The sequence below is a fragment of the Carcharhinus amblyrhynchos genome, chromosome 13 (genome assembly GCF_965287045.1).
Source record: "Carcharhinus amblyrhynchos chromosome 13, sCarAmb.v2.hapA, whole genome shotgun sequence".
NCBI lineage: Eukaryota > Metazoa > Chordata > Chondrichthyes > Carcharhiniformes > Carcharhinidae > Carcharhinus > Carcharhinus amblyrhynchos.
Genome location: NC_137336.1, coordinates 72,350,663 through 72,421,996, shown reverse-complemented (window position 1 = coordinate 72,421,996; position 71,334 = coordinate 72,350,663). Strand labels below are relative to the sequence as shown.

Below are 71,334 nucleotides of genomic sequence, written 5' to 3'. Positions count from 1 at the left end.
TTACAGAGATAGGGAGGGTTGTAAGGGCTGGAGGAGGTTACAGAGGTCGGGAAGGTTGTCAGGGCTGGAGGAGGTTACACAGATAGGAGGGATTGGAGGAGCTGGAGGAAGTTACAGAGGGAGGAAGGGTTGGAGGGGCTGGAGAAGGTTACAGAGATAGGGAAGGTTGTAAGGGCTGGAGGAGGTTACAGAGATCGGGAAGGTTGTGAGGGCTGGAGGAGGTTACAGAGATAGGGAAGGTTGTAAGGGCTGGAGGAGGTTACAGAGATAGGGAAGGTTGTAGGGGCTGGAGGAGGTTACAGAGATAGGGAAGGTTGTAGGGGCTGGAGGAGGTTACAGAGATAGGGAAGGTTGTAGGGGCTGGAGGAGGTTACAGAGATAGGGAGGGTCGTAAGGACTGGAGGAGGTTACAGAGATAGGGAAGGTTGTAGCGGCTGGAGGAGCTTACAGAGACAGGGAAGGTTGTCAGGGCTGGAGGAGGTTACAGAGACAGGGAAGTTTGTAGGTGCTGGAGGAGGTTACAGAGATACGGAGGGTAGTAGGGGCTGGAGGATGTTACAGAGATAGGGAGTGTTGGAGGGGCTGGAGGCAGTTACAGAGATAGGGAAGGTTGTAGGGGCTGGAGGAGCTTACAGAGATAGGGAAGGTTGTAAGGGCTGGAGGAGGTTACAGCGATAGGGAAGGTTGTGAGGGCTGGAGGAGCTTACAGAGTTAGGGAAGGTTATAAGGGCTGGAGGATGTTACAGAGATAGGGAAGGTTGTGAGGGCTGGAGGAGCTTACAGAGTTAGGGAAGGTTGTAAGGGCTGGAGAAGGTTACAGTGATTGGGATGTTTGTACGTACTGGAGGAGGTTACAGAGATAGTGACGGTAGTAGGGGCTGGAGGATGTTACAGAGATAGGGAGTGTTGGAGGGGCTGGAGGAGGTTACAGAGGTCGGGAAGGTTGTAAGGGCTGAAGGAGGTTACACAGATAGGAAGGATTGGAGGAGCTGGAGGAAGTTACAGAGGGAGGAAGGGTTGGAGGGGCTGGAGAAGGTTACAGAGATAGGGAAGGTTGTAAGGGCTGGAGGAGGTTACAGTGATTGGGATGTGTGTACGTGCTGGAGGAGGTTACAGAGATAGGGAGGGTAGTAGGGGCTGGAGGATGTTACAGAGATAGGGAGTGTTGGAGGGGCTGGAGGCAGTTACAGAGATAGGGAAGGTTGTAGGGGCTGGAGGAGCTTACAGAGATAGGGAAGGTTGTAAGGGCTGGAGGAGGTTACAGAGATAGGGAAGGTTCTAAGGGCTGGAGAAGGTTACAGAGAAAGGGAAGGTTGTAAGGGCTGGAGGAGGTTACGGAGATAGGTAGGGTTGTAGGGGCTGGAGGAGGTTACAGTGGTCGGGAAGGTTGTAAGGGCTGGAGGAGGTTACACAGATAGGAAGGATTGGAGGAGATGGAGGAAGTTACAGAGGGAGTAAGGGTTGGAGGGGCTGGTGAAGGTTACAGAGATAGGGAAGGTTGTAAGGGCTTGAGGAGGTTACAGAGATCGGGAAGGTTGTGAGGGCTGGAGGAGGTTACAGAGATAGGGAAGGTTGTAGGGGCTGGAGGAGGTTACAGAGATAGGGAGGGTTGTAAGTGCTGGAGGAGGTTACAGAGATAGGGAGGGTTGTAAGGGCTGGAGGAGGAAACAGAGATAGGGAAGGTTGTAAGGGCTGGAGTAGGTTACAGAGACAGGGAAGGTTGTGAGGGCTGGAGGGTTACAGAGATAGGGAAGGTTCTAGGGGCTGGAGGAGGTTACAGAGATAGGGAAGGTTGTAGGGGCTGGAGGAGGTTACAGAGATAGGGAAGGTTGTAGGGGCTGGAAGAGGTTACAGAGATAGGGAAAGTTGTAGGGGCTGGAGGAGGTTACAGAGATAGGGAAGGTTGTGAGGGCTGGAGGAGGTTACAGAGATAGGGAAGGTTGTAGCGGCTGGAGGAGCTTACAGAGACAGGGAAGGTTGTAGGTGCTGGAGGAGGTTACAGAGATAGGGAGGGTAGTAGGGGCTGGAGGATGTTACAGAGATAGGGAGTGTTGGAGGGGCTGGAGGCAGTTACAGAGATAGGGAAGGTTGTAGGGGCTGGAGGAGCTTACAGAGATAGGGAAGGTTGTAAGGGCTGGAGAAGGTTACAGAGAAAGGGAAGGTTGTAGGGGCTGGAGGAGGTTACAGATATAGGGAGGGTTGTAAGGGCTGGAGGAGGTTACAGAGATAGGGAGGGTTGTAGGGGCTGGAGGAGGTTACAGAGGTCGGGAAGGTTGTAAGGGCTGGAGGAGGTTACACAGACAGGAAGGATTGGAGGAGCTGGAGGAAGTTACAGAGGGAGGAAGGGTTGGAGGGGCTGGAGAAGGTTACAGAGATAGGGAAGGTTGTAAGGGCTGGAGGAGGTTACAGAGATCGGGAAGGTTGTGAGGGCTGGAGCAGGTTACAGAGATAGGGAAGGTTGTAAGGGCTGGAGGAGGTTACAGAGATAGGGGAGGTTGTAAGGGCTGTAGGAGGTTACAGAGACAGGGAAAGTTGTAGGGGCTGGAGGAGGTTACAGAGATAGGGAAGGTTGTAAGGGCTGGAGGAGGTTACAGAGATAGGGAGGGTTGTAAGTGCTGGAGGAGGTTACAGAGATAGGGAAGGTTGTAGGGGCTGGAGGAGGTTACAGAGATAGGGACGGTAGTAGGGGCTGGAGAAGGTTACAGAGATAAGGTAGATTGTAGGGGCTGGAGGAGGTTACAGAGATAGGGAAAGTTGTAGGGGCTGGAGGAGGTTACAGAGATAGGGAAGGTTGTAGGGGCTGGAGGAGGTTCCAGCGATAGGGAGGGTTGTAAGGGCTGGAGGAGCTTACAGAGACAGGGAAGGTTGTAAGGGCTGGAGGAGGTTACAGTGATAGGGATGTTTGTAGGTGCTGGAGGAGGTTACAGAGATAGGGAGGGTAGTAGGGGCTGGAGGAGGTCACAGAGGTCGGGAAGGTTGTCAGGGCTGGAGGAGGTTACAGAGATAGGGAAGGTTCTAAGGGCTGGACAAGGTTACAGAGAAAGGGATGGTTGTAAGGGCTGGAGGAGGTTACGGTGATAGGGAGGGTTGTAGGGGCTGGAGGAGGTCACAGAGGTCGGGAAGGTTGTCAGGGCTGGAGGAGGTTACACAGATAGGAAGGATTGGAGGAGCTGGAGGAAGTTACAGAGGGAGGAAGGGTTGGAGGGGCTGGTGAAGGTTACAGAGATAGGGAAGGTTGTAAGGGCTGGAGGAGGTTACAGAGATAGGGAAGGTTGTGAGGGCTGGAGGAGGTTACAGAGATAGGGAAGGTTATAGGGGCTGGAGGAGGTTACAGAGATAGGGAGGGTGTAAGGGCTGGAGGAGGTAACAGAGATAGGGAAGGTTGTAAGGGCTGGAGTAGGTTACAGAGATAGGGAAGGTTGTGAGGGCTGGAGGAGGTTACAGAGATAGGGAAGGTTGTGAGGGCTGGAGGAGGTTCAGAGATAGGGAATTTTGTAGGGGCTGGAGGAGGTTACAGAGATAGGGAGGGTTGTAGGGGCTGGAGGAGGTTACAGAGATAGGGAAGGTTGTAGGGGTTGGAGGAGGTTACAGAGATAGGGAAGTTTGTAGGTGCTGGAGGAGGTTACAGAGATAGGGAGGGTAGTAGGGGCTGGAGGATGTTACAGAGATAGGGAGTGTTGGAGGGGCTGGAGGCAGTTACAGAGATAGGGAAGGTTGTAGGGGCTGGAGGAGCTTACAGAGATAGGGAAGGTTGTAAGGGCTGGAGGAGGTTGCAGAGATCGGGAAGGTTGCGAGGGCTGGAGGAGGTTACAGAGATAGGGAAGGTTGTAAGGGCTGGAGGAGGTTACAGAGATAGGGAAGGTTGTAAGAGCTGGAGTAGGTTACAGAGATAGGGAAGGTTGTGAGGGCTGGAGGAGGTTACAGAGATAGGGAAGGTTGTAGGGGCTGGAGGAGGTTACAGAGATAGGGAAGGTTGTAGGGGCTGGAGGAGGTTACAGAGATAGGGAAGGTTGTAGGGGCTGGAGGAGGTTACAGAGATAGGGAAGGTTGTAGGGGCTGGAGGAGGTTACAGAGATAGGGGAGGTTGTGAGGGCTGGAGGAGGTTACAGAGAAAGGGAAGGTTGTAGGGGCTGGAAGAGGTTACAGAGATAGGGAAGGTTGCAGGGGCTGGAGGAGGTTACAGAGATAGGGAAGGTTGTGAGGGCTGGAGGCGGTTCAGAGATAGGGAAGGTTGTAGGGGCTGGAGGAGGTTACAGAGATAGAGAAGTTTGTAAGGGCTGGAGGAGGTTACAGAGATAGGGAGGGTTGTAAGGGCTGAAGGAGGTTACAGAAATAGGGAGGGTTGTAAGGGCTGGAGGAGGTTACAGAGATAGGGAGGGTTGTAAGGGCTAGAGGAGGTAACAGAGATAGGGAAGGTTGTAAGGGCCGGAGGAGGTTACAGAGATAGGGAAGTTCGTGAGGGCTGGAGGAGGTTATAGAGATAGGGAAGGTTGTGAGGGCTGGAGGAGGTTACAGAGATAGGGAAGGTTGTAGGGGCTGGAAGAGGTTACAGAGATAGGGAGGGTTCTAGGGGCTGGAGAAGGTTACAGAGATAGGGAAGGTTGTAGGGGCTGGAGGAGGTTACAGAGATAGGGAAGGTTGTAGGGGCTGGAGGAGGTTACAGAGATAGGAAGCGTTGTAGGGGCTGAAGAAGGTTATAGGAATAGGGAGGGTTGTAGTTGATTATTTCTCTTCCCCCTCATCACCAACTCCTCCTCAATTTCTTTTGCCTTCACCTTCCTCCAGCCAGTCACTCTCTCAGAGGGTCCTCCATCTCTTCTTCCTATCTGGCCTCAACATCCAACAGCCCTGCTCCCTGTAGCCTCACTCCCTATCACTCAGGGCCTACCCCATCTTCCTCAGGCTGGCTGGACCCCATGATCCCTCCCAGCTCTCATCACGCACCCTCCAAGCAGTGAACTCTGCCTCAGTACATGTGACCTACACCCTCTGCCCTCACACTGGCTGTTCAAACAGCATTTGACCCAAAACAATACCAGGGGTTACCACTCAAGACAGGAGGGCATAAATCATATCTGACCCCTGAATCCTGACCCTAAACTCTGGGCTTTGACTGCACCCACTGGCAGTGACCCCTGGCAGCACAACCTGGAAGCTAACCCTCACCCCAGACTGCAAACACTATCGGTGAACTCTTAACCCTGACTACACACGGTGAGTGAACTCTGACCCCTGACTGTGCACTCGGGCAGTGATCTCTGACCCCTTACTGCACATGTCGGTGAACTCTAACCCTACACTGCACACTGCTAACACACCCTCTGGCCCCCAAGACGCACATTGTGACTTTAATCTCTGACCCTTGTCCACACACCCTGACCCCAGACTGATGTCACACCATGCTCCCAGACTGAGGTGTCTCTGAGCCTCGAAACCTGACCTCAAAACCCCTCATTTAAAAACCTTGAAAAAGAGTCCTGATCGCTGACCCTTAACCCTCACCCTTACACAGCCATAAACCAGGATGACAACCCTCTTACCCTGCCTTCACTCCAAAGCCCCTGAATCCTGTTCCCAAACTCTCCATGTACAACACTTGCTACCCCCTCTGCACTGTCTTCTGAAGATTGGTACATGGACTCACCTCATGCATGCCCAATGCCCACATGGTAGACTGAGGGTCGGCCTAGATAAAAGGCTGGAGTCTCAGGAGCTGATAGTTTGCAGATGGAGCTGCCCTCACACCCCCAGGCAAAGCAGGAGAATGGTGTGATCCAGCTCCACTCACTTTTTTACGAGCAACTCTGACCAGTATGTGCCTCTATCTAATTTCAAAATAACTTCCTCCCAGCCTGGTTTCCTGTGTTACCCTAGTTCTATCGTCTGCTTTACACCATCTAATGACCGGACTGCTCTCCAATACTGACTGGATAGTGAGACCCTGTCAGATCTGAGTGCAGCCTCCCCTAGCCCACCATCCAACCAAATCCCACTCCAACTATCTACCTCACTGTTAGCAGTCCAGTAGCGAGTAAAGGGAAGGTGGTGACTGGGCTGTTGGATTCTGATCTGTCTCTCCTGTCCCATCGTCACATCCAAAACCCCCCTTCCTCCAAGATCGTCTCCAATCTCTCAGAGTCACCCCTCACTCCTGTTACTGAAGGAAGATGGAGTTCGGGAAATGGTTAATCTGCTGTTCGCTGGCTCTCTCCATATCAGTCTGTGAGTTTTATTCAGTGTTTGTGATTCTCTCTCTCTCTCTCGGTTCTGTTTTGCTTCCTCATTTGGGATTTTAATGTCCAAGTTCCCCTGAGAACACTCTGAATGCGCCGGAGAGGATGTGGAAAATTTACTGTAACAGGTCGAGGAAATCAGGGGCTTCAGTCAATGCAGAGAGACTGGGAGAAACTGGGATTGTTCTCCTTAGAGCACAGAAGGTTAAGGGAAGATTGAATTGAGGTGTTCAAAATCAGGAAGTGTTTGGATGGAGTGAATGAGGAGAAAGTGTTTCCAGTGACAGGAGGGTCAGTAAATACAAAGAGACACAGATTGAAGAGAATCAGTAAAAGAAGCAGAGAGGAGGGTGAGGAGGAATGTTTTTACACAGCGAGTTCCTGTGATCTGGAAGGTGCTGCCTGAAAGGCAGTGGAAGCAGATTCAATAACAACTTTCAAATGGGGGAAGTGAAGAAAAATTTTGACGGGGGTAAATTTACAGGGAGATGGGAGAAGGAGAAGGGAATGAGATTAATAAGATCACTGTCATAGGACTAGCATGGGCACGATGGGTTGAATGGCCTCTTCCTGAACTGTGTTGTGCTCTGAATTGAAATATCCTCCAGGCACTGAGCTGGTCTCATTCTGCACTCACTGACTGTCTGCTCTTGTTAAACTTCAGTTCAGAATCAGGCTGCCCGTCTCCCTGTGAATGGATCCCTGGGTCAGTCAGTCTATCTGTCTCCGGAGATTCCAAATGGATCGAAGATTGAAGAGGTTATCTGGAAGCAATCTTCACTCAGTCTCAGAATAGCAAGATACATGAAGGGCGATGTTGAATATTTTGGTGCTGCGGATTACAAGAAACGGATAAAACTTCATCCTGGGAACTTCAGCCTGCAAATCAGTGACTTACAGAGAGCGGACACCGGGGATTATGAGGTGGTTGTAACAGCAAATTCAGGAAAGGAAACTCCAACGAAATTCAAACTGGATGTGTACGGTAAGTGAGATTCTATTGGATGGACTGAGCTTCACTGCTCACTGAAAGATAGGAATAAGTGGAGGACATTCACCTCCTTGAGCCTGTTCCACCATTCAATAAGATCCTGTCGGATCAGCTACATCAACTCCACCATCCCACCCAATTTCCAAATCCCTCAATCTGACTTCTGTCAAAACATCTCTCCATCTTGGTCTTGAATATCCTCATCGAGTGAGGAACCTGAGCTCCCGAGGGGAGAGAATTCCGAATTTTCCAAACCCTGTGAGAAATCACTCCCTCCTCTTCTCTGTCTGGAATAGGCTGACCACAAGACCATGAGAAATAGCAACAGGAGTCAGTCGTTCAGCCCTTCAAGCCTGTTCCATCATCCACTGCAACATCGGTGACCCGATATTCCTCACAGCCACTTTCCTGTCCTTTTCTCATAATCCTCGATTCGCTTAATCAAGAATCGATCTATTGCAGCGTTAGATACACACAAGGAATCTTTCCCCACAGCTCTCTGTGGCAAGGAGCTCCAAACACTCACAACCTTCTGAGAGCAGAAATTCCTCCTCACCTCAGTCTTAAATCGGTGATCCTTTACTCTGAGACGATGCCCTCTGGTCCTAGACTCTCCCATGAGGGGAAACGTACTCTCAGCATTTATCCTGTCAAGCCCCTTAAGTATCCTATAACACCCCTTACCCTGAAATTGTTACCCCTCTAATTCTACTGTCTCCAAGCGGGGCAGGGAAGGGGAAACAGCCTCTCAGTATCTACCATATCAAACACACTAATGATTTTAACCGTCATGTATAATCCTTCACCTGCCCCACGTAAATAAATGAATTGTTGCTTCAACCACCATCTCCTAGTCCAGATGTTACTGAGATCAGAGAGGACAGCCTCTAATATATTCCATTTGTCAGGGATATTTTATTCTTTCATGGGATGTGGGTGTCGTTGACAAGGCCAGACTATATTTCCCATCTTTCATTGCCCTTGAACTGTGCAGCTTGTTTGACAATTTCAGAGGGCAGTTAAAAGTCACCCACATTGCTTTGGATCTGGAGTCACATGTAGGTAAGGACAGCAGATTTCCTTCCCTAAAGGACATTATGAACTTGATGGGTTTTCGCAACAATCAATGGCAGTTTCATGTTCACCATTGCTGAGATAAGTTTTCAATTCCAGATTTTATAAATTGCATTTAATTTCTATTAGCTGCCATGGTGGGATTTGAACCAACATCAGCAGAGTTTTATTCTGGGTCTCTGGATTACTGATCCAGTGACATTACCACAATATCACTATCTCCCTGAACAGGGTTCACAGTGACAACTCTATCATAATTCTAGAGTCTCTCTATTGTGAGCCCAGACTGATCTTCTTTAACCAATTCCCCAGCAGATCCAGAGGGTGCCCTCCAGATAATAAGGATCACAGGGACTACATACTGGAGTCACCAATGAGACTGATCCAGAGAGAATTCCCAGGATACAATCCCACACTCTGAGCGGAATGGTTAAAATGGAGGGTTGAGTGGGGTTCAGAGTTGTCTTGTGACGTTCTGAAGCAGGCGTGAGGATGCTGGATATTGAGGTGACTCACAAGGGCCGACATTCCTTCCTCATGTATCTTTTGTCTTTCAATCTGAATGTCAGAGCCTGTGACAGGGACAAAGATCTGCCTTCAGATCACAGAGAACTGTAACATCACCCTGAGCTGCTCAGTGAACACAGGCGACAACACCAGCTTCAGTTGGTGGAGGGGACAAGAAGCATTGAGGAATGACAGCATCCATCATCTCTCTGAAAATGGACAGGAGTTACAGCTTCATTTCACAGCACAGATCGAGGACAATGTGTACAAATGTGAGACCAGGAACCCAGTCAGTGAAGACACTGCACACATCAACCTGAGTGATGTCTGCAATGGAAACAAACCTGGTGAGTCAGAGAAAGAGAAGAATGTAACTGTACTCAGTGAGTATCACAGCAAGAGAAAGAAGCAACTTCATTCAAATGTTAAATGGCTCGATTTTGTAACGTCCTGTGTGTGTTTGATGTGGACAGGATAGAGGGAGCTTTACTTTAAAATTCATTCATTAGTGTCACAAATAGGCTTACATTAACACTGCGATGAAGTTACTGTGAAAATTCCTTAGTCGCCACACTCCGACGCCTGTTTGGGTACACTGTGGGAATATTCAGTGTGGCCAATACACCTAATCAGTATATCTTTCAGACTGTGGGAGGAAACCGGAGCACCCGGAGTAAACTCACGCAGACATGGGGAAAATGTGCAAACTCCACCAAGTCATCTTAGCCGGGAATCAAACCCGGCTCCCTGGCACTGTGAGGCAGCAGTGGTAACCACTGTGCCACCATGCACCCACTGCTCTGTATCTCTGTGTCACTTTCTCTGCTTTTATTACTCTCAGACAGTGAGTGTGAAGTGATGGGCCGTGAATTGATGAACCATGAATAGTTTCACTGAGCTGTGAAATATGTCCCTTTAACGGTGATTGTTTCCCTTCTCCTTCTCCAGCTGAACCATCCTGCGGCTTTCCATGTACTGTGAAGATCATCAGCTCTGTCATCATTCTGACTATTCTTCTCTCGATCATTGTCATCGTCCACGTGATCAGCAAACGTTGAGTATTAGCAACTCATTCCTGAATCCTACTGTTACTCTTCAATATTTATGGATATTGTGATGGAGACAGAGGCAGAGAGAGATAAGATAGATACAGAATGATACAGCTAGAGAAAGAGTCAGAGATAAAAAACAGAATGAGAGTTAGAGGAAGGGAGAAGAGATAGAGACATAATACTGAGTGTTACTTTTCAATATTCATGGGTATGCTGATGGAGACAGAGGGAGAGAGAGAGGAACAAGGATTCATAGAGTCATAGAGGTTTACAGCATGGAAACAGGCCCTTTGCCCCAACATGTACATGTCACCCTTCTTTTTAACCACCAAGCTAGTCCCAATCGTCACTGTTTGGCTCATATCTCTCTTTACCCATCTTAACCATGTAACTGTCTAAATGCTTTTTAAAAGACAAAATTGTACCCACCTCTACTATTACCTCTGGCAGCTTGTTCCAGATGCTCGCCACCCTCTGTTTAAAAAAAATGCTACTCTGGACCCTTTTGTATCTCTCCCCTCTAATCTTAAACCTATGCCCTCCAGTTTTAGACTCTCCTACCTTTGGGAAGGATGTTGACTATCTATCTGACCTGCGCCCCCATTATTTTATAGACCGCTATAAGATCACCCCTTAAAGACAGAATGAGACAGAGCTAGAGAAAGACAGAGAGAGGTAAAGAGAGAGAGAGATAAAGAGAGAATAAGATGGAGTTAGTGGAAAGAGGAAGAGACAAAGAGAGATAAAGCGAGAGAGATTGTAATTGAAGGGGACAGAGAGAGGAAGAGATTGAGATGACTGAGAGAGATTGTGAATGATATAGAGGGGGAGGCAGAATGAGAGATTGAGTGGGTAAGAGAGCCAGAGTTAAAGAGTCAAAGACAGAGAGAGATTGAGATAGACAGGATTGGAGAGAAAGAGACAGAAAGACCAAGATAGGAGAGACTTAGATGAGAATTTTCCAGCTGTCCGTGCCCCGCCGCTGCAGCAAGCAAAGACAAAGAATTTGGTGCTCAGCCAAAAAATTCAGACAGGAGGAGAGACAGAGAAAGAAAAAGAGAGACAGAGATTCAGGGAGAAAGAAAGGGAAACAAGGAGACAGAAAGAGAGAGGGAGATTGAGAGGGAAAGAGACTGTGAGATTGAGGGAGGCAGAGACAGGGAGAGATAGAATGAGAGAGATAATGATTGACAGAGAATAATTGTGAGACAGGAAAGATAGAGCTAATAAATGAGTTTGATGGGGAGAGAAAGAGTGAGAGAGAGAGATAATGGTTGAGAGTTGGGGAATGAGAGGGTTTTTGAATGCAGAGCAAATGTTTGAGAGAGAGGATAAGAGAAAGAGAACAGACAGAAAGATAGAGACTGGGATCCAGCTCTGTGTCAGGACTGGGATCACTGACCTCCATCCTTCTCTCTTCTATCAGGCACTGAGCTGGGGGCCAGGAAATCCCAGGGGCAAATTCAAAATGGTAGGTGATCCTTTCTGTAGACTCGTATCCCTCTCCCCCACATTGCTTCACTTTCCATCACCTTCAATTTCCCACATCCCTTTTCCTTTTGCCTGCTTCCTCCTGTCTTGACCCTCTGTTCCCATTCCCCTCCCTCCCTTTCTTCTCCTCTCCCTCCCCATATCAGAGAACCCTTCCCTTTCCTCATCTCCTCACTGCTCTGAACTTCCCTCCCCTACTGTTGGTCCTTCTTCTTCCCTCTCCATTTTCTTCATTCACTTCATCACCCTCTCATCTCCCTGCTCCCCTGCCCTCTCCTCTCCCTCTCTCTCTCACCCCCTCTCCCTCCGTACAACCTCGCTGCTTGAAGCACCCAAAAACCAGCATCTGGATGCACAGTCATAACTTGTTGTGACTCCTGCCTCCCTCACAGAGCTTCGAGGAGGGACTGAGGGATCTGTCTCTGAGCTGGATGGATGAGGAAAAAGAGGAAACGGGCTGAGGAGGAGACAGAGGAGAAGAAGTGTGTGAGAGGAGGGAGAGGAGAGGTGTTTTCCAACAGTCTGAAAGACATTCTGATTCTGGGCCATTTCCAGAGAGTAGTCCATGACATCCCATTGGGAACATCACAGAATTCCCAGCTGCTCACAGCAAGATTGTAGCAGTCGCCAATCAGAGGACAATCACTGACAATCTGCCCTGTGACAAGCCTGAGAATGTCAGGAAGGTGACTTTATCAATTGGACATCCAGCCGCTTTGAATAAGAATTCAGCAGGACAAGGAACATATGTCCCATAAACAGTCCTGCAAAGTCTACGTGCAGCCGACGCGGCAACTCCCGTATGCTGGCAGTGACTGCTGGCTTTCACAACTCAGAGACTGCCTGAGCATCCTTTCAATGTCTTTATTGATGTAACTTTGGGCTTGTGTTTTCATCCTAATTTGCCTGGGCTTCACATTGTGCAATTCTTGTAATAAAAGTGGTCCCCCCTGGAGTGGACAAGAACACAAGTCCCCCACAATAACACGCTGTCCTCACACTTTAGCTCCATATTATGCTGCAGGTAAGGTCCTATTGCTCTGACTTATTATTTTGCCAACCCTGTAACACCATCCTCTTAATTTTTAACAATATTAGATCCCTTTTAGTCCTGTTTTTCTATGGGCAGCTGCGACAGGCAAAGTTTCGATTGGGTGCAGCACCAACACTATTTCTTGTGGCACAGGTGGTGATGGTACTGTCTGCAGCAGAAGAAGGCAGCTGAGTGCATCCACATTCAATATCTACACCCCTGGCCTACGTTGGATTGAGTAGCTGTATGCAGCCAGCAATAAAGTCCATCCCTCTACCATCTCAGAGGTGACTGGTGGCAGTGGTTTATCCTCTCAGAATAAACCCAAAAGCGGATTGTGATCTGATATTATGGTGAAATGTATGAATGAAACTTCTTCACTACATAAATTATCTCCAATCTCTCTTTTGCCAATTTGAAAATACTTTTTCTCAATGTTTGATAAGGTTCTTGACACAAATATGATTGGCCTCTCCGTTCCATCTCATATCCTGTGGAACACGATTGCTCCCATGTCATATGATGGTGTGTCAAAGGTAACGACCAATGGTTTGGTTGGATCAAAATGTACAAGCAGTGTTGATAACTGTAAGGCTTGCTTTACTTTTGCAATTGCCTATTTGAATGCCTCTCTCCATTTTCATCACCTATGCTTCTCAAAAGCTGGTGCAATGGGGCTAAGATTGTAAACATATTTTGTGGGAATCTGCTGTAATAATTTACCAACCCTAAGTACAACTTTTACTTCAGTACATTTTTAGGCTGCAGTACATTCTTTATCACTTTAACCTTGTCCTCCAAAGGAATCGGCATCTACCCTGAAGCTCAGGTAACCTCCTCCATCTGGAAAGTGCATTTCTCTTCTTTTAAATGGACATAAGCTTTTTAAAATCTTTTTAGGACCTCTTCTGGGTTTGTCCTGTGCTCCTCAGGGGAAGCTTCCATAACTAGGACATCACTACTTTGAGAATGTCTTGCAATAAACTTTCTATGTACACTGGAAAACAGCACAGGTCAAAGAGATTCCAAAGGACATATGCATGTACTGGTATAACTGGTTGTGAGTGTTGATGGTAACTAACTGCTGGGAATCTTCATTCAACTCCAGCTGTTGACAGTCATGAACTAAGATCTAACTTGGTGTACTTAAATTCCCCTGCTAATTTTGTGTAGAGGTCCTTGATTCTTGAAATGAAGTATCTATCTATCTGAACTCATCACTTTACAGTTAACTTACAATCATCAAGATTGTTGAAATGTGATCTGGCTTCAAAATAAGGACTGTAGGCACAGCCCATTCAGTGAACTGTATAGTTCTTACGACGTCCAAGATTTCCAATCATCCTAGCTCCATTTCTACTTTATGATGGAGTGCATAAAGCACGTTGCAGACTTGAAAGAATTTAGGCATTGCCTCAGGGTGAAAGAAAAAATTGGCTTTAGCACTTTTTTTCATCCTGGTTCCTTCTGGAAAATCTCAGAGTTTCTGCACAATAACTCTTGAAATCCTACATCCCAATATGCAATCTCTCCAGCCAGTCCAATTTTATCTGTTTCAACCCAGTTTTCACCCATGAGACAAGGTCTGTGTCCCTCAATCATTAGAACTGGTAACTGTGCTGTTTGTTTTCTGTTATAACTGACCCTACTGTCTTCAGCGTCTCTCCAGTATATGTAGACAAAATAGCTTCCGAATTACTCAACCTCAATGATTACAAACCTTTCTAGAAGCAGTTGAATGCATCTTCCCCGATGACTGTGGCTCTGGCTCCAGTGCTAACCTCCATTTTAAGAATTCTGCCATTGATCATCAAAGCTAATTCTATAGGTGACACCTTGCTGAGTTGGACCTGATTTAAAGTATTAGTTTCGGATCTGTGGCCAAACAGGCCATCTAAAATGGTGATTTGTAAAGTGCCCTGGGACAATCGGGCAAGAACTAAAGCGACAGGCTGCAGCCTAAAAGACAGAGATAAACAGGCTGCAACTTAGACCAGTGCATAAACAGGGTATGGGTCATCTCCAGGACAAAAGAGACTTTCTGGTCAAACAGGGTTGTTTACCAGACATAAGGGCACCGTAACTCCTTATTTGGGAGGGTGGTGTGGACCCTGCGTGCCCCCAGCACCAACAGACATGGCCATTGGGGACACACTGAGAGATTGGTGTGGCAGCACCTGATTGGACTTAATCGATCGGGGGGAATCAAGTCCTGATCGATTGATTGGTAATGGCCAAAAGGGGCGTGAAAGCCAACGGAGTATAAAGAGTGCTGCACAACCAAGAATCTCTTTCTCTCTCTCTGACCCCACGAACAAGCTACAGCACCAGTGACCATCGCCAGTGACAGCCAGCATGAGGAGAGCCACCACACCCGAGAAGAAAGGAAGACCAGAGCCAGAGTGCCAGACCAGGCAAAGGACCAGACGACGCAGAGGACGACCGAGACCAGCGCACAGGTAAAGGCCAATATCTGTTTGGGTATTTGCCAGTCATGCAAAGTTAAGTCAAGGTCTTGTATTGGACTTGAGCTCTTGTATTTTCTGTAAAGATAACTTATTGTTGGTTGGGTGGGTGATAATCGTGTGTCTTCAATAAATATTGGTTGTACTAACAAGACATCTACTCGTAGTTATTTGTCCACCCCATAAGGATTAAAGCAAACTGTGCGGCACGTACAACAGATACCTTGTTAGGCTCCTCAGACAGGTATTTTAACAGGACTAAACTAACTTGTTTTTATTGTGTGTTCTGTCCTTCATGCTCAGTTTTGCACCGTGCCTGTAAATGATCCCTCCTTTTTCAATGGAAACATACATAATTTCTACATTGTTTCCTGGGAGAGCTCTCTGCCCGACACCAATAACAAACATCCACCCCCAGTGCTGTACTACACCTCTCAGGCTCTGCTGCAACCTTACACAGGCTGTTCCTCACAGCAACCATTTCATGACACAGACAGTTCACTTCATTCGGCATGCCTTGTACTTCACTTGTGCCCTGCTCAGCACATTCAGTCACCAAGGCCATTTCTATGGCATTTTCCAAAGAGATTTTAGTCTCAGCCAGCAGCTTGTTTTTTGTACTGTGAGGCTGTTAATCCCACAGACCAATTGGTCTCTTAACATTTCCCCAAAAGTTGGATTGAATTCACAGTGCTCTGCTAACCCTTTTAATCTAGCCATGAACTCAGAGACTGTCTTCCACAAGACCCTCACTGCAGAGTGAAACACCTACCTCAACATGATGATTGAAAGTTGGGGGTTAAAATTATCTTTCACCAATTTTTGACCATCTGGTCAAAAGACTTTGCCAGAATTTTGCACCAGCCCACGTAGAATCCGACCCTGTCTGGAGTGTCATGTGGTGTTAGACTCCTCATTAGGCTGTAGCTTCATGGGCTACAGACTGAGGGTAGTTTCAGCTTTTGTTTTTCCTCTGCTGTGATCTCATTGATTGCAAAGAAATAGCATCACCTTTCGATATACTGCCTCTAGTTCCCAAAGTCTGGGTAATACAGGTCAATCTTCTTCATTAAAGGCATTTTAAGGCCTTTTGGACCTGCTTTCTCTGAGCTTTGACAATCACTTCCCCTTCACCCCACAACTGTGTACTGTGATCTCCCAATAACTGATCTAGTTTTCCCTCATTGCCAGTGTAGTAAGTTCAAAGCAAGATCCTGATTGTAACTGAGAAGCCCTCACCCTGTTTGTTCCATAATTAAATGAGCCATATTGTTCCCCAGTGATACTCAAATCTCTCCCAATGAGGCATTGGCTTGGAATCTGTGAGGCTTTTGATACTTTCAGAGTGAGGTAAATGAAGAGTGCACAATTTGAAAAACTGTTTTGCTAATATTTCTTATACAACTTGAATAAGGATTAAATTTGCTTTTGTTAAACGTGTTCCCCCTTCTTTTAAATAACAGATTACCAACTATAATGTATCCAAAAGTAAGTCACATTTATTAATAATTTGTGAAAAAAAATTATAAAACATTCACAAAAAACAGCCAAAGCAATTCATGAGCTTTTGGACTTTGACATAACAAACTTTCCAGGAATGGGGGATGATCCTCTCTCCCGGTTGTTACTAAAAGGAAGTTGAGTTTTTCTTTTTAATACTGATTGACTCCACATTCAGAAGAAGCACACACTGTCTTAACAGAGCTGTGTGTTGCCTGTTCATCGGACAGCTCAACACACACATAATCACACGCAGAGTTATCGGGGTGAATCCTGCTGATTCTCCCACTCCTCTGTTTATTCCCTCAACTTCATCCTCATTAAAAGGAGAGGATTTTCCAATTCATGGTTTAAACTGACCCTGATCTGATCAAGTGGTTTCACCTAATTTTGCATATTGGTTCATAGGAAGTTGACACCATTGTCTAGGCCAGCATTTATTGCCCATTCCTAATTGCCCCCTGACAAGGTGGTGATGAGCTGCCTCCTTGACCTGCTGCAGTCCCTGTGGTGTAGGTACATGCACAGTGCTGTTAGGGAGGGAGTTGCAGGGTTTTGACCCAGCGACAGTGATGGGAAGGCGATATATTTCCAAGTCAAGTTGGCGAGTGGCTTGGAGGGGAACCTCCAGGTGATGGTAAAGGGTACCTGTTGCCCTAGTTCTTCTAGATGGAAGTGGTTGTGATTTGGAAGGTGCTGCCGAAGGAACCTTAGCGTGTTCCTGCACTGCATCTTGTAGATGGTACACATGGCAGTTAGTGTGCATCGGTGGTGGAAGGAGTGAGTCTTTAAGGTGGTGGATGAGGTACCAATTAAGTGTGCTGCTTTGACCAGAATGGAGTCAAATGATACAATCTCAGTTGAATTTACTACTGGACAGGTCAGGTCCCAGGATAGGATCCCTGATCAATCCTAAATTTTTAATTGGACGTGTGGAAGAACAGGGTTACAGGACTGGCAATGAACTTTTAACAAAAGGATAAAACATTCAGTAAGCAAAAAAGTTAACTATGGTACAGTACCGTCTCACTCTACTTTTATGGATATATACAGATTTGTAAGGATGACACAAGTTACAAAATCTATCCGATACTCTAATGATCTCAGTAAATACACAGGCCACTTAAACAAATCAATGAAATCTGGTCTCTCTGAAATCAACCACAGATAGATTCTGTGGATTATTTATCAGTTTCAGCAGACCCCACCCACCCCTTCACCCTCCTCCCCCAAGTCCACTCCATCCAAACAGCCGTTACACTGTGAATCAACTGGCCTCATTGAAACTCTTTGTCTTCCAATCTCTGCCCTTGAAGAACACAGTTTGGAATCTTCTTCAACACAACACAACTCCAGGGTTTTCAGCCTTCCCTTTTAGCTTCCCTTTTACCTAGATCACCATTTGCTTTCCACAAACTCTCTCAGGGATTCAGTCTTGCCAACAAAAAGCCACTGCCTCACAGCTCCGTGAGGAACCACCAACATTTTGAGCCTGTCAGATATCTGGTTTCTCACATCGTCAACTTTAAATCTGCTTCTTTCAGCTGGGTCATTAGTTCAGAGCCTTCTCTCTCTCCTTTAATTTCACTGAACTGGATCTTGCTCAGATTCCTGTTCTTTGTTCCTTTTATTAGAGACTTTCCTTTTTCTCATTCCTTGGTTTCTGGAGCTTTATTTTGTTCTTTTGGCAATTCTGCCATCTCTAGTGCCCTGTCTTGTACCTTGTTGCTCCTGGCACGAGATCACAACTAACTTAAAAGCTCTTGTGGTCTCAGTGTGGCCTCTGGTTGTTAAGCAACAACCTAAATTTTATTTAAGCTCTATTGGCTTTAATGTCATAAAAGAATCAACAGTACAATGCAGGCACCTGAACCACGCTACAGAGTGGCTTTCTTAGCACATAATTAAACACAAGTTAAGCTGAAAAGCTTTGCCTTACTTCTGATATCTACAAACAAATAAAAATTGTGTAAAACTACCTCTACTTCCTGACACATACTTCTTGAGTATTGCTGGAGTTGCATTCAACCAGACAAGTGGAGAGTATTCCATCACACTCCTGACTTGTGGACAAGTCAGCACTTCTGGATGAAGATGGTAGCAAGCGCCCTGCCTTTTGCACTGAAGTACTCTTTTGCTTTCAAACTTTCTCAGTCTCGAGGAAGTGGTCTTACTCTGCTACAGAAGAAGAAGCTAGTTATTGGCAACAGAACAGACTAAGATTCATTCTATTCCTATGGTTCAAAATAGTCCAGGGACTGGTGGTAAGGTTAATAAATGATATAAAATTTAAAGTAAAATATATAATTAAATAAAGATAATTAAACAGTGAATTTACATACATTATGGATGGCAGTACACATGATGTGTCACAGTTGCAGCATGTAGGACTTACTGGATGCCAGTGAGGAAGAAAACATACAAGGGTTGGGCAACCATCCATGGTTAACCAGAAAGGGTAAAGTTCAAAATTAAAGAAAAACATATAATTGTGCAATTGCTCAGAAGATTGGACAGAATATAAAGAACAGCAAAAGATGACTAACAAATTATCAATGATGGAAAAATTGGATTACCAGAGAAAGCTAACCCGAAATATAAAAAACAGCTGGTAGGAGTACTTACAAACATTTTAAAATTAAGGAGTTAACAAAGTGAATATTAGATGCATAGAAAGTGAGTCTGGACATTTGATATTGGGAAACAAGGAAATAGCAGATGAATTGAACAGGTATTTTTCATCAGTCTTCACTATAGAGAATACAAGTAATATCCCATAAGCAGCTATAAACCAGGAAATAGGAAGGAGGGAGGAACTCAGGAACATTCTAATCGCCAGAGAAGTGGCACTGAGTGAATTGTTGGGTCTGGGGGCTGACAAGAGCTCAGGTCCTGAACAAATTTATCCTTGGGTCTGACAGGAAGTGTCTATTACGATAGTTGATGCACTGGTTTTAATTTTCCGAAACTCCCGAGATTCGGGGAAGGTCCCATTAGATTTGAAGACAGCAAATGTAACTCCATTGTTCAAAGAGGAAGCAGTCAGAAAGCAGGAAACTATAGGCCAGTTAGCCTAAAATCTATCACAGAGTAAACATTACAAGATAATATTAAAGATGTTATAGCAGGGCACATGGATAAGTTCAGATAATCAGGCAGAGTCGACATGGTTTTGTGGAAGGGAAATCCTGTTTAACCCATTTATTTGAAGAAGTAATGTGCTGTAGATAAAGGAGAATTGCTGTATTTAGATTTCCAGAAGACATTTGATAAAATGTCACATCAAAGGTTATGGTACAGCGATTAGCACTACTGCTCACAGCACCAGGGACCTGAGTTCGATTGCTGGCTTGGGTTACTGTCTGTGCTGAGTTTGCGTCGATTGCGTGGTTTCTGCCGGTGTTCCGGTTTCATCCCACTGTCCAAAGATAAGCAGGTTAGGTTGATTGACCATGCTAAATTGCCCCTTACTGTCAGGGGGATTGGCACGGTATATATGTGTAGTCATAGGGATAGGACCTGGGTGAGATTGTTGTTGGTGCAGACTCAATTACATGAATCTAACAAAGGGATTCTATGATTCTAGTGTACAGGTATGGCAAGTTATTAGGAAAGCTAATTTTATCATTTATTGTGAGAAAAAATATAAATGCATTAAAAACAATTCAGAAAAAAGACTATTACCTGAAATGGGTGGGTGGTTTGATGAGAAAAGTTTGGAGAGCTCAGGTTATATCCATTGGAGTTTATAAGAGTAAGAGGCAACATAATCGGAACCTTTAAGATCCTGAAGGCTAATGACAGGGTGGATGTGGAAAGGATTCACAACTGGAGTGAAAGGACTACAGGGTTTAGATCAGATCCGTTACTTGTTCGATCATTTAGCTCTGCCTGTCACTGTTTGGCAGGTAGTCCCGTGTTGTAGCTTCACCAGCTTGAAGCTTCGTTTTTATCTAAGCCTGGTGTTGTTCCTGACATGACTTCCTGCACTCTTCATCGAACCAGAATTGATCATCTGGCTTGGTGATAGTGGTAGAGTGGGGAATATACTGGGCCCTGAGGTTACAGATTGTGGTTGAGGACAATTCTGCTGCAGCTAAAGGATCACAGCGCCTCATGGATGCCCAACCTTGAGTTGCTAGATCTGTTTGAAGTCTATCCCATTTAGCAAAGTGGTCATGCCACACAATGCAGTGGAGAGCATCCTCAATGTGAAGACGTGATTTTGTCTCCAGAAGGACTGTGCACTGGTCAATCCGACCGATACTGTTATCTGCAGCAGACAGGTTGGTGAGGATAAGGTCAAGTATGTTTTTCCACCATTGGTCACTTCATCACCTGCCGCAGTCCCAGCCTAGAAGCTCTGTCCTTTAGGACCCGGCCAGCTATGTCTGTGGTGGTATGATCATGACACAATTGGTGGTGGATATTGAAGTCCCCACCTAGAGTACATTCTGCAGTCCTACCACGCTCAATGCTTCCAAGTAGTTTTCAACATGGAGAAGTACTGGTTCATTAGCTGAGGAGGGACAGTATACAGTAATCAGCAGGAATTTCCCTTGCCCATGTTGAAGCTTCATGGGTCTCATAGTTCATGCTGAGAACTCCCAGGGCAACTCCTTCACCACTCTATACCATCGTGTCACCACCTGTGCTTGGCCTGTCCTTCTGGTGGGATAGGACATAGTGAGGAATGGTGATGGTGGTGTCTGGGATATTATTTGTAAGGTATAATTCCCTGAGCATGACTGTGTCAGACTGTTGCTTGATTAGTCTGTGAGACAGCTCCCCCAGCGTTGATATAAATGTTAGTAAGGAGGAATTTGCAGGGTGGACAGACCTGTGTTTGCTTTTCTCATTTTGATTCATCTGGTTTCATTCCTTTTTGACTACGTAGCAGTTTGGAATTATGGAGTGGGAAGGGCAAAGTTTGTTGCCTATCCATAATTGCCCTTAACACAAGTGGCTTGAGGGCATTTCAGGGGAATTTAAGAGTCAACTACATTCCTGTGGATCTGATGTCGGCCAGACCAAGTAAGGATGGCAGATTTCCTTCCCTAACTGGACATTAGGGCTTAAACAACAATCGGCAAGGTTTTGTGTGATCACAATTAGACTAGCTTTTAATCCCAGGGTTTCATTAATTTAATCTAAATTCAGCAGTCAATGTGGTGGGACTTGAACTCAGATTCCCAGTACATTATTCTGGGCCCCTGGATTATTAATCCAGTGACAATACCATTCATTCTGAAATTCTGAAGGGGTTTGACAGGTTAAATACTGAGAGACTGTTTCCCACTGGCTGGAGAATCAAGAACATAGTTCCTACAGATTGGAGGGGGACTAATGTAAACACATTATTTGAAAAGAGAGATAAATTCAGTGAACTGTAGGCCAGACTTTTAAAAGACTTCTGGATGAGTATATGGGATCTAATGGGATTGGGGGTTATAGATAGGTCTATGGCTTAGTAGGTATAGATGTGATCGGCGCAACTTGTGGGCCGAAGGTCCTGTTTGTGCTGTAGTGTTCTATGTTCTATATAATAGGTCACTCTGTAAAGTTAAAGCACATGGGATTGCAGGTAATGTCTTGATATGGATAGAAAGCTGGTTAGCAGATAGGAAGCAAAGAGTTGGTATAAATGGGTCTTTTTCTGATTGGCAGTGAGTAACTAGTTGGGCTCCGCAGGGATCTGTGCTAGGATCCCAACTGTTCACATTATATATTTATGATTTGGAAGAGGGAATTGAATGTGCATGTATCATAGGTCATAGAATCCATACAGTGCAGAAGGAGGCCATTCGGCCCATCGAGTCTGCACCAACCACAATCTCATCCAGGCCCTATTCCCATAACCCCATGTATTTACCCTACTAATCCCCCGACACTATGCAGCAATTTAGCATGGTCAATCAAACTAGCCCACACATCTTTGGAGTGTGGGAGGAAACCCAGGGGGAGAACGTGCAAACTCCATACAGCCACCTGAATTGGAATCAAACCCGGGTCCCTGGCGCTGTGAGGCAGCAAGGCTAACCAATTTGATCTCCAAAATTATCTCCAAATTTGCAGATGATGCAAAGTTGAGTGGAGGGTGAGCTGTGAAGAGGATGCAGAGATGCTTCACTATGATTTAGACAGGCTGAGTGTGTGGGCATATGCATGGCAGATGCAGTATAATGTGGATAAATGTAAGATAATCTACTTTGGCAGCAATAATAGGAAGACAGATTATTACTTGAATGGGTGTAAATTGAGAGCGAGACCTTGGTGGCCTCGTGCATCAGTTGCTGAAAGTAAGCACGCAGGTGCAGCAGGCAGTAAGGAAAGCAAATGGTATGTTCACCTTCATAGCAAGAGGAATTAAGTATAGGAATAGGGATGTTTTGCTGCAATTGTATAGGACATTGGTGAGGCCATCCCTGGAGCCTTGTGTGCAGTTTTGGCGTCCTTATCTGAGGAAGGATGTCCTTGCTGTCGAGGGAGTACAGTGAAGATTTACCAGGCAGATTCCTGGGATGGCAGGTCTGTCATATCAGGAGAGACCAAGTTGCTTCGGATTATATTCACTGGAGTTTAGAAGAGTGAGGGGGGGGTCTTATAGAAACTTAGAAAATTCTAACAGGGTTGGACAGGGCAGATTCAGAAAGAATGTTCCCAATGATGAGGGAGTAAAGAACTAGGGGCTCATACTTTGAGGATAAGGGATAAACATTTTAGAACTGGGGTGGGGAGAAATTTCATCACCCAGAGGGTGGTGAATGTGTGGAATTCATACAGAATGTAGCTGAGGCCAAAATATTGTCTGATTTCAAGAAGAAATTATATATAGCTCTCAGGGGATAAAGGGATCATGGGATAGGGAGGAACGGGGGAGGGTGTGGGAAACAGAATATCGAACTCGATGATCAATCATGATCAAAATGAATGGTGGAAGAGGCTCAAAGGGCTGAATGGCCTCTTCCTGCTTCTAGTTTCTATGTAACATAATGAGATGGTCTCAAAGGAGATTGTCATTTAGGACTGAGATGAGGAGCAATTTTGTCACTCAGAAGGTTGTGAATCTTTGGAATACTGTACCCCAGGGGTTCTTGGATTGTATTGTAGATCATGAGTGGTATTCCGAGCTCTCTGCCGGCTTTGGAACCTAAGGAGAAAGCAGAAAAGTCTTTTTGAAAGAAGTAGTGAGCAAAATCAAATGGCCCCGTTATTCGTGTGCACTAATGGCCGTTAAATCTCAGCGATAGGTCAAAAACGGGATTTATGCCAGAGAGATCTCAGAGTGAGATCTTACCTCATCCTCTCTAATGGCACGATCAAGTTCACGCCTCGGAAGGGTGTGAGCCTCATTAGCATATATTATAGTACATTATAATATAACTTGTGGGCCTATTGCTGCTATTTCTGTCCTCATTGTAACTTCCCACCCAACTGGTGTGACGACATGTCAGCGCTAATCACTGCTGGTTTTCTAAATCAAAAAACAGTCGTGATGACCAAGGCCCTGGTCCTTGTCAGTTCATCATTTATCCAAAGTTAACTAGTGCCCCCAGGTGGTAAGAGTGGCACGGGGGCTGGGATGGGAGCACACTGACACCTTGTGGGGAGGGCAGAGGGGGGAGGGTACTGCGGTGTGTCCTGATGGTTGTGGAGGAAGGGGGAGGTGGAATGTGGCATTGCTTGTCCTAGGGGTGGGTGGGTCACTCTGATCTCAGTGGGGAGGGGCTCCTTTTACTTTAACGAGAGATTGGAGATCTCAATATTCCTGGCCTTGCCATTTGTTTTGCACCCAACTCCCCTCCAGGTGACTGCCTGGTTCTTGCTTCCCCTTTGATATTGCTGTGTTGTTCAATACAATGAGGAAAGCCAGCTGTGTAATTACAAGTTTCACACCAGCTTTCTCCCACTTTTGGGCAGATTCTGATTACAGATTTTTAACAATTGTTCAGAGGATGTGGGCTAGGCCAGCATTCATTGCCCATCCCTAATTACCCCTTGAGAAGGTGGTGGTGAACTGCTTTCTTGAACCACTTTAGTCCCTGAGGTGTAGGTACATTGTTAGGGAGGGTGTTCTAGGATATTGATCCAGCAACAATGAAGGGGTGGTGATATATTTCATGGTGAGTGACTTGGAGGGGAATCTCCAGGTGCTGGTGTTCCCAGGTATCTGCTGCTCTTGTCCTTCTCGAAGGTAGTGGGTGTGGGTTTGGAAGGTGCTGTGTAAGGAACCTTGGTGAGATCCTGCAGTGCACTTTGTAGATGGTACACACGGCTGCCACTGTGTCTCGGCAGTGGAGGGAGTGCACTTTTGTGGAAGGGATAGCAATCAAGTGGGGTTGCTTTATCCTGGATGGTGTCGAGCTTCTTGAGTGTTGTTGGAGCTGCATTATCCAGGCAAGTGGGGAGTATTCCATCACATTCCTGACTTGTGCCTTGTAGATGGTGGACAGGTTTTAAGGGGTCAGGAGGTGAGTTACTGCTGCAGGAATCTAAGCCTCCAGCCTGTTCTTGTAGCCTTAGTACTTATACGGCTAGCTCAGTTCAGTTTCGGGTCAATGATAATCCCCAGGATGTTGGTAGTGGGAGATTCAGCGATGTAAATGCCATTGAACAACCCCAGTGCTGTTTCGGAGGGAATTTGACTTAGTGACAGTGAAGGAATTGTCGAATGCTATTCTGATCAGAATGATGTGTGTGTGCCTGAGAGACTTGGGATGGGATTTGGAGGTTTTGATATCCCCATGAAACCACCACCTTCACTATTATCAGTGGTGGAGGTTATTTTGAAAAATGAGGCAGCTGGTGTTCTCATTGAACACTGGGATCTTGCTGTGTGTGTATTTGAGTTCAGCAGGTGGGGTAATGTCAGGAGATGTAGTGAGAATCAGGGATCCAGGGAATGGACAGGCTCTGGGGGTGGAACCTCTGTCCTATTTTCCATTACCATCTCATTTCCTTCTGGTGAAGGGCGTTTCTCTTGAGGTCTATTCACTCGCTGCACTTCAGGATAAATAGTCAGCGTATTATCCGTGTAATCCTGCCCATTCGAACCTTTGAAAGGGAAGAATGGACAACAGTGAGTGACGTGGGGATTTATCAATGCAACCTCATCATACATGTTCCTCTCATCAGCCTCTCCTCCCAAACACTTCCTCCTCCTGTCCGTCCTCCCCCCAGCCACTCCTCCCTGGGCTCCACGTGAACCTCCTCCGCAGCTCTTCCTTTCTCCCCCACTCCTCCTCACCTTCACCTCTCCTCCGTGACCCTCCTGCTTCCCACCTCCTCTCCGGCCACTCCTTCATTCGCCCAGCCCTCCTTGTCCCCCCCCACCCCTCCTACTGGCCCCTCCTCCCTGACCCTCTCCGCTCTCTGCTGACCCTCCTCCCCCTCCCAGCCCTTCACCCCCTGCCCCTTCCCCCCTTTCCCTCTGAGTTGCCCCTTCCTTTCCTGTCCTCTCCTCTCCTGCCCCACAATTCATGCAGTGCATCACCTCTCCTTTCTTCATGGCATCGAATCGAGAAATGTCCAGCCGCCTCTTGCCTCCTCTCTTGTCCCCTCCTTCCTGGCCCCCTCCAGGGATGTCCACTTCTTCCCTCCCTTCCCAAGCTTCCACCTCCCCTTCCTCCTTTGTCCCTTGCTTCCATGCTTACTGCTCCCCTGCCCCCTCATGCCCTACCTTCTCCTCCCCTGCCCCTCCCCTTTGCACCTTGTCTCTTGCCTTTCCTCACAATCCTTTCACTACCTCTGTATTCAGCCATGTTCACTCTTTCACTTCCCTATCACACCATCCCCCTCCTCCTGTCCCTGCCCTCTGCCTGCGTGGGTCTCCTCCAGGTGCTCCGGTTTCCTCCCACAATATAAAGATGTGTGGGTTCGGTTGATTGGCCATGCTAAATTGACCCTTAGTGTTGGGGGATTAACGGGGTAAATACATGGGGTTATGGGTTTTGGGCCTGGGTGGGATTCTTGTCAGTGCTGTCACTGCACTGTAGGGATTCTCTGATTCTTTCCCTTAATTCTGCTCCCAAACCAGACCCTTCCCCTCACTCCACCTTCACAGTTTCATCCATTTTAGTCAGCCCTGCCCCTTTACCTACATTCCACCTGATCCACACACACATGTATTATTTAATTATTTATTAGTGTCGCCAGTAGGCTTACATTAACACTGCAGTGAAGTTACTGTGAAAATCCCTCAGTCTCCATGCTCCGGCACTTGTTCGGCTACACTGAGGGACAATTTAGCATGGCCAATGCACCCAACCAGCATGTCTTTCAGACTATAGGAGGAAACAGAGCACCGGAGGAAGCCCACGCAGACACGGGGAGAACGTGTAAACTCCACACAGACAGTGACCCAACTCAGTGATCAAACACAGGTCTCTGATGCTGTGAGACAGCGATGCTAACCACTGTGCCATGAGTACCATGAGCTCCTTATACACATGCATGTGTTTGTGCAACTTGCCTACATTTGCCACGCGCTTTTTCCTTTTATTAATTATCCATATAATCAGCGCACAGATGATCATGAAGAGGATCATGATTCCAGCCCGTAAATATGTTAAATGGTTCTTTGCTGTTCCTTGCTCTGCAAAATAGAAAGATAGATTTTCCAACAGCATCAAAACAATCATCAATCAAACACAGCAGCACATGTTCCACTCTTCAGCCATATCCCACATACTGTCACTCAGTAACGACTCTCCCAAAAACCCTGTGTTACTGACTGTATCTCTACTGATATGAATCCAGCTCCCTCACACTGTCACTCAGTAACCTCTCTCCACCAATACACTGTTTTAGTGACAGTATCTTTACTGATGTTGATCCAACTCATGTGCGCCATCGGTCACCACTCCCTCTGTATGTCTGATGGTATCCTTATTGATATTAATGCAGATCCCTCACTGGCACTCAATAACCACTATGCTCCAGTACTCTGTGTTGTTGACTGTATCTCTACTAATGATAATCTAGCTCTCTCACACTGTCATGCAGTAACCACTCTCCCCCAATACACTGTCTTACTCACTACATCTCTACTGATGTTTATCAAGTTCCTTCACACTATCACTCAGAAACCCCTCTCCCCCAGCACCATGTTACTGACTGTATCACTACTGATGCTAACAAAAACAGACAATGCTGGAAAATCTCAGCAATCTGACAGCATCTTTGGAGAGAGAATAGAGCCAATGTTTTGAGTGTAGATGACTCTTCATCAGAACAAAGAGCAAAGAAAGTCAGAAGAGATTTATACGATGAGGGTCAAGGGGATCTCTAATTGGACAAAGGAAATGTAAATGATGATGAAGAAGGCTGGGAAGGTGCTGAAAGTGTCCATTAAGCAATCAGAATGTGCGAAAGGCAGTACAGAAGTGAGAGGGAAGGATGATAAAAATGGATGAGCGAGGCAAAAAGAAAAAATGAAATAAAATAATTGGAAACAGGGTGAAAGTGAAGGGGAAAGTTCATGCCGTCAATGTTGAACCTAATGTTCAGTGTGGAAGGCTGTCAAGTGCCCAATCGGAGGTGCTGTTCCTCCAGTCTGCATTGAACTCACTAGAACATTGCAAAAGGCCAAGAACGGACATGTGGACAGGACAGCAGGGTGGTGTGTTCACGTGACAAGCACAGTAAAAAGCCTGACAACACCAGGTTTTAGTCCAACCGATTTATTTGACAGTAAACTCACAAGCTTTCGAGGGGACTCCCTCTTCGTCAGGTGAATGGAGAGTTCTGGCCTCGGACAGAGCATATAAAGCACAGACAGATGAGGCCAGAACTCTCCATTCACCTGACGAAGAGGGAGTCCCCTCGAAAGATTGTGAGTTTACTGTCAAATAAATCGGTTGGACTAAAACCTGGTGTTGTCAGACTTTTTACTGTGTTTACCCCCGTCCAACGCCGGCACATCCACATCACGGAGTGACAAGCTACAGGAAGGTCTCAGTCCTGCTTGTGGACAGACTGAATGTGTTCAGCAGAGTGGTCACCCAGTCTATGTATTGTCTCTCTGATGTAGAGTAGACCACATTGGAGCAGTGAATGCAATAGATCAGACTGAAGGAGATGCTTGTGAAGTGCTGCTTCATCTGAAACGAGTGTTTAGGTCCTGGGTGACGAGCAGGGGGAAGGTAAAGGGGGAGGTGTTAACCTTCTACACTTGCATAGGAAGATGCCGTGGGCAGGGGGTGAGGTGTTGGATATGATGAAGTAGTGGATCGATGTGTCCCGGAGAGAACGGATCCCTGTGGAAAGCTGACAGGGGGAGTGAGGAGAAGATGTATTGAGTGGTGGCATCATGCTGATGTTGGTGGAAGTGGCGGAGGATGATCCTTTGAATGTGAAGGCTGGTGGGGTGCAAACTGAGGACAAGAGGTACCCTATCCTGGTTCTGGAAGGGGAGGGAGCGACAGCAGTGGCCTAGGGGATGGTTCAGGCACAGGTGAAAGCCTTGTCAACCAGGGTGGGTGTTAATTCAGTTCCCTCAAAATGTCTGTAATCCCTCTACCTCTGCTTTCAGTGTTACTGACTGTATCTTTACTGATGTCAATCCAGGTCTTTCATACTGTCAGTCAGTAACCCCTCTCCCCCAGCAACTTGTGTCACTGACTGGATCTCTGCTGATGTTAATCCACCTCCCTCATACTGTCATTCAGTAACCCCTCTCCCCCAGCACCCTGTATTACTGACTGGATCTCTACTGATGTTAATCCACCTCCCTCACACTGTCACTCAGTAACCCCTCTCCCCCAGCACCCTGTGATACTGATTGGACTTCTGATGATAATGTAGCTCACTTACAATGTCACTCAAGAACCCTCATGCAGCAACTTGTACAAGAACAGATCTATCATTTTAATGATATCATTCTACTTTGTCCGTCCAAACATTGCCGGGACACGAAAAGTAGAGTGTGTGATACAGAGTAAAGCTCCCTCTACCCTATTCCCATCAAACACTATCAGGACACGTACAGCACGAGGTTAGATACAGACTAAAGCTCCCTCTACACTGTCCCCATCAAACACTCCCAGGACAGGTACAGCACGAGGTTAGATACAGAGTAAAGCTCCCTCTACACTGTCCCCATCAAACACTCTCAGGACAGGTACAGCACGGGGTTAGATACAGAGTAAAGCTCCCTCTACACTGTCCCCATCAAACACTCCCAGGACAGGTGCAGCACGGGGTTAGATACAGAGTAAAGATCCCTCTACACTGTCCCCATCAAACACGATGTGGAGATGCCGATATTGGACTGAGTAAAAGCTGAAAGTCTCACAACACCAGCTTAAAGTCCAACAGGTTTCTTTGTAGCAAATGCCACAAGCTTTTGGAACACACTATTCCTTCATCAGGTGGATGGAAGTTCTGATCACAAACAGGACACAAAGGCACTAACTCAATTTACATGAGTAATGATTGGAATATGAGTCTTTACAGCTAATCAATTCTTAAAAGTACAGATAATGTGAGTGGAGAGAGCTTTAACACAGGTTAAAAGGATGTGTATTGTTTCCAGGCAAGAAAGTTAGTGAGATTTTGCAAGTCCAGGCAAGGTGTGGGGGTTACAAATAGTGTGACATGAACCCAAGATCCCGATTGTGGCCATCCTCATGTGTGCGGAACTTAGCTAACAGTCTCTGATCAGCGACTCTGTGCTGTAGTGTGTCGTGAAGGCCGCCTTGGAGAATGCTCACCCGAAGGTCAGAGGCCGAATACCCGTGACCGCTGAGGTGTTACCCAACAGAAAGAACATAAGAACATAAGAAATAGGAGCAGGAGTAGGCCATCTAGCCCTTCGAGCCTGCCCCGCCATTCAATAAGATCATGGCTGATCTGTCGCTGCTCAGTTCCACTTTCCCGCCCTCTCCCCATAACCCTTAATCCCCTCTCTTATCAAGAACCCATCAACCCGCGTCTTAAAAATATTTAGCGAGGCAGCCTCCACCACTTCAACGGGCAGAGAATTCCAGAGATTCACCACCCTTTGAGTGAAGAAGTTCCTCCTCAACTCCATTCTAAACCGCCCCCACTTTATCTTGAGGCTGTGCCCCCTAGTCCTATTCCTAGCCCCCTAGTCCCCCTAGAACAGTCTTGCCTGGTGATTGTCGAGCGGTGTTCATTCATCCACTGTCGTAATGTCTGCATGGTCTCCCCAATGTACCAAGCCTCAGGACACTCCCAGGACAGGTACAGCACGGGGTTAGATACAGAGTAAATCTCCCTCTACACTGTCCTCATCAAACACTCCCAGGACAGGTACAGCACGGGGTTAGATACAGAGTAAATCTCCCTCTACACTGTCCCCATCAAACACTCCCAGGGCAGGTACAGCACGGGGTTAGATACAGAGTAAATCTCCCTCTACACTGTTCCCATCAAACACTCCCAGGACAGGTACAGCACGGGGTTATTGCAGATTAAAGCTCCCTCTCACTGTTCCATCAAACACTCCCAGAAGAGGTAAAACATGGAGTCAGATACAAAGTATAATTCCTTGATATTATCCCCTTCAAACTTTCCCAAAGAGATCTAGCATCGTTTAGAAACAGAGTAAATCTTTCTCTACATTGTCCACATCAAACACTTGACTGTGTAATAACTAATTGCCAGTTTATTTGTGACACTCACCGTGTTTAGTTACATTACAGATATCACTCAGTTTGATGTGTGCAGTGCCTTCACTGACTGGGTTCCTGGTCTCACACTTGTACACATTGTCCTCGATCTGTGCTGTGAAATGAAGCTGTAACTCCTGTCCATTTTCAGAGAGATGATGGATGCTGTCATTCCTCAATGCTTCTTGTCCCCTCCACCAACTGAAGCTGGTGTAGTCGCCTGTGTTCACTGAGCAGCTCAGGGTGATGTTACAGTTCTCCGTGATCTGATAGCTGATCTTTGTTCCTGTCACAGGCTCTGACATTCAGATTGAAAGACAAAAGATACATGAGGAAGGAATGTCGGCCCTTGTGAGTCACTTCAATATCCAGCACCCTCACAACCGCTTCAGAACCTCACAAGACAACTCTGAACCCCACTCAACCCTCCATCTGCCAGTTTAACTATTTGTCTCATCGCTCTGGGATCAAACAGGTAACATGTGTCAATATGACGGTGGATGGAACGCATGTAGATTGTAACACAGTCTTTCACGACAATCATAAACATTAATTTATAGAATCGCTACCGTGCAGAAAGGTGCCACTTAGCCCATCGAGCCTGTTCTGACAACAATCCCATCCAGAGCCGATCCCTGTAACCACATGTATTTATCCTGCTAATCCCCCTGACACTAAGGGGCAATTTAGCATGGCCAATCAACCTAACCTGCACATCTTTGGAATGTGGGAGGAAATCGGAGCATCCGGAGGAAACCCACGCAGACATGGGGAGAATGTGCAAACTCCACAAAGACAGTGGCCTGCGTCCGGAATTGAACTGGCAGCTGGGCGAACCACTGTGACTGTTCAGGCTTTGGAATTGTAGCCTGGGAATTCTCATTGGTGACTCCAGTAAGTGGGCCTGTATTATCTGGAGTGCAGCCTCTGTCTCTATTCTGTGTTTAGTTAAGGTTTGTGGAGCCTCCGACATTGGGATAGACCCAGAATTACATTGACATTGTTTCTGGTATTTCAGCATGTGTGTGTGTGAATGTGGGGAACATTGCTGTAAATCTCCAGTCACTCACAAAGTAGTGGATAAATAAGCGGAATGGGTGTGTAATTGAAATGATAAGTTTAACTTTAATCAGAGGGAGCTGGTAGAAAGGAATGGTAGAAGAGAGACTGATACAGTTTTATATGCACCAGTGCTTGTTAGTAAGGCTGTGAACTTTTCAAACACAACGGGTGGGATTCTCCCAACAAAATTCTAAGTGCCGAATTTGTGTAAAAACAGAGTAAATTCCACTGGTTATTTCAGCAGGATTTTCAAAATTAATCTCCCACAATGTGCATCACAGAGAGACCCAGCATTAATCCCGTTAGAAATCTGTGGGTGGGACTTCTTCCTGCTGGAGAGACCGACAGCATAGCACTGAGTGGGTCACTGTGCATGCACTGGTCTGTCAGTGCCAGGATCAGTGCATGCACAGGAGCCCCACACAGTCAGTCTCTGGTCAGCTCGATCACTGGTCAGACCCGTGACCTGCTACCCACCCCACCTCCTTCCCTCTCCCCATTCCCCCCTCCACATCAAACCCCCCACCTCCCTCCCCCTCCCAATTCCCCCCTCCCCATCAATACCCCCCTCCCCCTCCCCATTCCCCCCTCCACATCAATACCCCCCACCTCACTCTCCCTCCCCATCCCCCCCTCCACATCAAAAGCCCCATCCCCCCCCACCTCCCTCCCCTCCCCATTCCCATCCCCACCTCCACATCAATACCCGCCCTCCCCCCACCCTGGTCTCACTGACCTCCCTGATGTCTCTGGGCCAGCTCCAACACCCACCCCTACCTGGGCCTCCTTGGTCTCCCCTCCTTTCACCTTCCCTCTCCCCGATCCTAAACCCAACGCCCTCCCCACTGGTGGGGAGCTGGTATAAACCCCATTGGAGTGAAACACTTCTGGCTGGGGGTGGCAGTGGAGAGGATTACGGCCCAGAGACTTCAGTCCTGGGCCCGATAATAAAATGTAAATTATCACTTGCATCATTTATACACCACCCCACTGATTTCTGGCACAGAGCTGACAATGCCTGAAATCCAGTGGTCGGAGACACTCGGAGGTCATGGTGCCCAGCAGGAAGCCTGCTACACACCCTCCGCGAAAGCAGCATAGTGGGCTGGAAGAATCACCCCACACTGGAGTTTACTTGTTGAAATGTAATTGAAAATGAAAGAAGTTATGTTAAACTTTTATGAAACATTGCTTATTTTTATTATTATTATTATTGCAACTTTTATGAAACATTTGGAACACTGTGTACAATTCTGATCTCCATATCCCTCAGTTGTACCACATTTGGAGTGCAATTCACAGTGTTTAATAGGGTGGACAAACAGAAAATGTTTCCACTTATGGGTGAGACTAGAATCGGAACACAGGAATATAGGAATTAGGAGCAGAAGTAAGCAATTCAATTAGATTATAGCTGATCTCTCCCTGGTCTCAAATCCATCTCTTTGCCTGTCCATTTAACCTGTTGTTTCACAGAAACATATTTATCTCTTCTTGAAACCATTTAATAATTCAGACTCTACCATGCTTTGGGGCAACAAGTTCCACAAATTCATCATCCTCTGCAAGGAGCAGTTCGTCCTCATCTCAGTTTTAAATCTACCACCTCTCAATCTATACCTGTGACCTTTTGATTTAGATTACCCCTACAAGGGGAAACATTTGGTCCATGCTTACTTTATCAACCCCTTTTAGCATTACCTTGATCAGATCCCCTCTCAGCCTTCTAAACTCCAGTGAGTATGAATCCAAACTGTTTAATCTCTCCTCATATGTCAATCCTTTCATGCCTGGAATAGAGACTATAAATATAAGATTGTCACTGATTACTCCATTTGAGAATTCAGGGAGCTGTTGTTGTAAAAAATCCACGGAGATGAGTGTCCTGTCACCAAAAGTTCCTTTATTTGCAAGATATACTACACAACAGAGTGTTCCCTGTATGCTTTCTGCTTCAGCAGGCAGAGAGGCTGACACCCCTGCTTTAAATAGGGAACATGAGACTCCATGATTGAGACCTAATTAATGGCCCAGAGAGTTCATGCTCTAGTAAGCCAACCTCATTAGCCTGACTGAACTCATCACACTCCTTCCCCCCCAAACTCTGAGGAATCCTCTTGGTTAACTTTCTTCAGGGGTCTTTTTCTCCACTGCAGTGCTGTGTTGGATCCTCCAGTTCAGCCTTTGATATCAGCGGGCTGTGTCAGTTGGGCACCCGTCTCTTCTGCAGCGAACGCCAGAGGGCTGGTTCCTCTTCCACTTCTGATAGTAAGGGAACTGCTGCAGCTTCGTTCCCTGTTTCCACCTCTGATCAGATCCTCACTACTAGAGTGAAGGTACTGGCCTGTCCAGAAGGACTCTGCTCGTCCCTAGGACTGCAAGGCTGACTCAGCTCAGGAACGGATGATGAGTTTGAGGCACGGACCCTCCAGGTGTTTCCTTAAGACGGCCTCGCCCACCGGTAGCATACTGATCCCATCCTGAACTCGACTTTTCCCATTATCCATGTGGGTCAATTTGCATAATTTCTTACCCAGACTTTGTCGCTGGATTCTAAGTGCCTCTCTTGGTGAGTGTTGTCATGGCTCCTGCAATGGGCTTCTTGGTGTTTTTCCACTTTCCCTCCCAGGTGTGGAAATAGCAGGCTCAGTCTGGTGTGGGATCGTCTGCCCATCAGTAATTCTGCTGAAGTTATTCCCACGGTGGTGTGTGGAGTTGTTCTATAGTCGAATAGCCAGCACGAGAGTTTAGTCTCTAATGAGGTCACTGGCTGTTTTTTCAACCCGGCTTTTAAGGTCTGCACTGATCTCTCCGCTCGCACAATTTGATGCCGGGTGATGAGGTGCTGTCCTGATGTGCTGAAACCCATTCCAATTCATGAATTGTGTGAACACTAGGCTGGTGAAAACTGATTCATTGTCGGAAACTAATACCTCTGGGATCCCATGCCTTGCAAACAAGGTGCACGGTTTCTCAATGGTTAGCGTTATGTTTTCCGAGTTCAGTTTATAGAAGTATAACCATTTGAATGGGCATCTACTATTACCAAAAACATGGACCCCATAAAAGGTTCTGCAATATCGACATGGAGTCGCGACCATGGTTGACACGGCCATTCCCACAGGTGTATCGGGTTACTGGTGGCGCCTTCTGCCCCTGTTGTCACTTCTGGCACTACCCCACCAATTCTGCTATGTCAGTATCCAGACCTGACCACCAGACATAAATCCTGGCCAGCATCTTCATTTTGAACATTCTGGGGTGCCCATGGTGGAGTTGAGCCAAGACAGCCTGACGGCTCTGACTTGGGACTATGACCCTTGCTCTCCCTAGCAGTATCTTGTCTTCCACAGTGATCTTAGAATCATAGAACCCCACAGTGCAGAAAGAGGCCCTTCGGCCCATCGAGTCTGCACTGACCAGAAACCCACCCAGGCCCTACACCTATATCCCTACACATTTTACCCACTAATCCCTCTAACCTAAGCATCCCAGGACACTAAGGGGCAATTTTAGCATGGCCAATCAACCTAACCCACACATCTTTGCACTGTGGGAGGAAACCAGAGCACCCAGAGAAAACCCAGTCAGACACGAGGAGAATGTGCAAACTCCACACAGACAGTGACCTCAGCTGGGAATCGAACCCAGGTCCCTGAAGCTGTGAAGCAGCAGTGCTAACCGCTGTGCTACCGTGCTGCCCATAAGACGGCCTGCTCTTTTCTGCTCCAATCGGCGTGGAACTATGGCTGGACTGGTGTTTCCAACTTCTCTGTTAGCAGCAGGTGCTTTACCTTTGCTAATACAGGATCTTTTTGTATCCACTGGCGTATGCTGTGTGCAGCCACCGGGAGGGTATCCAAGAGGTTTAGTGTCATCACCATTTCCTCTACTCTGGGTGCCAATGGCAGGGTGTCCGGTAATGGTAGTGTGCTTAGGGCATCGGTGTTTGCCACTCAAGTCCGCGGCCAGTATTGATATGCTGCCAGTAATAATGCCCAGTGCTGGATCCGGGCTGAAGCTATGAACTTTGTCCTCCTTGAGTAGGCTCAGCAAAGGTTTGTGATCAGTGATGATCGTGAATTTTCACCGATATAGGTCCTGGTGGGATTTTTTTACTGCGAAGATTACAGCCAGATCTTCTTTTCCACTTTGGGCGTATCTTTGCTCTGCTATTGCCAGGGTCCTGGAGGCAGACGCTATTGGCCACTCCTGTCTGTTTTGCCATCCACGTGCCAGGAATACGCCAACCCCATATGGGGACACATTGCAGGTGAGCACCAATTCTTTCTTGGGGTGATAATGCGCTAAAACATTTTCTGATGAGATGATAATTTTCTTGAAGGCCCAGTCTTGGAGGGCCAACCATTGCCAGGCTTGCCCCTTTTAAGGTAACTGGTGAAGGGGATCCTGTATGAATTTCTCGTAATATGTTACCAGCCCTAAAAATGACCGTAACTCCTGGATTGTGGTGAAGGCCAAAGCTTCTTTTATTGCTTGCACCCAATCCTCCAGAGGATGTAAGCCTGACCTTTCTACTTTTTAACCCAGGTAAGTTACTTGCAACGCTAAAAAGACACATTTCTCTCTTTTCAAACACACACCCATGGCTGCAAATCTCCTAAGGACTTCCTCCAGGCTCTGCAGGTGTTCCACCCTTGTTTTTCCGATAATGAGGACATTGTCCAGGTAACTGGCAACCTGTGGCAATCCCTGTAGTACACTCTTCATGGTTCTCTGGAATATGGCACAAGTTGATGATATCCCGAAAGGTAATTTTTTATACTGAGAAAGGTCTTTTGGTCTGTTTATTACTGCAAATTTTTGTGAATCTCTGTCCAGCTGCAGGTATGCGTGACTCATATCCAGTTTTCTCAATAAGAGTCCTCCTGCCAGCTTTGGGTAAAGATCCTCGATCCGGGAATTAGGCTTTTATCCAGCTGAGAGTAACGATTTACCATCTGTTTGAAATCAAACAGACACAATGACACACTGAGCTTTCTGGCTTTAAGGTAGGAACTACTGATGCTGCCCATTCTGAAAACTGGACCCGTTTTATTATTCCTTCGTGCTCCAATCTTTTCATTTCCGCATCGACGTTTTCCCTTAAAGCAAATGGTACTGCCGGGCCTTGCAAAATTTTGGGACTGCCTCCAGGTCAACATGTAATTTCACTTTAGCTCCTTTAATTGTTCCTAGCTGCCCCCAAGAAACCTTCGGGTATTTGCTCAGAACTTCACTCAGGCGACCATTTTCCAGCTGATAAATATTTGCCCAATCTAACTGGATCTCCTTCAGCTAATTTCATCCCAATAGGCTCGGTTCCAAGCCTTCCACTAACATCAATGGTAGCCTAACAAATCATTTTCCATAATTAACTGGCACATGGGTTGTATGATGTGGAGATGCCAGCATTGGATTGGGGAAAGCACGGTAAGAACTCTCACAGGACCAGGTTAAAGTCCAACGGGTTTATTTGGTAGCACAAGACACAAGCACTGCCCCTTCATCAGGGAAGTGGGAATCGTGTTCACAAACAGGGCATATAGACACAAACTCAATTTACAAGATAAATGGTTGGAATGTGAGTCTTTACAGGTAATCAAGTCTTAAAGGTACAGACAATGTGAGTGGAGAGATGTGTATTGTCTCCAGCCAGGAGTTAGTGAGATTTTGCAAACCCAGGCAAGTTGTGGGGGTTACAGATAGTGTGACATGAACCCAAGATCCCGATTAATGCCGTCCTCATGTATGCGTAACTTGGCTGTCAGTTTCTGCTCAGCAATTCAGCATTGTCGTATGTTGTGAAGGCTGCCTTGGAGAATGCTTACCCAAGATCAGAAGCCGAATGCACGTGACTGCTGAAGGGTTCCCCAACAGGAAGAGAACACTACTGTCTGATGACTGTCGAGCGGTGTTCACTCATCTGTTGTCGTAGTGTCTGCATGGTCTCCCCAATGTACCATGCTTCGGGACATCCTTTCCTGCAACGTATCAGGTAGACAACGTTGGCCAAGTTGCAAGAGTATGTACCGTGTACCTGGTGGATGGTAGATCTCACGTGATGTGATGGCATCCATGTCGATGATCCAGCATGTCTTGCAGAGGTTGCTGTGACAGGGTTGTGTGGTGTTGTGGTCACTGTTCTCCTGAAGGCTGGGTAGTTTGCTGCAGACAATGGTCTGTTTGAGGTTGTGCGGTTGTTTGAAGGCAAGAAGTGGGAGCGTGAGGATGGTCTTGGCAAGATGTTTGTCTTCATCGATGACATGTTGAAGGCGCTGGAGAAGATGTCGTAGCTTCTCCACTCCAGGGAAGTACTGGACAGTGAAGGGTAATCTGTACGCTGTGTGCCGTTTTTGTCTTCTGAGGAGGTCGGGGCAGTTTTTTGCTGTGGCGCGTTGAACTGTCGATTGAATGCCATATCCTATTCTTATGAGGGCATCTTTCAGCGTCTGGAGGTGTCTGTTGCGATCCCTCTCATCTGAGCAGACCCTGTGTAAATGAAAGGCTTGTCCATAGGGGATGGCTTCTTTAATGTGATTAGGAATTTGGAGAAGTGGAGCACTGTGAGGTTATCTATGGACATGCGGTACAGTGAAGCGCTGAGGTGACCGTACTTAATGGAGATGCATGTGTCCAAGAATGCAACCAATTCTGGAGAGTAGTCCACGGTGAGTCTGATGGTGGCATGGAATTTGTTGATATCATCATATCGTTGTTTCAGTGATTGTTTGCCATGAGTCCAAAGGATCAAATGTATAGCATCAGTTGAAGGTCCTGTGTGGTGAAGAGGTTTTTTTCAAACCTGTGCGTAAAGATGTTGGCCTACTGAGGTACAAATTTGGTCCCTGTGGTTGTTCTGTGTGTCTGGATGAAGAGCTGGTTGTTGAAGGTGAAGACATTGTGGTCCAGGATGAAGTGGATGAGTTGTAAAATTGCATCTAGACATTGGCAGTTGTCAGTATTGAGTGCTGAGGCAGTTGCAGCAGTGCCATTGTCATGGGGGATGTTGGTGTAGAGTGCTAAGACATCCATGGTGACGAGGAGTGCTCCTGATTCAACTGCTCCATGTGTGCTGAGTTTCTGTAGGCAGTCTGTAGTGTTGCAACAAAAGCTGGGGTTCTTTGTACAATGGGTTTCAGGATGCCCTCGACGTAGCTGGAGAGGTTCAGTGGTCACGAGCTTCAGCCTCTAACCTTTGGATCTGTTCTCCAAGGAGGCCTTCATGACTCACGACAACGCAGAATCACTCAGTAGAAACTGATAACCAAGTTCTGCACACATGAGGATGGCCTCAACCAGGATCTTGGTTTCATGTCACACTATCTGTAAGCCCATGACTTGCCTGGGCTTGCAAATTCTCACTTACTGTCCCGGCTGGAGACAATACACATCTCCTTAACCTGTGCTTAACCCTTTCTCCAATCACATTGTCTGTACCTTTAAGACTTGATTACCTGTAAAGAATCTCATTCCAACCAATATTTTGTAAATTGAGTTTGTGCTTTATATGCCCTGTTTGTCAACAGAACTCCGAAAATTAGTGGCTTTTGCTACCAAATAAACCTGTTGGACATTAACCTGGTGTTGTGAGACTCCTTCCATGGGTTGTACCCATCATTTTCATTGGTTCCCCTGTATAGGTCCTGAGCCTTGCCGATGTTTTGGTCAGGGTTAAAGGTTGGAGTCCAGTGAGTATCTTGTTAAACACTGTTTCCCCTATGACTGATACAGCTGCGCCTGTGTCAACCTCCATTAAAATTGGATGTCCATTTAGTCTTGCTGACGATTTGATAGGTTCTGATTTTGTCATCGCTATGCACAGTAGCTGTTCCTCGTCGGGGGTAGGTAGAGCTTCCAGGTTATGCATTCTCCTGTCCCTCGGCCTATGTGTTCTTTTCAGAAATGTCAGTTTTGGAACCTTGCTTTTCTTTTGAGCCTCCTGACATTGGCATTCATTGCAATGTCGTGTCGGGTGGGGCTCTGCAGTGACTTCTGTTGTTCTGGGCTTAATTCGGTCTGAAGGGCTGTTCTGTAGGCGGACCTGGACTCCCTTGTATCCGAATGTTTCCTGAGGACTGCTATGTAGTGGCCAGCCCCATAGTGGTAGTCCCCTAATCCAGTTGCAGTGGTGTTGGTGTCTACATCCATCGGAATATCCTGTAGCTCATGCACTCCGCTTGCCAGTTTTTCTAAAGACAAAGTCAGCTGTAATACCTGTTTACAGTCCAGCTTGCCTCCGCCAACAGATGTTTCTGTATGACCATATTATTTATTCCTCACGCCAATCGGTCTTGGAACGTCTCACTTAATGTCACCCCAAATTTGTAAGCCTCTGCTAATTGCCTTATTCTTGTCAGGAAACTAGTGACTCCCCTGTCTCTCGGAATGCCGAATAAAACCAGGGCCTTTGCAGGATCAGAGGTGGCTTAGGGTCAGAAAAGCTTTTACTAAGTCCGTCCACCCCTAGGAGGATTTTGTATCCAGTGCTTCCGGGAAAATTAAACTGTGCATAATAGTGAAAGCTGCTGGTCCAGAAGCAGTCAGTAGGATAACCTGTTGCTTTTCATCTGAGAGTATATCATCAGCTCTGAAGAAATACTTCATCTGTTCTGCAGATTGGGCCTAACTACCTGACACTAAATCTGGCTGGTTTAAATCTGAAAAATCAAATGAAGACTCAGATTATGGCGTTCCAAAGGAGGTGTCAAATATTTACAATTGTGGAAAATGTTAGTTATTCCTAATTCCAGAATGAGAGGATCCTGAGGCCAGAATTACTTGTTGCTCAGGTGGGTGCGCACCCAACACAGAAGTGTGTGAAATCACAGAGAAGAAGACAGGCGTGCGTCCCAACATCGTTGTGCACTCGAGCAATATTTCAGTGGCTGGGCACACGTGAGGGTCAGAAGTGTCCCCATTGACAATCCAGCAGGTACTTTCGTCCATTGAGGGGCCAGTGGAACAGAGTTTTACGTGGTCTACCTGCTCATGGATGGACAAACTGACCAGGCAGCCTTTACATTTTAGCTTCAATCCTGATCCGGGGAGAAATGTGCCAGAGCTGAAATAAAATTCAAATATGTCTGGGGATTGAGATTTGTGTTTGATTGTGCTATCCAGACACTCTTTGCAGCTTTTGTCATCACTATTTGTTTTTCACAGGATCAGCAGCTCACTGAGAGTTTGTGGCGATGCCCCTGAAGTGGCACATTGGAAATGCCAACCTCACATTCTCCCTTTTATCAGTACCCGCCCTCTCGGGCTGTACTCAGCTTTTCACAGAGCATATTTCACGCTGGCTGCCTGTTAATTTGCCAGCGAACGTGAAATTGCACCCCAGGGACATCTGCAGTGGGAACATGTTTCATCTCTGTTTCTGGAACTGCCGAATACATGCATCCGACATGTGAAAAATACAGGCCTACATCTCCTAAGACCCATATAGGTGCTGTCAATATCAAGTTATAAACTGTTCTGCTGGGATCTTTGTTCGAAGGTAAAAGCAGTGGTTATCAGAGATAACTGATTAACATTTCTACTTGAATACACGGCATTTCCCATTGCTATGGAAAGGAGGGTTGAGAAGCTAATTTTTAGATCAGGTTACAGGCTTCCCTTTAAACCCAGACAAATCACAGACAGAAGTACAGTTGTAGTTTTGGTTTTGTCTAGTCTGCAACCATTTGGCAGTTGGAGCTCAAAACGGAGACAGATGTTAATCAAGGCTGCACCTTAAGCAGAGAAAATATTGTTAATCTCCTTATGGAGCTTACACTCAATTTGTGAGGAGTTTAAACAAGGTTGGAAGGTTCACCTAACTGAAGCTAGAGCAAAAAGGGGACACGAGATTCTTTTGGCAGATAAGGCAAAGGAGAATCCAAAGAGCTTCTACACATACATAAAGGGCAAAAGAGTAACAACGGAGAGAGTAGGGCCTCTTAGGGATTAACAAGGTATCTATGTGTATATCCACAAGACATGGGTGAAATCCTAAATGAATATTTCTCATCAATGTTTACTGTTGAGAAAGGCATGGATGTTAGGGAACTTGGGGAATTAAGTAGTGATGTCTTGAGGAGTGTACATATTACAGAGAAGGAAGTGCTGGAAGTCTTAAAGTGCATCAAGGTGGATTAATCCCCAGGACCTGATGAAGTGTATCCCAGGACATTGTGGGAGGTTAGGGAGGAAATTGCAGGTCCCTAGCAGAGATATCATTGATAGCCACAGGTGACGATTGGAGGGTGGCCTTTGTTTAAGAAGAGGGAAAAGCCTGAGAACTACAAGCCTAACATCTGTAGTGGGCAAGGTGCACCCATTAGCCTCCCATCCATTGACCCTGTCTACACTTCCTACTGTCTTGGCATAATTAAGGACTCTACCCATCCCAGAAGTTGTCTTCCACCTTCTTCAGTAAGGAAAAAGATCCAAAAGTCTGAGGTCACATACCAACCAATTCAAGAACAGCTTCATCCCTGCTGCTATCAGACATTTAAATGGATCCACCTTGCATTAAGTTGATCTTTCTCTGCACCCTAAGGATGACTGTTGTACTACATTCTGCACTCTCTCAGTTCCTTCTCTATGAACGGTATGCTTTGTCTGTATAGCATGCAAGAAACAATACTTTTCACTCTAGACTAACACATGTGACAATAATAAATCAAATCAAATCAAAGCAAACCAAAAAGCTGTGAGAAAGTATTCTGAGAGACAGGATCAACAGGCAATTAGACAGACAAGGACTGATTAGGGTCAGTCAGCGTGACTTAGTGAGTGGAAGATCATATCTCAAATTTGATTGAGGTTTTTGAAGGGATAATCAAGAAGGTAGAACAGGGCAGTGCCGTTGATGTTGTCTACAGGGACTTGAGAAAGGCCTTTGACAAGATACTGTTTGTAAGGTTGTCGCATGAAGTTAAATCTCACGGAATCCAGGGTGAGGTAGCCAAATCAATACAGAATTGGCTTCTTGACAGAAGGAGGGTGGTTGTAGGGGTTTTTCAAACGAGAGGTCTGTGACCAGCAGTGGGTTTCAGACATCAGTGCTGGTTCCACTGTTATTTGTCATTTATATTAATGATTTGGATGGGAATTTAGGAGGCATGGTTAGTAAGTTAGAAACATAGAGCATAGAAACCCTACAGTGCAGAAAGAAGCCCTTCGACCCATCGAGTCTGCACCGAACACAATCCCACCCAGGCCCTAGCCCTATATCCCTACATATTATACCCACTAATCCCTCTAACCTACACATCCCTGGACACTAAGTGGAAATTTCTTAGCATAGCCAATCAACCTAACCTGCACATCTTTGGACTGTGGGAGGAATCCGGAGCACCCAGAGGAAACCCACGGAGACACCAGGAGAATGTGCAAACTCCACACAGACAGTGACCCGAGCCGGGAATCGAACCCAGGTCCCTGGAGCTGTGAAGCAGCAGTGCTAATCACTGTGCTACCATGGTGCCAGTTTGTAGATGACGTCAAGATTGGTGGCATAGTGGACAGTGAAGATGGTTATCTGGGATTGCAGTGGAATCTTGATCAATTGAACCATTGGGTTGTTGAATAGCAGATGGAGTTTAATTCAGATAAATGCGAGGTGATGCATTTTTGTAGATCGAACCAGGGCAGGATTTACTCAGTTAATGGCAGCGTGTTGGGGATAGTACAAAAAGATCTCGGGTACAGGTTTATAGCTCCTTGAAAGTGGAGTCACAGGTGGACAGGATGGTGAAGAAGGCATTCAGCATGCTTTGTTTCATTGGTCAGAACACTGAATACAGGATTTGGGACATCTTGTTGAAGTTGTACAAAACATTGGTCAGGTCACACTTGGAATTTTGTGTGCACTTCTGGTCACCCTATTATAGAAAGGATATTATTGAACTAGAAAGAGTGCAGAAAAGATTTACTAGGATGCTACCTGGGCTTGATGGTTTGAGTTATAAGGAGAGGTTGGATAGATTGGGACTTTTTTCCTTGGAGCGTAGGAGCCTTAGTGGTGATCTTATAGAGGTCTACAAAATAATGAGGGGCACAGATCAGCTAGATAATCAACATATTTTCCCAAATTTGGGGGAGTCTGAAACTAGAGGGCATTTAAGGTGAGAGGGGAGAGATACAAATGGGTCTAGAGGGGGAATTTTTTCACACAGAGCGTGGGGAGTGTCTGGAACAAGCTGCCAAATGTAGAATTAGAGGCAGGTACAATGTTGTCTTTTAAAAACAATTTAGACAGTTACGTGGGTAAGAGGGATATAGAAAGATATGGGCCAAACACAAGCAAATGGGATTAATTTAGTGATTTAAAACAAAGGGTGGAATGGACAAGTTGGGCAGAAAGACCTGTTTCCATGCTGTAAATCTCTAGGACTCTAAAAATCCCCACAATAAGACGTTGCAATGGAAGACAGGAATTGGGAAAGAAATATAACAGAATTAAATCATTGGGAACTGTGAAACACATAGGATTGGTTCTATGAGATTGAATGTCCACTTATGAGACTGAATAACAAAACAAAATTGAACTCTTCAATTGCAGTTCAAAGTAGAAAGGGCAAAACTCTGTTTGGTTTTCAAGCATGAACTCCCAATGAGATGGAAATAGTGTTTAATTAATGAAACTTTTTTTAGCAGAGGGGTGGTGGCATAGTGATGTTGATAAACTAGTAATTCAGCGATTCATGATAATGGTCTGGGGACCTGGGTTGAAATCCCAACATGGCAGAAGGGGGAATTGAAATTAATAAAAAAAACCTGGAATTAAAATTCTAATGATGACAATGAAACCATTGTTGATTGCAGTAAAAACACATTTGGTTCAGGGACATGAGATACATGGTCCCTTAGAGACCATGCTGGTCCTTTCCTGGTCTGGCCTACATGTGACTCCTAATTGGCCTAGCCAGTGTTACAACACAGAGATTAACCCTCTTTACCTGCGACAATTATTTGGGAAGCTGTTAACTGTTCTTAATTAACATTTAGAGGTTCATTGACATAAAGGCCTCACACTCGCTTTAAGTGAATAATTAGCTCGATAGTTTATTTAAATAACCAGGAACTTTAACTAAACAAGGAACATGTTAATTAAGGTACGATTCAACTGAAATGCTGTTCGAATAATATAGAAACATTCCTTACCAAAAACATAATAATGGAATTTTAGTCACTCTCAAATAAAACATGCAATCAGGCTTGATGGAATTTGGAAGTTTTTGGAGTTTTTCTGTAGTTGTCCACTGTCTGTCAGGTCTTTCTGACTCTTAGATAGCTGGTTAATTCTCTTCAGAGATATTTAAACTTGGCACAGTGGAGAGCTGTTCATAAGAACATAAGAAATAGGAGCAGGAGTAGGCCATCTAGCCCTTCGAGCCTGCCCCGCCATTCAATAAGATCATGGCTGATCTGTCGTGGCTCAGTTCCACTTTCCCGCCCTCTCCCCATAACCCTTAATCCCCTCTCTTATCAAAAACCCATCAACCCGCGTCTTAAAAATATTTAGCGAGGCAGCCTCCACCACTTCAACGGGCAGAGAATTCCAGAGATTCACCACCCTTTGAGTGAAGAAGTTCCTCCTCAACTCCGTTCTAAACCACCCCCCCTTTATCTTGAGCTGTGCCCCCTAGTCCTACTGTCCTTTCTGAGCGGGAAGAGTCTCTCCACCTCTATCCTATCCATCCCATTCATCATCTTATACGTCTCAATGAAATCTCCCCTCATTCTTCTAAACTCTAACGAGTACAAGCCTAGTTTATTCAGCCTCTCCTCATAGCTCAACCCCCTCAACTCTGTTCTTAGAGATGAATGCTGGCTTTTCTGACTGATTGCCCTGGCCTCTGGGGATGTTCTCCTTAGGAATGGCTGTTGCTTTGACCTTTATACCTACAAATTCCTCGCAATTTTCTCACACCAGGATAGGCTAGATGCTGGCAACAATATCAGATTCAAATCTGATAGGCCCTTAATAGTTGGTCCTTTTTAAATAGATAAGCTGGCAGAATGTAAAAGCCTGTTAACAAGTCAACCCTGATGCTTCGTCCTTTTGAAATAAATGTCGTCCCCTGCAGTCTGTGTGTACTCTGAGTTTTAGCACAGAACCCAAAAACAGCTTTTAAAGGGGCCATGCACTGTTTTATTTCTCACTATCATTTTTTTTACAATATTTTTATATCTTTACAAACATTCTTTATATCTGACAACCTCAAATTCACTGACCTTCCTCATCGAGACAATTCCGGATAGGCAATAGATGTTGTCAGTGATGCCGACATCCCATGAACTAAAAATAATAATGGTTGAGTCAAGAAAAGTTGCTTGAAAATGTGAAATCTTGCAGGCCAGTCAACTGGAAATTATTATTTTTTAAACAATAATTGGTCTCTATAGGGATGCATTTAAAAGAGGAGATGTAAAAACACACAGGGCTGGATTTTATGGCCTTGCTCGGGCAAGACTGGAAATTCCCACCCGAGGTCAATGGAGATTTCCATACTGGATCCTCCCTCGCCTGATCCTATTCTGTCGGGGGGTGAGATGGGAGAAAGCAATAGTAAAGATATGTGAGTGGTAATGAGCTGGAACTTACTGAACACGAGGCTGGTGGAAGTGGAGACAGTGAATAATTTCAAAAAGAAACTGAATAGGGACACTTGAGGGATTTAAACTCACAGAGATATGGAGATAGAGTGGGGGAAATAGGACTGATTAGATTGCTGTATATGGAGCGGGCATGCTCTCAATGGGCTGAATGGCCTCCTTCTGTGGTGGAAAGCCAATGTATGTCAACAGTCCATGGACTGGGATTGAGACAAGCATACTGCTGCTGTGTGTAACCAAACTGAACATTGACACACCAAGACATTGGAATGCTATCCTTTATCACAAGAGGAATTGAATATAAAGTAAGGATGTTATGTTTCAGTTATGCAGGGTATTGGTGGGACCATGGGTCCAATTTTACCATTGTGTTGCACTGGATTTAGGGTGCAAAAACTTGGCAAAGTCAAGCATGAGGTGACTAGCCCAATCCAACCTGCCTCCTTGCCGGTTCCCCCTTTACCAAGGTCCGAAAATGGTTGTGGTTGGGACCATGCCCGAAACAAACACGACGACGATTTAAATGCATGTGCAGGCATTTAAATTGACTTAATGGGCAGTGCACCCAACTTTGTTGGCCCTTCCCCCTTTACCACTGTTTTCACCCATCCAGAGGCAGCGTGAAGCAGACATACTCCATAGAAGTCCGATTTGGGTGCTCCAGTTAGTGAGGAGATGGGTGCCTAATGTCCAACAGCTCTCTGCCGGAGATTGGTGGTGGTGGGGAGGGTGGGGGGAGCGGTGGAGGAGGAGGTGGTGGGGAGTGGGTGGTGGTGGGGGGAGGGGAGGTGGTGGAGGTGGAAGGGAGGGTCCACTTCCGCTCTGACTGAGATCAGTGAGGGGAAGAGGGGGGTCATGGGAATGGGGGTAATATATTAGCATGGATAGAAGATTGGTTAATGCACAGGCGGCAGAGAGTGGGCATCAACCAGGTTTTTTCAGGTTGACAGGCTGTGACTCGTAGAGAGCTGCAAGGATCAGTGTTCGGACCTCAGCTATTAACAATCTACATTGATGACAACGAAACAGGGAACAATGTACCTAAGTTTGCTGATATGAAGGTAAGCTGTGGGGAGAATACAGAGAGGCTGCAAAGAGATAGAGACAAGTTAGATGAATGGGCAATAAGTTTGCAGATGGGGATTAATGTGGGGAACTGTGAGGTTGTTTAGGTCTGGAGAAATAGAAAAACTGAATGACTTTTCAATGTTGAAAAGCTGTTAATGTGGGATTCAGACTCAGGATATATATGTATTTGTATGTGAAACGTATAAATTTCATATACAGGCTGCAGCCAACAAATTGGAATGCAAACGGTATTTTTCCCCTTCAAGACAAAGTGATTGGAGTATTCGAGTTGGGAAATCTTGCTAGAATTGTAAAGGAATTTGATAAAACCACCTGGAGTACAATATATAGTTTTGGTCTTTTTATCTCAGGGGCTTCATAATGGCCAAGGAGTTGCAATGTATGTTTAACTGACTGATCCCTGGTACGAGGCAGAATTTAAATGAATGTGACATAATCTAATTGAAATATGAGATTCTGAGAGAGCTGTGGCAGCATTGATTCTGACAGATTGATTTCACTTTGCTGTCTATCCCAAACACAGGGGACATTGTATCAGGATAAGGAGGTCTGTTCTTTCGGACTGGTGAAGGTACATTTCTTCAATAATGACAGATCTTTCAGGATCTTTTGAAAACCAAGCACATCCAATGAGATCTCACTTACCGTACACATCCAGTTTGAATTCCGTTGCAATTTCCTTTCCTGAATTTCCTATTACAACCACTTCATAATCCCCAGTGTCCATTCTCTGTAAGTCACTGATTTGCAGGCTGAAGTTTCCAGGATGAAGTTTTATCCGTTTCTTGTAATCCTCAGCACCAAAGTAATCAACATCGCCCTTCGCGTATTTTGCTATTCTGAGACTGAGTGAAGATCGTTTCCAGACAACCTCTTCAATCTTCGATACATTTGGATTCTCCAGAGACAGATAGACTGACTGACCCAGGGATCCATTCACAGGGAGACGGGCAGCCTGATTCTGAACTAAGGTAAGAAGAGGAAACAGTCAGTCTGTGTGGAACGAGAACAGCTCAATGACTGGAGGGAGTATCACAATGATAAAAGAACCCTGGATCAATCCTGCAGAACAAGGCAACTAAAAGACAAACATTACTTTAGAAATTAAGTTATTTATAAGTGTAGGGAAGTATGAAAGGAAATTTCTGTTAGATTAAGATCCAGAATAAATCCCCCTCTACACTCCCCCATCAAACACTCTGTTATGATGGCTATAGGAGATTGTGAATTGACCTTCCTGTGGGCCTGGCCAAATGAATTCCTTATTGAGCAAGTGGACGCTGACCAATGGGAAAGGAGCAGCAGGAGTTTAAAATAAACTGTGCATTCCCAGACTGGGGACGGTAGGTCTCCGGACTTTGATTTGTGTACTGCAACCGCAGAAGTGGTGCTTTATTCACTGTATAAAGGAAGGATATTGGTGACAGAAGATTGGCCTCAGCGAGAGTTTCACATTGGCGATGAGGAGTAAAACAAGTTTTTCTTCCCTCTGGACAACCATTATTGTCCAAGACAAGTAAATCTCCTCTGGTAAGAGAAAATGTCTCTCTTTGATAAACTTGAAGCCTATGATGTAAGCATGGAAGACTGAGTCCCAACATTCAGCATGATAAAAATGTTGACATATCCAGATGCCCCTGACTCCAAAACCTTTAACGAGTTAGTTGACTTGGAAAAAGGCTACTCTGACCCAAAGCCCTCTATTATACCCCAGTGACCCTGCTTTAAAACAGCAGGGGGAGAGCCCTGGGAAATACGTCACTGAACTCTTGACCAGGTTATGCACATTTATAATGCATTGTCAATTTGGGCCATCCCTGAATGACATGTTGCGAGACAGATTGTTATGTGGAATTAATAAGGTGACAGCTGAAAAAAATTGGCAGAACCCAACCTGGATCTAAAACAAGTCCATTGAGATAGCTCTAGTACTCAAGAGAATGCAGAGCAAAGAGCTCTGGCCGACAAACAGCAGTGACCTCCGATTATAGGGGAGGAACCTTGTGCAATGTTCATTCCTCAACTGAGAGCATTTGTGTAAGTATCAGAGAATCCATTACAATGTTAGAGCCCAAGTTGTATCACTATGCAGCCAAAGAAAGGCAGGGACTGTCCTATGACTACTAGATGTTCCAGAAGATTGTAAATGCCAGAAAATGGACTGTTGCAAACACTGCAAAAGACATAACAAAAGCAAATTTATAGGGACAGGCAAAATGCATGCAGTTTATGAAAGAGGCCAAGGCCACTACAAGACCATACCTTGCAGGTATGTCCAGTCCCAGGAGATGGGCTGATGTAATTAAACCGCATCTCCACAGGGCTGTGGTCTCCTTTATCAGGCAGCAGACATATGATCGTCTGCAAATTGGTGTCAGCTTCTGAGCTTAGATGACACAAAGGCCAAGGAAACCCACATTTACAGGGGAACCATTACAAATGAGTGCATCATGGTGACCCCAGTGACTTACAGGCAGCAGTCAGCTCGAGTTCCTCCCATTACTTTATGGAGACAAGGGCAAAACCTCATGGGGAGAGATTGGCTTCAGTACATCAGACTGAACTGGCTGGAAATCTTCAGGCTGGCCGTGGAGGAACTGTATGAAATTATTAACAAGCCTTGCAAAGTTTTCCAGGAAGGAGTCAGAAGAATAAGGGGATCCAAAGCCAAAATCCACGTCGACTATGATGCTACACCGAAGTATTTTAGGGCAATACCAGTTCCATACTCTTTGTTGGAAAATATGGAGATGGAATTTGAATGCCTGAAAAAGCTGGACATAATAAAGCCTATACAACTTGCAGAGTCTGCCGTAACTGTCATCCCTGTTCTTAACATCAAACAGAGAGAGATCGAATAGGTTAGGACTTTATTCCCTGGAGCGTAGAAGAATGAGGGGAGATTTGATAGAGGGTATTGATAGAGTGAATGCAAGCAGGCTTTTTCCACGAGGCTAGGGCACAAAAAATCCAGAGGGCATGGGTTAAGGGTGAAAGGAGAAAAGTTTAAAGGGAATATTAGGGGGGGCTTCTTCACGTAGAGTGGTGGGAGTGTGGAATGAGCTGCCAGATAAAGTGGTAAATGCGGGGTCACTTTTAACATTGAAGAAAAACTTGGACAGGTTCATGGATGTGAGGGGTGTGAAGGGATATGGTTCAAGTGCAAGTCAGTGGGATTAGGCAAAAAATTGGATCGGCAAAGACAAGAAGGGCCAAAAGGCCTGTTTCTGAGCTGTAATTTTCTATGGTTTTCTATGGTTCTATGTTCGAACAGCACCCGAACACCCAACATTGAAAGGGTTGGTTAACAGGCAGTGCAAACTTTTAAGCTCAGCATCAAGAAACAACTTACAGCATCCATGAAGACCAAATTGGCATGGTTTCTTTTTGACTACATGCCTACCCTCCACACAACAACAGGAATCCCTCCCCAGCAGAATTGGGGAGTGGCGGGGGGGGGGTGTCATTAATGGCACAGAGGCTTCAAACAACGTTAATCCTACTGTTCACAAACCTGGCAGGTAGGGTGGAATCCCAGCAGGAGAACCAGAGGAAGAACGGCAAAGGAAGAAAGAGTGTTCAAAATGGCTGGCCCAGTTCACATAAGGAAATTCCAAGATGGTCTCAGCTGCTCCCTGTGATCACAATGGAGAAAATGGGGCCTGTATCGTAAGTAAAAGGTGCAGGTTGAATTTATGAAGAAGCACTGACTCAGGAGTGGGGAGCCCACGCCAGTGCAGGTCTCATTACCAGCCATGGAGATAGCCACTGATTAAGTTGTGCCCTGACTTAAAGCTGACCTGATGCCGACTCATCCCTTTGATGAGGACACGGATTCCAGAGTGGAGGATGAAGACGCTGGTGCCCCAACTGAACAGAGGCCCAGGAGAACCTGCATCAGTGGCTTTACAATATTCTCTTCAAGATCAAAAGTCTCCAATTCAGTTCACACAAACAGATCCAGTTCTGCCTTTGACCATCCCAGACTGATCGTCAAGTAGGGGAAAGGCCTTCATGTAGTTGGGTGTTGGGGGACACGCGGAACTAAGGGGAATTATGAAGGATCCTGGGGATTGTCAGTCAATCTCCCTGTGAGCCTCAAGGAATAGGAATCTGACTAATGAGCAAGCGGTGCCTCACCCAGTAGGAGTTTAAAACCAGCTGTGTCTACCTGGACCAGTGAATGCAGATCTCGGGGCCTTGACTTGTGTGCTGTAGCTGCAGAAGCGGTTTTTATTCACCTTGGAAATAAAAGGTGTAAATGATCGAAGATCGGTCTTGGAGAGATTAACAAACACTCCCAGGACAGGTACAGCACGGGGTTAGATCCAGAGTGAAGCTCCCTCAAAACTGTCCCCATCAAACACTCCCAGGACAGGTACAGCATGGGGTTAGATACAGAGTAAATCTCCCCCTACACTGACCCCATCAAACACTCCCAGGACAGGTACAGCACGGGGTTAGATACAGAGTAAATCTCCCCCTACACTGTCCCCATCAAACACTCCCAGGACAGGTACAGCACAGGGTTAGATACAGAGTAAATCTCCCCCTACACTGACCCCATCAAACACTCCCAGAACAGGTACAGCATGGGGTTAGATACAGAGTAAATCTCCCCCTACACTGTCCCCATCAAACACTCCCAGGACAGGTACAGCATGGGGTTAGATACAGAGTAAATCTCCCCCTACACTGTCCCCATCAAACACTCCCAGGACAGGTACAGCATGGGGTTAGATACAGAGTAAATCTCCCTCTACACTGTCCCCATCAAACACTCCCAGGACAGGTACAGCACGGGGTTAGATACAGAGTAAATCTCCCTCTACACTGTCCCCATCAAACACTCCCAGGACAGGTACATAAGAACATAAGAAATAGGAGCAGGAGTAGGCCATCCAGCCCTTCGAGCCTGCCCCGCCATTCAATAAGATCATGGCTGATCTGTCGTGTCTCAGTTCCACATTCCCGCCCTCTCCCCATAACCCTTAATCCCCTCGCTTATCAAAAACCCATCAACCCGCGTCTTAAAAATATTTAGCGAGGCAGCCTCCACCACCTCAACGGGCAGAGAATTCCAGAGATTCACCACCCTTTGAGTGAAGAAGTTCCTCCTCAACTCCGTTCTGAACCGCTCCCCCTTTATCTTGAGGCTGTGCCCCCTAGTCCTACTGTCCTTTCTGAGAGGGAAGAGCCTCTCCACCTCTATCCTATCCATCCCATTCATCATCTTATACGTCTCAATGAGATCTCCCATCATTCTTCTAAACTCTAACGAGTACAAGCCTAGTTTATTCAGTCTCTCCTCATAGTTCAACCCCCTCAACTCCGGTCTCAGCCTAGGTAAAGCACGGTGTTAGACACAGACTAAAGCTCCTTCCACACTGTCCCCATCAAACACTCCTAGGACAGGTACAGCATGGGGTTAGATACAGAGTAAATCTCCCTCTACACTGTCCCCATCAAACACTCCCAGGACAGGTACAGCACGGGGTTAGATACAGAGTAAAGCTCCTCCTACACTGTCCCCATCAAACACTCCCAGGACAGGTACAGCATGGGGTTAGATACAGAGTAAATCTCCCTCTACACTGTCCCCATCAAACACTCCCAGGACAGGTACAGCACGGGGTTAGATACAGAGTAAATCCCCCTCTACACTGTCCCCATCAAACACTCCCAGGACAGGTACAGCACAGGGTTAGACACAGAATATTTATTTTGTGCATACAAACTTTATCAGCTTAATGGTCAAACAGAATCGAGTGGGTTCTGATTTTACTGGTGTCGTTAAGTTTAACTATTAAGTACCAAAATGATCTGAACCAATGCGTGGTGCGGCGTTTAATCGTGGACATGGAACAAGAAATGACTAAATCTGTCTGTAATGGCGGCACATTTTACAAAGTTTCAGCAGTAAATGGAGGCAGGATATGGTCGAGACACGAGAACGTCTTGTAAAGGAGAAGTAGAGAATAACGCTTTGTCTAAAAAGAGAGGTGAGGGGAGAGAGGGAGTGAAAGACAGAGAGTAAAACAGAGTGAGGGGGATACAGCAGATAGGGACAGAGAGAGAAAGAGACAGAGAGACTCGGATGAATGTGGCTCGTTTCAGGGTGCGGTCTAGTAGATTCTGTACTCAAGGCTGAATGGCCTTCACACACACTGGACACATTCACTGGTCCTAGACTCTGCTCACTGCATTTAAAAACAGAATACAGGATAAAAGATATTTCTTACCGAGACACAAAACAGAGATCAAGAGACAGAACAGGCTGAAGCCCCTTTTCACAGCAAAATTAAACATCTCGTTTTAGGTTGAAACGAATCAATTCGGCATGGTCAAAGTCAGGAAGCAGATACAAATGGAACTGAAACGTCAAATGTAAGACATTTGTGGTAAATGCACTAATAGGATGTATGACTCAGAATAGGCTGAGGTCAGCTGAAAATTTGCTGGAATTGTAATTCATAAAATCCCTACGTGCAAAAGAGGCCATTCAGCCCATCAAGGCTAAAACCAACAACACCACCCAAGCCCTATCCCCGTGATTCCACATATTTACTCTGTTAATCCACTGACACCAAGGGGCAATTTAGCATGGCCAATCATCTAACCTTTTGGAGCGTGGGAGGAAACTGGACCATCCAGAGAAACCCACACAGACACGGGGAGAATGTGTGAACTCCATACAGTCATCCAAGCCGGGAATCGAACACGGGTCCCTGGTGCTGTGAGGCAGCAGTGCTGACCACTGTGCCACCGTGTCACCCAGTAATTCCTCCTTCCCCGATTGGCAAACGAACCAGGGCCATGGCAGTGAAAATGTTGAATCCTAACCACTAGACCATCAAGGAAGACACATCCAGAGGGTCAAATTCATGCTGAGAGGACAGGGGTTCAAATCTCATTGCAATTGGTAGAATTTAAATTCAATTAGTTAATCCAGAATATAAAGTAGTCTCAGTAATGAGGACTATCGATTGCTGGAAAATCCAATCTGATTCACTAATGCCCTTTCAGGAAGGAAATCTCACATCTTTACAAAGTCTGGGCTACATGTGACTCCAGATCAACAGTAATCTGATGGTGACTATCTTCTGAAATGGCCAAGTAAGTGATTCAATTCAAGAAGGGATGAGCAATGAACATTGGCATTTTTAGTGTCAATAACCTCTGTAATAAGTCCTTGGAGGCACTTCATCAAAATCCCTTTGTTTACAAACCTGACAACAGCGTATAAAGCAGGGTTCAAAAATTCTTCAGTTTAAGTTATCTGGATGTTTCTGACCTAAGTTATTTGCAGATTTGGTCTTGTTGAAATGAATTTGTAATTCATGAGGGGAAAAGGAGCTGAAAGAATGGGAATAGGGGAGGAATTGCAAGTAACCCTCAGTGAAAGACTTTGTGGCAGGAAGCAGTTAGTCGAATAGTTATCTTACAAGGAGCAGTAGAGAAGCTATGGGAGTAGACTAGGGAAAACCAGTCTGACAGTCCATAGTCAGGGCAATGGAATCCTTGCTAGAAGAAGCTGCTTTGGATGTCTAAGTGTCAGAGTGTGAAACTGATGAGAAATCAAAGTGAATAGATAGGATGCAGGACTGGGCGGAGAAGTGGCAGATGGACTTCAACGCGGATAAATGTGTAGTCGTCCATTTTGGCAGAACCAACGGGATGAACGAGTACACTATCAAGGGCAGAAGTCTGAGTAGTGTTGAGGAGCAGAAGGATCTTGGGGTCCGGGTCCACAGGACTCTTAAATCGGCCTCGCAGGTGGAGGATGTGGTCAAGAAGGCGTATGGTGTACTGGCCTTCATTAATCGAGGGATTGAGTTTAGGAGTCGGGAGGTAATGCTGGAACTTTATAAGACCCTTGTCAGGCCTCATTTAGAGTATTGTGTGCAGTTCTGGTCGCCTCACTATAGGAAAGACGTAGAAGCTATTGAAAGGGTACAGAGGAGATTTACAAGGATGTTGCCTGGACTGGGAGGCATGCCTTATGAAGTTAGGTTGAGGGAGCTGGGACTCTTTTCCCTGGAGAGACGAAGGTTGAGAGGCGACCTGATAGAAGTTTACAAAATGTTGAGAGGAATAGATAGGGTGGACTCTCAGAGACTATTTCCCCGGGTTGAAATGGTCGCTACGAGAGGACACAGATTTAAGGTGCGGGGAGGGAGTTTCAGAAGTGATGTTAGGGGTAAGTTTTTCACTCAGAGGGTGGTGAGTGAATGGAATCGGCTGCCGTCAGTGGTGGTGGAGGCGAACTCGCTGGGGTCTTTTAAAAGACTCCTGGATGAGTATATGGGGTTTAATGAGATTGAGGGTTATAGATAGGTCTGTAGGTTGGTAGGTGATGATGTGATCGGCGCAACTTGTGGGCCGAAGGGCCTGTTTGTGCTGTAGTGTTCTATGTTCTATGTTCTATGAATTCTGGAGGGTTGTGGCATACATTTGAGTTGCTTGGAGAAGAAATGAATTAATCTTCAGAAGTTTGTGAGCTATCTCAGTACAAAGTAAAAATGTAGATTTGCAGCATGATTATAAAATATACAATGTCAAGTTTGTAGAACTTCCGTTATAAATTAAGGTTTGCTTTGCTTCAAAAAAGAGTAATCATGTGGGGTAGTTCTTAAATCCATGCCCCCGGATAATTGACTCCTCTGCTATGGGAAACAGGTCTTTCCTGTCCACTCTGTCTGGGTTCTTCTTAATTTGTTGACTTCAATTAGCCTCTACTGTTATAAGGATAACAATCTGAGCCTATCCAACCCTATCTCATAGCTACAATATTCAAACCCTGGTCACATTTTTGTGGATCTTCTTTGCACTCGCTCCAGAGCAATTATATCCTTCTTGCAATGTGTTGACCATAGCTGTACATAAAACTTCAGCTGTGGCCTAATCAGTGATATTTATAGTTTTCTGTCCTCCCAGGGTAGATACAAAATGGTGTTAAATACACAGTAAAGATCCCTCTACAAATCACACATCAAACACAGGTCAGGTACAGTCAGATACAGAGTACACTTTCTCTACTCTCCCAGGACAGGTATGGCACAGAGTGAGATACAGAGGAAAGCTCCCTCTACACTGTCCTCATCAAATACCCCCAGGACAGCTACAGCACGGGATTAGATACAGAGTAAAGCTCCCTCTACACTGTCCCCATCAAACACTCCCAGGACAGGTACAGCACGGGGTTAGATACAGAGTAAATCTCCCTCTACACTGTCCCCATCAAACACTCCCAGGACAGGTACAGCACAGGATTAGACACAAAGTAAAGCTCCCTCTACACTGACCCCATCAAATACTCCCAGGACAGGTACAGAACGGGGTTAGATACAGAGTAAATCTCCCTCTACACTGTCCCCATCAAACACTCCCAGGACAGGTACAGCACGGGGTTAGATACAGAGTAAATCTCCCTCTACACTGTCCCCATCAAACACTCCCAGGACAGGTACAGCATGGGGTTAGATACAGACTAAACTACCCTCTACTCTGGCCCAGTCAAACTCTCCGGCCAGGTACAGCACGGGGTTAGATACAGAGTAAATCTCCCTCTACACTGTCCCCATCAAACACTCCCAGGACAGGTACAGCACGGGGTTAGATACAGAGTAAATCTCCTTCTATACTGTCCCCATCAAACACTCCCAGGACAGGTACAGCACGGGATTAGACACAAAGTAAAGCTCCCTCTACACTGTCCCCATCAAACACTCCCAGGACAGGTACAGCACGGGGTTAGATACAGACTAAACTACCCTCTACTCTGGCCCAGTCAAACTCTCCGGCCAGGTACAGCACGGGGTTAGATACAGAGTAAATCTCCCTCTACACTGTCCCCATCAAACACTCCCAGGACAAGTACAGCACGGGATTAGATACAGAGTAAATCTCCCTCTACACTGTCCCCATCAAACACTCCCAGGATAGGTACAGCATGGGGTTAGATACAGACTAAACTACCCTCTACTCTGGCCCAGTCAAACTCTCCGGACAGGTACAGCACGGGGTTAGATACAGAGTAAAATTTATACAATCTGAAGAGAAAACACAAAAAGGTCCATTTACAGGACCCTCATTTTGGTCAGGAGACACATGACCTCCAGGATTGTTACAGAAATATTGATATTGAAAACTCAAAATGGGAAGTCCACTTTAAACTGAGCCGGACTCAGCAATTTTCAAACTGCAGACAAACTGGAACAAATAGTCTTCATGCAGTCAAGATATCAAATTCCCATTGAAACCAGACTGACCTGGTCAGATGCTAAAGGCCACCTGATTTCAGAATGAACGGCTCAGTAGCACAGTGGTCAGCACTGCTGCTTCACAGCTCCAGGGACCTGGGTTCGATTCCCGGCTTGGGATGCTCTCTGTGTCAAATTTGCACATTCTCCTCATGTCTGCGTGGGTTTCCTCCGGGTGCTCCGGTTTCCTCTCACAGTCCAAATATGTGCGGCTTAGGTTGATTGGCCATGCTAAAATTGTCCCTTATGGTCCTGAGATGTGTATGTTAGAGGGATTAGTGGGTAAATATGTTGGGATATGGGGGTAGGGCCTAGGTGGGATGGCCTGAATGGCCTCTTGCTGTACGATAGGATTTCTATGATTCCAAGGCTCAGCCCTGACACATCACATCCTGGACCACCCCAATCTCCAGTCCCCTTGCCCCAGCAGTGGAGATTTCCCCCACCCTCCCGCAGGCAGACCCCCCACCACCACTCCCCCTCCCATGGCTGACCCCCCAGCAGACTCCGCACCCCCTTAGCTGACTACCCCACCCAAGCCCACCCCAATCACTGACCACTCTCCAGCTCCCAATGATCCCTTTGTAGAGTGGCAGCGGGACCCCCCACCCCCCCACGATAACTCCCTCGGCCCCATCCCCAATAGGCTCTGTCCACCTGGCACTGCATGCCCGATGGGCAGTGCCAAATGCCCCCAGGAATGTGCACTTTCTGCCTTGGGCAGTGCCAGGGGCCACAGGCTGCACGGCCAGGGTGATCATGCCTAGGGAGCACCACCCTCACAATAGTGCAACCCCCAGGGGGGACTCGATTATCCCCCCTTCACTCCAGCAGATTCAGGCCGTTAACTCCCAGTGAGCGAGTCTGAACCCCACTGCAGTGAAATACTCCTGGTGGGGTGGGAGATGATCGCGGGCGAAGAGGATTCAGTCCCGGGCCCACTAATAGCATTTAAATCGTAAAATACTGCTCGCCCTTTCTCCCGGCCAATTTCCAGTGCAGTGCAGATGCTGCCGGAAATATGGGCCTGGGAGATGCAAGTGCGATACAAATGGTCACAGGAATCCTGCAAATTGGCCAACGCCTGATTCTCCCGGCCTGCTGTGCATAAAGATTAGTGGAGCAGAAAGGGAAAATCAAACCCACTGAGTTTATCGGGGGCTGGCAGTTTCGTAGAGATTGTTTCCTTGTTTCAGGAACCTTTTCCAGAGTGGTCTCCCGGGATTCTGGAAGATCCTGCTGTTCAGCATGAGGGTCCCCTTTCTGACGTTCCCCGGGTGGCTGGTGCCACAGATGCTGCATACTCCCTTGGGCTAATCAACTTTGACTCTGAAATACTCGGCCTGGGCAAACCCTCTGGGGCCAATGTGGACGGTTCCATCATTTGTGGGACTTCCCACCTCTGATGCAGTGCTGTGACTAACAGATCCGCATGTCCTCCCCAAACCAATTCATCCCTGGTCTGTATGTTGAAGTGGAAATTTTTCTGTTTCTTGACTGTGATAGAGAGTCTCAACAAAATTCATTCCGACCAAATAACTAGTCTTTATTTACGAAAGACTGCATGCAGTATTGGCAGTAACTTGAGTTTGGAGAGCAGTTTTACCACTTGCTAATTCCTTCTCAACCTGTGCTTATATAAAGAATCGGTTCAGTATTTATACATAATCATTATCAGTTTGCTTGACCAGAGCTTATTCAGGAATTTGATCAATAAGCAATGTCATCAATAATGGGACAACTTGCTGACCTCCTAAAACTCCTTGCTGACCTCCTAGAACTCTTTGTCTCATCATTCATACCTTTATCTTGTTCTTTTGATAGGACAAAAGAAAGTGGCCGATGACTTCATCATCTCTGACCTTATCTTGTCTCACTCATACAGCCCTAGATCATGCAGACTCGGCCTTATCAGGTCTTACAGAGATTAGGCACAGCTTGACCTTCTCTGGTCTTATTCGTGTCTTAAGTTATGCGGAGTCAGTCTTATCAAGTCTTACAGGGTCTGGCATTTTGGAATAGCTTGATCAGCTTTCCTTATTTTGTACCAAATACTTGACCAGTTTTCCCATAATGCCACTACTTGATTCGTACAACTTCACATTCCGTTCTTTCGTCATATCATGGCAACTAGTTAAATAGGGAAATCCATGACTCGATTAAAAATGCATTTACACAAGCAACCAAGCAATCCTGTCCCCAATAGCAAAAAGAAGGCCTTAAAGATCCAATCAAATAATCCGTGACCCAGCCATCCTAACCAACCCGGTGGGTCATCGTCACGAAATTCATGACCAACCTTTTGAATTTGATCAGCCTGTCTCTTAATATGGTCGGCCAGTTTGGTGATATTTTCAGAGGCATCTGGGATATAAGTACAGCATTGCTGACCCACAATGGTGCACGTTCCTCCCTGTGAGGCTAACAGATAATCCAAAGCTAATCACCTTCTTACTCAACAACTCTGACCAGTATGTACGGCTATCTAATTTTAGAATTACTTCCTCCCAGCCTGGCTTCCTGTCTTCACCTAGTGTCTATCATCTGCTTTACCCCATCTAATGACCGGACTGCTCTCCAATACTGACTGGATAGTGAGACCCTGTCAGATCTGAGCGCAGCCTCCCCTAGCCCACCATCCAACCAAATCCCACTCCAACTATCTACCTCACTGTTAGCAGTCCAGCAGGGAGTAAAGGGAAAGTGGTGACTGGGCTGTTGGGTTCTGATCTGTCTCTCCTGTCCCATCGTCACATCCAAAACCCCCCTTCCTCCAAGATCATCTCCAATCTCTCAGAGCCACCCCTCACTCCTGTTACTGAAGGAAGATGGAGTTCGGGAAATGGTTAATCTGCTGTTCGCTGGCTCTCTCCATATCAGTCTGTGAGTTTTATTCAGTGTTTGTGATTCTCTCTCTCTCTCTCTCGGTTCTGTTTTGCTTCCTCATTTGGGATTTTAATGTCGAAATCCTCCTTAGAACACTCTGAAATCCTCGGAGAGGATGTGGAAAATTTACTGTAACAGGTCGAGGAAATCAGGGGCTTCAGTCAATGCAGAGAGACTGGGAGAAACTGGGATTATTCTCCTTAGAGCACAGAAGGTTAAGGGAAGATTGAATTGAGGTGTTCAAAATCAGGAAGTGTTTGGATGGAGTGAATGAGGAGAAAGTGTTTCCAGTGACAGGAGGGTCAGTAAACACAAAGAGACACATTGAAGAGAATCAGTAAAAGAGGCAGAGGGGAGGGTGAGGAGGAATGTTTTTACACAGCAAGTTCCTGTGATCTGGAAGGTGCTGCCTGAAAGGCAGTGGAAGCAGATTCAATAACAACTTTCAAATGGGGGAATTGGAGAAAAACTTTGAAGGGGGTAAATTTGACGGGAGATGGAAGAAGGAGAAGGGAATGAGATTAATAAGATCACTGTCATAGAACTAGCATGGGCACGATGGGTTGAATGGCCTCTTCCTGAACTGTGTTGTGCTCTGAATTGAAATATCCTCCAGGCACTGAGCTGGTCTCGTTCTGCACTCACTGACTGTCTGCTCTTGTTAAACTTCAGTTCAGAATCAGGCTGCCCGTCTCCCTGTGAATGGATCCCTGGGTCAGTCAGTCTATCTGTCTCCGGAGAATCCACATGGATCGAAGATTGAAGAGGTTTTCTGGAAACGATCTTCACCCAGATTCAGAATAGCAAGATACATGAAGGGCGATGTTGAATATTTTGGTGCTGAGGATTACAAGAAACGGATAAAACTTCATCCTGGGAACTTCAGCCTGCAAATCAGTGACTTACAGAGAGCGGACACCGGGGATTATGAGATGGTTGTAACAGCAAATTCAGGAGAGGAAACTATGGAGAGATTCAAACTGGATGTGTACGGTAAGTGAGATTCTATTGGATGGACTGAGCTTCACTGCTCACTGAAAGATAGGAATAAGAGGAGGACATTCACCTCCTTGAGCCTGTTCCACCATTCAATAAGATCCTGTCGGATCAGCTGCATCAACTCCATCATCCCACCCGATTCCCAAATCCCTCAATCTGACTTCTGTCAAAACATCTCTCCACCTTGGTCTTGAATATCCTCATCGATTGAGGAACCCGAGCTCCCGAGGGAAGAGAATTCCGAATTTTCCAAACCCTGTGAGAAATCACTCCCTCCTCTTCTCTGTCTGGAATAGGCTGACCACAAGACCATGAGAAATAGCAACAGGAGTCAGTCGTTCAGCCCTTCAAGCCTGTTCCATCATCCACTGCAACATCGGTGGCCCGATATTCCTCACAGCCACTTTCCTGTCCTTTTCTCATAACCCTCGATTCGCTTAATCAAGAATTGATCTATTGCAGCGTTAGATATACACAAGGAATCTTTCCCCACAGCTCTCTGTGGCAAGGAGCTCCAAACACTCACAACCTTCTGAGAGCAGAAATTCCTCCTCATCTCAGTCTCAAATCGGTGATCCTTTACTCTGACACTCTGCCCCCTGGTCCTAGACTCTCCCATGAGGGGAAACGTACTCTCAGCATTTATCCTGTCAAGCCCCTTAAGTATCCTATAACACCCCTTACCCTGAAATTGTTACCCCTCTAATTCTACTGTCTCCAGGCGGGGCAGGGAAGGGGAAACAGCCTCTCAGTATCTACCATATCAAACACACTAATGATTTTAACCGTCATGTATAATCCTTCACCTGCCCCACGTAAATAAATGAATTGTTGCTTCAACCACCATCTCCTAGTCCAGATGTTACTGAGATCAGAGAGGACAGCCTCTAATATATTCCATTCGTCAGGGATATTTTATTCTTTCATGGGATGTGAGTGTCGTTGACAAGGCCAGACTATATTTCCCATCTTTCATTGCCCTTGAACTGTGCAGCTTGTTTGACAATTTCAGAGGGCAGTTAAAAGTCACCCACATTGCTTTGGATCTGGAGTCACATGTAGGTAAGGACAGCAGATTTCCTTCCCTAAAGGACATTATGAACTTGATGGGTTTTTGCAACAATCAATGGCAGTTTCATGTTCACCATTGCTGAGATAAGTTTTCAATTCCAGATTTTATTAATTGTATTTAATTTCTATTAGCTGCCATGGTGGGATTTGAACCAACATCAGCAGAGTTTTATTCTGGGTCTCTGGATTACTGATCCAGTGACATTACCACCATACCACTATCTCCCTGAACAGGGTTCACAGTGACAACTCTATCATAACTCTAGTGTCTCTCTATTGTGAACCCAGACTGATCTTCTTTAACCAATTCCCCAGCAGATCCAGAGGGTGCCCTCCAGATAATAAGGATCACAGAGACTACATACTGGAGTCACCAATGAGACTGATCCAGAGAGAATTCCCAGGATACAATCCCACACTCTGAGCGGAATGGTTAAAATGGGGGGTTGAGTGGGGTTCAGAGTTGTCTTGTGAGGTTCTGAAGCGGGTGTGAGGGTGCTGGATATTGAGGTGACCCACAAGAGCCAACATTCCTTCCTCATGTATCTTCTGTCTTTCAATCTGAATGTCAGAGCCTGTGACAGGAACAAAGATCAGCTATCAGATCACGGAGAACTGTAACATCACCCTGAGCTGCTCAGTGAACACAGGCGACTACACCAGCTTCAGTTGGTGGAGGGGACAAGAAGCATTGAGGAATGACAGCACCCATCATCTCTCTGAAAATGGACAGGAGTTACAGCTTCATTTCACAGCACAGATCGAGGGCAATGTGTACAAGTGTGAGGCCAGGAACCCAGTCAGTGAAGACAGTGCACACATCAACCTGAGTGATGTCTGCAATGGAAACAAACCTGGTGAGTCAGAGAAAGAGAAAAATGTAACTGTACTCAGTGAGTATCACAGCAAGAGAAAGAAGCAACTTCATTCAAATGTTAAATGGTTCTATTTTGTAACGTCCTGTGTGTGTTTGATGTGGACAGGATAGAGGGAGCTTTACTTTAAAGTTCATTTATTAGTGTCACAAATAGGCTTACATTAACACTGCGATGAAGTTACTGTGAAAATTCCTTAGTCGCCACACTCCGACGCCTGTTTGGGTACACTGTGGGAATATTCAGCATGGCCAATACACCTAATCAGTATATCTTTCAGACTGTGGGAGGAAACCGGAGCACCCGGAGTAAACTCACGCAGACATGGGGAAAATGTGCAAACTCCACCAAGTCATCTTAGTCGGGAGTCAAACCCGGCTCCCTGGCACTGTGAGGCAGCAGTGCTAACCACTGTGCCACCATGCACCCACTGCTCTGTATATCTGTGTCACTTTCTCTGCTTTTATTACTCTCAGACAGTGAGTGTGAAGTGATGGGCCGTGAATTGATGAACCATGAATTGTTTCACTGAGCTGTGAAATATGTCCCTTTAACAGTGATTGTTTCCCTTCTCCTCCTCCAGCAGAACCATCCTGCGGCTTTCCGTATACTGTGAAGATCATCAGCTCTGTCATCATTCTGACTATTCTTCTCTCGATCATTGTCATCGTCCACGTGATCAGCAAACGTTGAGTATTAGCAACTCATTCCTGAATCGTACTGTTACTCTTCAATATTTATGGATATTGTGATGGAGACAGAGGCAGAGAGAGATAAGATAGATACAGAATGATACAGCTAGAGAAAGAGTCAGAGATAAAAAACAGAATGAGAGTTAGAGGAAGGGAGAAGAGATAGAGACATAATACTGAGTGTTACTTTTCAATATTCATGGGTATGCTGATGGAGACAGAGGGAGAGAGAGAGAGGAACAAGGATTCATAGAGTCATAGAGGTTTACAGCATGGAAACAGGCCCTTTGCCCCAACATGTCCATGTCACCCTTCTTTTTAACCACCAAGCTGGTCCCAATCATCACCGTTTGACTCATATCTCTCTTTACCCATCTTAACCATGTAACTGTCTAAATGCTTTTTAAAAGACAAAATTGTACCCACCTCTACTACTACCTCTGGCAGCTTGTTCCAGATGCTCTCCACCCTCCGTTTAAAAAAAATGCTACTCTGGACCCTTTTGTATCTCTCCCCTCTAATCTTAAACCTATGCCCTCCAGTTTTAGACTCTCCTACCTTTGGGAAGGATGTTGACTATCTAACTGACCTGTGCCCCGATTATGTTATAGACCTCTATAAGATCACCCCTCAAAGACAGAATGAGACAGAGCTAGAGAAAGACAGAGAGAGGTAAAGAGAGAGAGAGAGAGAGAATAAGATGGAGTTAGTGGAAAGAGGAAGAGACAAAGAGAGATAAAGTGAGAGAGATTGTAATTGAAGGGGACAGAGAGAGGAAGAGATTGAGATGACTGAGAGAGATTGTGAATGATATAGAGGGGGAGGCAGAATGAGGGATTGAGTGGGTAAGAGAGCCAGAGTTAAAGAGCCAAAGAGAGAGAGAGATTGAGATAGACAGGATTGGAGAGAAAGAGACAGAAAGACCAAGATAGGAGAGACTTAGATGAGAATTTTCCAGCTGTCCGTGTCCTGCCGCTGCAGCAAGCAAAGACAAAGAATTTGGTGCTCAGCCAAAAAATTCAGACAGGAGGAGAGACAGAGAAAGAAAAAGAGAGACAGAGATTCAGGGAGAAAGAAAGGGAAACAGGGAGACAGAAATAGAGAGGGAGATTGAGAGGGAAAGAGACTGTGAGATTGAGGGAGGCAGAGACAGGGAGAGATAGAATGAGAGAGATAATGATTGAGAGAGAATAATTGTGAGACAGGAAAGATAGAGTTAATAAATGAGTTTGATGGGGAGAGAAAGAGTGAGAGAGAGAGATAATGGTTGGGAGTTGGCGAATGAGAGGGTTTTTGAATGCAGAGCAAATGATTGAGAGAGAGGATAAGAGAAAGAGAACAGACAGAAAGATAGAGACTGGGATCCAGCTCTGTGTCAGGACTGGGATCACTGACCTCCATCCTTCTCTCTTCTATCAGGCACTGAGCTGGGGGCCAGGAGAACCCAGGGGCAAATTCAAAATGGTAGGTGATCCATTCTGTAGACTCGTATCCCTCTCCCCCACGTTGCTTCACTTTCCATCACCTTCAATTTCCCACATCCCTTTTCCTTTTGCCTGCTTCCTCCTGTCTTGACCCTCTGTTCCCATTCCCCTCCCCCCGTTTCTTCTCCTCTCCCTCCCCATATCAGAGAACCCTTCCCTTTCCTCATCTCCTCACTGCTCTGAACTTCCCTCCCCTACTGTTGGTCCTTCTTCTTCCCTCTCCATTTTCTTCATTCACTTCATCACCCTCTCATCTCCCTGCTCCCCTGCCCTCTCCTCTCCCTCTCACCCCCTCTCCCTCCGTACAACCTCGCTGCTTGAAGCACCCAAAAACCAGCATCTGGATGCACAGTCATAACTTGTTGTGACTCCTGCCTCCCTCACAGAGCTTCGAGGAGGGACTGAGGGATCTGTCTCTGAGCTGGATGGATGAGGAAAAAGAGGAAACGGGCTGAGGAGGAGACAGAGGAGAAGAAGTGTGTGAGAGGAGGGAGAGGAGAGGTGTTTTCCAACAGTCTGAAAGACATTCTGATTCTGGGCCATTTCCAGAGAGCTGCCCATGACATCCCATTGGGAACATCACAGAATTCCCAGCTGCTCACAGCAAGATTGTAGCAGTCGCCACTCAGAGGACAATCACTGACAATCTGCCCTGTGACAAGCCTGAGAATGTCAGGAAGGTGACTTTATCAATTGGACATCCAGCCGCTTTGAATAAGAATTCAGCAGGACAAGGAACATATGTCCCATAAACAGTCCTGCAAAGTCTACGTGCAGCCGACGTGGCAACTCCCGTATGCTGGCAGTGACTGCTGGCTTTCACAACTCAGAGACTGCCTGAGCATCCTTTCAATGTCTTTATTGATGTAACTTTGGGCTTGTGTTTTCATCCTAATTTGCCTGGGCTTCACATTGTGCAATTCTTGTAATAAAAGTGGTCCCCCCGGAGGGGACAATAACACAAGTCCCCCACAATAACACGCTGTCCTCACACTTTAGCTCCATATTATGCTGCAGGTAAGGTCCCATTGCTCTGACTTATTATTTTGCCAACCCTGTAACACCATCCTCTTAATTTATAACAATATTAGATCCCTTTTAGTCCCGTTTTTCTATGGGCAGCTGCGACAGGCAAAGTTTCGATTGGGTGCAGCACCAACACTGTTTCTTGTGGCACAGGTGGTGATGGTACTGTCTGCAGCAGAAGAAGGCAGCTGAGTGCATCCACATTCAATATCTACACCCCTGGCCTACGTTGGAAAGAGTAGCTGTGTGCAGCCAGCAATAAAGTCCATCCCTCTACCATCTCAGAGGTGACTGGTGGCAGTGGTTTATCCTCTCAGAATAAACCCAAAAGCGGATTGTGATCTGATATTATGGTGAAATGTATGAATGAAACTTCTTCACTACATAAATGATCTCCAATCTCTCTTTTGCCAATTTGAAAATACTTTTTCTCAATGTTTGATAAGGTTCTTGACACAAATATGATTGGCCTCTCCGTTCCATCTGATATCCTGTGGAACACGATTGCTCCCATGTCATATGATGATGTGTCAAAGGTAACGACCAATGGTTTGGTTGGATCAAAATGTACAAGCAGTGTTGATAACTGTAAGGCTTGCTTTACTTTTCCAATTGCCTATTTGAATGCCTCTCTCCATTTTCATCACCTATGCTTCTCAAAAGCTGGTGCAATGGGGCTAAGATTGTAAACATATTTTGTGGGAATCTGCCGTAATAATTTACCAACCCTAAGTACAATGTTTACTTCAGTACATTTTTAGGCCGTAGTACATTCTTTATCACTTTAACCTTGTCCTCCAAAGGAATTGGCATCTACCCTGAAGCTCAGATAACCTCCTCCATCTGGAAAGTGCATTTCTCTTCTTTTAAATGGACACAAGCTTTTTAAAATCTTTTTAGAACCTCTTCTGGGTTTGCCCTGTGCTCCTCAGGGGAAGCTTCCATAACTAGGACATCACTACTTTGAGAATGTCTTGCAATAAACTTTCTATGTACACTGGAAAACAGCACAGGTCAAAGAGATTCCAAAGGACATATGCATGTACTGGTATAACTGGTTGTGAGTGTTGATGGTAACTAACTGCTGGGAATCTTCATTCAACTCCAGCTGTTGACAGTCATGAACTAAGATCTAACTTAGTGTACTTAAAGTCCCCTGCTAATTTTGTGTAGAGGTCCTTGATTCTTGAAATGAAGAATCTATCTATCTGAGCTCATCACTTTACAGTTAACTTATAATTACCAAGATTGTTGAAATGTGATCTGGCTTCAAAATAAGGACTATAGGCACAGCCCATTCAGAGAACTGTACAGTTCTTATGACAGCCAAGATTTCCAATCATCCTAGCTCCATTTCTACTTTATGATGGAGTGCATAAAGCACGTTGCAGACTTGAAAGAATTTAGGCATTGCCTCAGGGTGAAAAAAAATTGGCTTTAGCACTTTTTTTCATCCTGGTTCCTTCTGGAAAATCTCAGAGTTTCTGCACAATAACTCTTGAAATCCTACATCCCAATATGCAATCTCTCCAGCCAGTCCAATTTTATCTGTTTCAACCCAGTTTTCACCCATGAGACAAGGTCTGTGTCCCTCAATCATTAGAACTGGTAACTGTGCGTTTGTTTTCTGTTATAACTGACCCCACTGTCTTCAGCGTCTCTCCAGTATATGTAGACAAAATAGCTTCCGAATTACTCAACCTCAATGATTACAAACCTTTCTAGAAGCAGTTGAATGCATCTTCCCCGATGACTGTGGCTGTGGCTCCAGTGCTAACCTCCATTTTAAGAATTCTGCCATTGATCATCAAAGCTAATTCTATAGGTGACACCTTGCTGAGTTGGACCTGATTTAAAGTATTAGTTTCGGATCTGTGGCCAAACAGGCCATCTAAAATGGTGATTTGTAAAGTGCTCTGGGACAATCGGGCAAGAACTAAAGCAACAGGCTGCAGCCTAAAAGACAGAGATAAACAGGCTGCAACTTAGACCAGTGAATAAACAGGATATGGGTCATCTCCAGGACAAAAGAGACTTTCTGGTCAAACAGGGTTGTTTACCAGACATAAGGGCACCGTAACTCCTTATTTGGGAGGGTGGTGTGAACCCTGCGTGCCCCCAGCACCTACAGACATGGCCATTGGGGACACACTGAGAGATTGGTGTGGCAGCACCTGATTGGACTTAATCGATCAGGGGAATCAAGTCCTGATCGATTGATTGGTAATGGCCAAAAGGAGCGTGAGAGCCAACGGAGTATAAAGAGTGCTGCACAACCAAGAATCTCTTTCTCTCTCTCTGACCCCACGAACAAGCTACAGCACCAGTGACCATCGCCAGTGACAGCCAGCATGAGGAGAGCCACCACACCCGAGAAGAAAGGAAGACCAGAGCCAGAGTGCCAGACCAGACAAAGGACCAGACGACGCAGAGGACGACCGAGACCAGCGCACAGGTAAAGGCCAATATCTGTTTGGGTATTTGCCAGTCATGCAAAGTTAAGTCAAGGTCTTGTATTGGACTTGAGCTCTCGTATTTTCTGTAAAGATAACATTGTTGGTTGGGTGGGTGATAATCGTGTGCCTTCAATAAATATTGGTTGTACTAACAACACATCTACTCGTTATTTGGCCACCCCATAAGGATTAAAGCAAACTGTGCAGCACGTACAACAGATACCTTGTTAGGCTCCTCAGACAGGTATTTTAACGGGACTAAACTAACTTGTTTTTATTGTGTGTTCTGTTCTTCATGCTCAGTTTTGCACCGTGCCTGTAAATGATCCCTCCTTTTTCAATGGAAACATACATAATTTCTACATTGTTTCCTGGGAGAGCTCTCTCCCCGACACCAATAACAAACATCCACCCCCAGTGCTGTACTACACCTCTCAGGCTCTGCTGCAACCTTACACGGGCTGTTCCTCACAGCAACCATTTCATGACACAGACAGTTCACTTCATTCGGCATGCCTTGTACTTCACTTGTGCCCTACTCAGCACATTCAGTCACCAAGGCCATTTCTATGGCATTTTCCAAAGAGATTTTAGTCTCAGCCAGCAGCTTGTTTTTTGTACTGTGAGGTTGTTAATCCCACAGACCAATTGGTCTCTTAACATTTCCCCGAAAGTTGGATTGAATTCACAGTGCTCTGCTAACCCTTTTAATCTAGCCATGAACTCAGAGACTGTCTTCCACGAGACCCTCACTGCAGAGTGAAACATCGACCTCAACATGATGATTGAAGGTTGGGGGTTAAAATTATCTTTGACCAATTTTTGACCATCTGGTCAAAAGATTTTGCCAGAATTTTGCACCAGCCCAATAGAATCCGACCCTGTCTGGAGTGTCATGTGGTGTTAGACTTCTCACTGGGCTGTAGCTTCATGGGCTACAGACTGAGGGTAGTTTCAGCTTTTGTTTTTCCTCTGCTGTGATCTCATTGATTGCAAAGAAATAACATCACCTTTCGATATACTGCCTCAAGTTCTCAAAGTCTGGGTAATACAGGTCAATCCTCTTCATTAAAGGCATTTTAAGGCCTTTTGGACCTGCTTTCTCTGAGCTTTGACAATCACTTCCCCTTCACCCCACAACTGTAAACTGTGATCTCCCAATAACTGATCTAGTTTTCCCTCATTGCCAGTGTAGTAAATTCAAAGCAAGATCCTGATTGTAACTGAGAATCCCTCACCCTGTTTGTTCCATAATTAAATGAGCCATATTGTTCCCCAGTGATACTCAGATCTCTCCCAATGAGGCATTGGCTTGGAATCTGTGAGGCTTTTGATACTTTCAGAGTGAGGTAAATGAAGAGTGCACAATTTCAAAAACTGTTTTGCTCATATTTCTTATACAACTTGAATAAGGATTAAATTTGCTTTTGTGCATGAGTCGCAAAAACCCAGCCTGCAGGTGCAGCAGGTGGTCAGGAAGGCGAATGGGATGCTGGCCTTCATAGCGAGGGGGATTGAATATAAAAGTAGGGAGGTCTTGCTGCAGCTGTATAGGGCATTGGTGAGGCCGCAGCTGGAGTACTGTGTGCAGTTTTGGGCGCCGCACCTGCGCAAGGATATTTTGGCCTTGGAGGGAGTGCAGAGGAGGTTTACTAGGCTGATACCGGAGTTGAGGGGGTTGAGCTATGAGGAGAGGCTGAATAAACTAGGCTTGTACTCGTTAGAGTTTAGAAGAATGAGGGGAGATCTCATTGAGACGTATAAGATGATGAATGGGATGGATAGGATAGAGGTGGAAAGACTCTTCCCGCTCAAAAAAGACAGTAGGACTAGGGGGCACAGCCTC

The 71,334-nt window shown here is 45.9% G+C and overlaps 3 protein-coding genes across 3 annotated transcripts; 2 read left to right on the top strand and 1 right to left on the bottom strand.

Annotated features, from left to right (window-relative positions):
* Positions 1 to 6,111: 6,111 nt before the first annotated feature.
* LOC145351323 (SLAM family member 5-like) lies at positions 6,112 to 9,863 on the top strand. The gene is made up of 4 exons (XM_080200944.1): positions 6,112 to 6,222; positions 6,898 to 7,218; positions 8,868 to 9,152; positions 9,754 to 9,863. Exons 1-4 carry the CDS (start codon positions 6,168 to 6,170, stop codon positions 9,861 to 9,863), a joined length of 771 nt encoding a protein of 256 aa, XP_080057070.1. The 5' UTR covers positions 6,112 to 6,167.
* Positions 9,864 to 23,457: 13,594 nt separating this feature from the next.
* Positions 23,458 to 59,301, bottom strand: LOC145351321 (SLAM family member 8-like). The gene is made up of 6 exons (XM_080200943.1): positions 59,146 to 59,301; positions 58,888 to 59,026; positions 48,383 to 48,703; positions 30,993 to 31,277; positions 25,294 to 25,400; positions 23,458 to 23,496 (listed from the first exon to the last, which is right to left on the bottom strand). The coding sequence occupies exons 1-6, from the start codon at positions 59,299 to 59,301 to the stop codon at positions 23,458 to 23,460; spliced, it is 1,047 nt and encodes a 348-aa protein (XP_080057069.1).
* A 1,510-nt stretch (positions 59,302 to 60,811) lies between these two features.
* On the top strand, positions 60,812 to 64,523 carry LOC145351320 (SLAM family member 6-like). Its single transcript, XM_080200942.1, has 4 exons — positions 60,812 to 60,882; positions 61,558 to 61,878; positions 63,528 to 63,812; positions 64,414 to 64,523. Exons 1-4 carry the CDS (start codon positions 60,828 to 60,830, stop codon positions 64,521 to 64,523), a joined length of 771 nt encoding a protein of 256 aa, XP_080057068.1. The 5' UTR covers positions 60,812 to 60,827.
* Positions 64,524 to 71,334: the final 6,811 nt, after the last annotated feature.

Bases quoted from the DNA above. Each gene is read 5' to 3' on its own strand.
- LOC145351323 (XM_080200944.1), top strand. From the start codon at position 6,168: ATGGAGTTCGGGAAATGGTTAATCTGCTGTTCGCTGGCTCTCTCCATA. The intron at 7,219-8,867 runs GTAAGTGAGATT...TCTGAATGTCAG, and splicing joins ATTCAAACTGGATGTGTACG to AGCCTGTGACAGGGACAAAG. The intron at 9,153-9,753 runs GTGAGTCAGAGA...CTCCTTCTCCAG, and splicing joins CTGCAATGGAAACAAACCTG to CTGAACCATCCTGCGGCTTT.
- LOC145351321 (XM_080200943.1), bottom strand. From the start codon at position 59,301: ATGCAGCATCTGTGGCACCAGCCACCCGGGGAACGTCAGAAAGGGGAC. The intron at 59,027-59,145 runs GTGGGTTTGATT...TGCATCTCCCAG, and splicing joins GCCAGCCCCCGATAAACTCA to GCCCATATTTCCGGCAGCAT. The intron at 23,497-25,293 runs GTAATGGAAAAT...CTTTCTCCTTAG, and splicing joins CACCAGAAGGAAATGAGATG to GTTCCAAAGCCGGCAGAGAG.
- LOC145351320 (XM_080200942.1), top strand. From the start codon at position 60,828: ATGGAGTTCGGGAAATGGTTAATCTGCTGTTCGCTGGCTCTCTCCATA. The intron at 60,883-61,557 runs GTGAGTTTTATT...GTTAAACTTCAG, and splicing joins GGCTCTCTCCATATCAGTCT to TTCAGAATCAGGCTGCCCGT. The intron at 61,879-63,527 runs GTAAGTGAGATT...TCTGAATGTCAG, and splicing joins ATTCAAACTGGATGTGTACG to AGCCTGTGACAGGAACAAAG.